This window comes from Pituophis catenifer, unplaced genomic scaffold (assembly GCF_029215685.1).
Source record: "Pituophis catenifer annectens isolate HBS135680 unplaced genomic scaffold, rPitCat1.0.hap2 SCAF_1, whole genome shotgun sequence".
In the NCBI taxonomy this organism is placed as follows: Eukaryota; Metazoa; Chordata; class Lepidosauria; order Squamata; family Colubridae; genus Pituophis; species Pituophis catenifer.
Window position 1 is genome coordinate 114880381 of NW_027256881.1, and position 72089 is coordinate 114952469.

General features: G+C 38.4%; 1 protein-coding gene across 1 annotated transcript; it reads right to left on the reverse strand.

The window, feature by feature from the left end:
- Window positions 1–1551: 1551 nt before the first annotated feature.
- On the reverse strand, window positions 1552–33544 carry TTK (TTK protein kinase). The gene is made up of 21 exons (XM_070954360.1): window positions 33401–33544; window positions 32065–32290; window positions 29613–29719; window positions 27401–27544; window positions 25264–25360; window positions 25094–25175; window positions 24881–24978; window positions 22919–23006; window positions 20860–20971; window positions 19360–19538; window positions 17243–17409; window positions 16513–16633; window positions 15127–15219; window positions 11153–11310; window positions 10910–11061; window positions 7655–7779; window positions 6464–6544; window positions 4645–4821; window positions 4339–4429; window positions 4043–4140; window positions 1552–1776 (listed from the first exon to the last, which is right to left on the reverse strand). The coding sequence occupies exons 1-21, from the start codon at window positions 33540–33542 to the stop codon at window positions 1687–1689; spliced, it is 2628 nt and encodes an 875-aa protein (XP_070810461.1). The 5' UTR covers window positions 33543–33544; the 3' UTR covers window positions 1552–1686.
- Window positions 33545–72089: the final 38545 nt, after the last annotated feature.

Consider the following 72089-nt stretch of genomic DNA (forward strand, 5'->3'; position numbering starts at 1 on the left):
AAATAAGACATCCCCTGATAATAAGTCCAATCGAGCTTTTGAGCGCATGCGCTAAAATAAGCCTCCCCCCCCGAAAATATTTAAACAAGCTGGAAATCAGGTAAGACGGCAAGAGGAGCCCCATTTTGCTCCATACGCCCCAAAATAATCAGACCTCCACGAAAATAAGGCCAAGCGCTTATTTCAGGGTTCAAAAAAATATAAGACAGGGTCTTATTTTCAGGGAAACACGGTAACTTCAGAACTAACTAATCCTGCTTAGTACTTAGATGTGAAATCACTAAAAAAAATCCATGGTTGTAGATTGGGCTGGGAACATGGGGGCCCTCACATAATTATAGAAAAAAGATAATGGCAAACTGCTCTATAATATTTCCAAGATGTCCATGAAATTACCAAGTCAAAACAGCCTGAAAGGAGATTTTTTTTTTTTAAATGAAGGCAACAGATCAAATCTGCTTAAAAAAAGAGAAACTGTAGAAGAGGCTAGACTAGTTTTGTCAATCTACCATCTCATATTTGCGTAAGTGCTTATCCAGTTCCCAACCCATCCCTTTGTGACTCCTCCTGTGATGCTTCAGAGCTGGAGGATTCTGCCTGTCTTCTTCTACACCCATTCCTTGGGAAGGGAGTGGCATCTCCAAGGATTTTCAAGACCATAAAATATCTAAGAGGAATCAGCTGTGTTTAAGTAGTGTTATATTTCAGAGTGAAAAGGTAATCCATGTTACTTCTGGGGACCTAAGGAGTTAAATCAGAACCTTGTGAGGATTAGGACATTTATTTGTGTTTTAGGCACTTGTCCATTGTGATTGTTAGGAAAGAATTAATTGAGTGAGGGAATGTCTCTGCACAGGAAATTGTTCTTATTTTTTTTTTTTTTGTCTTTTTTACGACACAGGAAATATTTCCCATAGGAAATAGGAGCTGACCTGAAAATTATAAAACTGCAATGCAAATTTCTCATCACAAAAGGTTTATCTAAGTAATAACATAGTTAAATCAAAAATTAAAAGAAAACCTCCAAACTTAACAGTAAAGAGGAACCAATTTATAGAATCAGAATTAATAGATTACAATTTCAATTTCAGGATCACTAATTTATTAAGCTTTTCAAATCAGAATATTTGATTTTTATAGGATGTTCTGTTTACTTAGAAACTGCAAGAAGATTAACACAGGATGAATATCTTTTTATTTACAAAGTTGAACATCAGTATCAGTAGACTGTATCATCTATACATCAAAATCTTTCCATAGGAATATGTACAGGATAAAATAATGGATAAAAGCAGCATAATTTGAAGTACTGCTTTTATAGTATCTACCACAGCAAAACATGAAAAAATGGCAGCTGAATCTGATAATTAATTGACTTGATTCTTAAAGATAGTTGCCCAGAACTAGAGTTCCTTAGTTCATCTTAAAACAAGTCAAAATATTTCTCTCAAGATTCAGAATTGCAGCTAAGCTTTTACTCAACTAATCCACAAGTATTTGCTATTCAAATATAACAGCAGACCAGCATGTTATATAGCAGGGGTGCTCCATAATATTCATATGCAAATACTAGATGAACAAATGATGAAAAGTATTTGTAAGTGGCAAGACAAATATATCCAGATGGTACCAGCCTTTGCTTAGAATATCTTATTTTCATTAATATCTTTTGTAAATCAGGCCTTATTACTTTGTTTTCCAGGTTGTCCGACTGTCAGATTTTGAAAAAGCAGACACATCTAAACCTTCACCTTTGTTGCACTGCTCATATAAAGTCTGAAATTTAAAAAGACAAGACAAATTATTAAATCTTTCCTCTTTATTTTCAAATCCCCTTACTTTCTCCCCCACCCCCACCCCCACGGAACAGAGCTTAATCCGTTTTTGTCGTCATTTCTAACTAAAACAAATCCTTAATAAATATTTACTCTTCTTCCCACCCCAAGTTTTTATTTTTGCTTCCATTTTTCTTCCATTCTTTCAGCCACTTAGGAGACCATTTTTTTTTTCTAAAACTTCTGCAGCAGTGGTATGTAAGTGCCAGTTCAGTATATACACAATCACAGTGAAAGCATACAAAGGGAGTTCCAATCTTACACACATCCTGCAAATAACAGAATTTGTAACATAATTTGGTGCAGCCCTTATTTTTCTCTTCTTGTTTTCTACTTTTTTATTCTTTTGGAGGAGAAAAAGAAATAACCATCAAGGAAACCTGCTTGATGTTACAAATACAGCAAAACATAGCAAAATAATTTTCTTAGCAGGATCAAAAGCAGCTAGTGAGAAAGCTGTATTTCTGAGGCTTGACTAAAGTGTTTGTGCATGTATAAAAATAAGGGTTCTGTAGTACCTGCTGATTTACAGTTGAATCTCATTAGTTTACATAGCTTTGGAAAGATACATTTTCCTTACTCTTCCCAACACATATTGCAAATAATCTTCTGGAATTTATTTTGGCCAAGCTCAGGAGTGGCAGATTTAATAATTAATAATTTAGAGTATATTCATACTTTCTTATAAGACTTCTCTACCATTTTAGTAAAAACATCAATTTTAATTAAAAAATTATTTAAATGTTTTATTAAGACAAAGGATTAATGTATTTTTCTGTAATTGTTTTCAAAAGGAATTGGAAATCATGTCCATAAATATGAGTTGTTAGAAAGCCCCACAGTATATATTGCTTATTTTGATCAAACAAATTAGAAGCACATTGTTGAATTAAATTGTATTTTAATTTCTGTATCTAAACTCAAATTGGCATGATGAAATTTTTCATTTAAAAAAATCAGGGAAATCCATGAGAAATCAAATGGCTATTTCCACATTTCTAAACTTTTTCATTTAAAATAACTTGACATTTCAAAGCACACTTAATGAATGAGCTGGAATTACAGACATTCAGGAATATAACTATACTCATAATACTGATCCCCTCAAGATTAGAACACAGTGTATTGTAAATACTTCCCACCCCCACCGACAATTTCTTGGAAGAAAATTAAGTTTCCTCAATTATCCACAGCTCATTTTATCTTTTCTTGCTGTGCTGGGTGGGAAGAGGACCCTTTTAGAGTCTTCTATGCAAATACAGGCCTTGGCCAGGGCACAAAGAGTCCCTGGTCGCAGCATGAGAGAAGCCTGGGCAGCACCAGCATGAAAGGTGGCACAAAGGCTCCCCTGGTACAGTAGTGGCACACAGTGTGGCAGTGGGCAGTGGACAGGGCTGGGAGGTGGGAGCAACTGGGTAATAGGCAATCATAAATACAGGTAGGCTCAAGTAAGCCTGAATTTTGTTCATGTGACCATGCGAGTAATTAAACAGCCAGAAATGTGAGGACTGGTGTTAAGTCCCTTTGTTTAGCACTGTCGTAATTTTGAACAGTTGCTGAATGAACAGATGTTAAGCAAGGACTAGTTGTGTAGAAGAGTGCCCCACTTCATCTAACTCAAACTATTGATCATTGTCTACGTTATAGTAAAGGTAAAAGTTCCCCTCGCACATATGTGCTAGTTGTTCCCGACTCTAGGGGTGGTGCTCATCTCAGTTTCAAAGCCAAAGAGCCAGCGCTGTCCGAAGACATCTCCGTGGTCATGTGGCCAGCATGACTAAATGCCAAAGGCGCACAGAATGCTGTTACTTTACCACCAAAGGTGGTATTTTTCTACTTGCATTTTTTACGTGTTTTCGAACTGCTAGGTTGGCAGAAGCTAGGACAAGTAACGGGAGTTTACCCCGATACGTGGCACTAGGGATTCGAACCGCTGAACTGCCGACCTTTCGATTGACAACCTCAGCATCTTAGCCACTGAGCCACTGCATCCCTTGTCTACTTTATAAGAGCTTCTATTTCATTAACAACATAATTCCTTATCATTTACTCACTAACTCTTGAAACTATTTCTCATTAAACATTCACGACTCTTATCAGCCTATTTCTCTCTCCCCCGAAGAAACTCTGAGCGAGAATTATATAGTTCTAACATGATTTTATTTTCATTTTAATTATACTAGCAGTGATATTACTTATATACTTACTCTAGCAGCTTTAGAAATAGAGTTAGGAGAATTCAAGCCAATAAGTTGACCAAGAATATGCTTCATTTCTTCTGATGTTCCTTTTGCATTTTGATGTCCTAGGAGAATTTAAAATTAAATTCTGTTTGAGATGTATGCCCTGATTTGATTTAAAACTGTTTGAAAATTTTGGTAAACTAACTTAAGATAGCATACATAATTTAATCTGCAAATAGTTTTTTTTAAAATCACTTTTAAACAAAAGAATTTTGGTAAAATAAATGCAATAATAATATCTATTAGAAAAGTTGAATTACCTGTTTGTGAATTGGACTGTATATGTACATAAGGATGAATCAAGAGTTCAGAGATAGATATTCTTTGCTTGGGATTCCTAATTAAACAATTCTGGGGGGGGGGGAGACAAAGTTAGGAAATAATTGAAAATAAAACCAATTATTCTAAAGGATATATACATAAAATCAAGAAATATAAAATCAAGAAACCTATCATGCCTCCATATTCTGGGATATTTAAACATAATTAAAATAAATCATGACTTGGAAAATTATCTATAAAGCAGAACTCAGAGCATGAAATAAAAAAGAGATACAAAATATTACCTTTAAGACATCTAGAAGATCCTTTTCTGCAATATCAGGAAACATTATTTCATAATTAGGGTCAATTATGGCATGAAGTTTTGTTATGTAATTCGTTATGTTCTGAAATGGAGTTTTTCCATAAGTCATGCAATATAAAATACAACCCAATGACCATACATCACTTTTTGGACTAATCTAAAAAGTAGAAAGAAAAACAGGTTCACTCAATCACGCCATTATTTTGACATTCTTGTCATTCTTAACATAACCGTATCTGATACAACTGATTACACAGTAAGGGGAACCATTTATTTTATACAATCATACATTGTGATTCTGCATACCACCAAAGTGGTGTATATTAACAGCTGTACATGTCGTTAATTCACAGTCAAATCAATGAAAGTGAAAGATAATTAACCAAAAGTCAACACTTCCAAGGTAAACAATCTAAGTGGCATTAACAGGTCAAGCTTTCAGGAATATGATAAAGGAATGCTAAAAATTTGCATCCGTTAAATCACAAATTAAATACCAAAGCATCTGCATGTATGATGCTTTGTATGATCTAACCTCCTTAACAACAGATTCAGCTGAATCTCAGGGATGACAAAAAAATAGGTGAGAGTAGACAAAGAAAACTGGACAGGAAAGCAGAACATCCACACTTGAGGAAGTGGTTCTGAACAACTGTATCAGCAACAGCACAGCATAATGTGAAATCATATGGAGGTGGCAGTAGTTCTACATCATGCAACTTGCCTATGTATCAGTAGAAATGTACAGTAAAGATAAGGCCAGGGCGAAGAAATCAGGCACTATATCACCCCAATTTTATTTTTGTACTTGAAAGCAACATTACTTGAAGTTGCTGTGGGCTAAATTTTGGCATCAAGGACCAAATAGTTCAAACCAACCATTGGAGGGGGAGGAGTCCCTGTCAATTTCCTGACATTAAGAAGCAAAGACAATTCACTATAGAAGGCCAGGTATGGAAGAACATAAATATGAGGACAAAAGAAAGCAATGGCCAACACCATTGCACTAACCAGAGGTCAGTGGATGACAAGTTGTACTCTTAGATGCAGATTACATAACTTCATCATTTGCATAATATTTCAACACAGATGTCATCATTTTGATGTCATTAACTTGTTACAGATCCCTAAGGGAATAATGCCCCTTACTCTCTAAGCAAGTCATCTTCTATTAATATTACCGTATTTTTTAAAGTATAAGACACACCTTTTTCATCCCAAAAAGAGGTTGAAAATCTGGGTGCATCTTATACTCCGAATGTAGCCCCGCCCAGCCTCGCAAATGGAGATTTCAGAGGCTGAAAGAAGCTTCAGAAAACAAGCCCCAGAAACAAAGCTTCAGAAAAAAAGTCTCTGAAAGGCTTTTATCTAAAATAATATGGCAAGCAACAAAAGAAGAATCAATAAAGGTTCTACCCAAACTATGTTAACAAATCTGGAGAATGACACAATAACCAACATGCTGACTCTGTAAACCGCTTAGAGAGGGCTGTAAAGCACTGTGAAGTGGTATATAAGTCTAAATGCTATTGCTATTAAAGCATACACAGCCCTCACAATTTCGTGCTGCATAAATAAATCCCATGGGCAAAATCAGCAGTTGGCCACATTTAAGATGAACTTTTTCTTCCATTTTGTTTCAGAAGAAAGGGGTAATGATTGGAATAAGGAGTTTGCCTCAGCCTTCTTCTCAAGCTTCCTTATAATTTATTTCTATCTCCTTGTTCAAATAAAATTTTCTCCAATTTAGAAAACAATATCAATACTTTATCCTTTGAACTATAGGAAGAATATATTACCTTTGATCTTGACTTGCCATTTTCTGCACTGGAAGACATATCTTTGATCGCCTCTGGTGGCATGTAATTAATGGTGCCGACCTTTTAACATAAAAAATAGGATTATGTACATTTAAATAATAGTTACATTTAACACTTGTATAACTGATTTAAAATTTAAAATATAATATTAGAGATTTAGTTCCTTTTTGGGTTTTAAGAATACTCATGGATGCTACAAATCAAACTTTCCCCCCCCAAATAGCATGAGATTTTAGCAATTTAATCCCAAAGCTCTTACAGGCTTTTGACTGTCTTACTGAACATTTCAAGAGAACTCCGACACCTCATAAGAATTCAGCCATTTTAATTCTAATATATGTCTAGGGATGCTATGTACCCTGCCCTAATATTTTTTACATCATGTCAGGAATCCCTGATAAGATGTTAATGGATACTAATATTAACCATGCTAAAGGATAATTAGGTTCTCTGGTTAAGAATTTTAGTAAAATAAGAATCCTAATTCACTCTAGAATCAGTAATAACTACACTAATTTAGCTATTGTCATAACAAGAGAAACTTGTTTTACTGAGAAACCAGTGCAGTCATACAACCCATTCACAATTGCTTAACCTTACTTTAAAAGTGGAACAGTTCTACAAGTAACAGTGAATTGCAGTGAATTAACCATATTGCAGTGATGGGGCAGCAGATACTCCACTTTTAAACCTAAAGATGGCCATTTAAATATTAGACTTGTTGGATTCTAGCTTCTCATCAGCTTTAATCAGAATAGCTTTAATTATGGAATAATGAGAGCTAAAGCCACATTAGAGACCAGGCTATTGTCTTATGTTTTTAAAACCTTAGATAGATGTTTAATACACTTCATAGTCCCATACATTTACATATAGAAGACTCTCCTTAAAGTTGTCAGCAACAAAGTGAAATAACTGGAACCTTAAGAGCTAGCACAATTCACTTTTCTCTCTCATTATGAATCCTTCAACCTAAATGTTTGGAAAAATAAGATTTGACTCTGTCCAAGTGTACCAAGAAAGAAAGTAAATGAAACACACAAATGCAATGTGTATGTTGCTGAATGTTTCCTGATTACAACATGTTCTTATCATACTCCATTATCAAACAACAAGTAATTATTTAAGATAATTGCTTCTTTTATGTTTAGTAGTTCACAATTGTCTCACCTGGGAATCTTTAACAATGCTAGTCACATCTGGCTGCATCTGATTTGCAATGCCAAAATCTATTAGTTTCAGCATTCCATCTACTAATAGAAAGTTTGCTGGTTTCAGATCACTATGAACAATACCTGCAAATTAAAATTTGTTCAATTAATTCAAAGTGTGTCAAGAATTATTATTATTTACCCACAAACAAAAACACAAGGTAGAAAAAAAAATGAAAATCATATGTAAAGTATCTAGGCAATCAGGAGTGGAGGGTTTATTTGTCCCTGATATCACTGGACCTTTTCTGCTATATGATATTGTAGAACACCTGGTTTAGAAAACTCTCTGGAGGCTCATGTGCAATTTTGAATTATATTTTTTTCTCCTAGTTTGCCCACTGCATAAATGACACATCAGAACATCGTCATCTTCTCTATTGATTGCCTCTGAAAACATCTGGAATCCTCAAATAGTACTGAATATTTCTATTACAATGTGTAATTCCAATTAAGAGCCTTGGTGGCGCAGCAGACTAAAGTGCTGTTAAATAGCACCAGCTGCCTGCAATTACTGCAAGTTCAAATCTCACCAGGCTCAAGGTTGATTCAACCTTCCATCCTTTCGAGATAGGTAAAATGAGGATCCGGATTGTGGGGGCAATAAGCTGACTTTGTATAAAAAAGAACACCGCTTAGGGGGGGCCAAAAGCCCTACTAAGCAGGTATATACAAAAGTATGAAGGCTATTGCTTAACGCATCGTAAGCTGCCCTGAGTCTCCGGAGAAGGGCAGCATATAAATCGAACCAATAAATAAATAAATAAATAAACTGCAGTTTGAAATCCTGCCTTTTATTTTTAGAATTTTAAATAGTCTGTAAATTGGGATCTAGCTACTTGGAAGACTGCATCTATTTCAACCTGTCCCTCATTTAAGATTCATTGCTACTTTTCCATGCTGATGTCTTTAGAGACTGATGATAGCAATTCATAAGAAAGCAATTCTGACGGCCTCATCCTGAAATGCAATTTGCTGCCTCAAGAGCCTATAATCAGCTTCCTTCCTCCTTTGGTTTCTGTGAAAATCTGATTGGTTTTAAAGGGGGCTAAAAGGGGGCACTTTTTTTTTTTTAGTAGTTGGTTAGTGTAAAGTCTGTAGAGTTTTTTCCACCCAAATCTTATTTAGCCGACAGTTCTAATTAAACACCTCTTTACATTATTATGGATATATAAATATTTTGCCCAATTCCAAGGCATTGTTTTAAATGTACTGCTGTTATGATGGTTGTTTTAGTGTTAATATTTGCTAAGTAGGGTTGCTGTTAAGTTCTAAAATAATTTGATGGGATTGATTTGTAACTATTGGGGGAAATGTTGTTTGGTTTGGTTTTGTACCAGCCTTTGGTAATAATAATAATTAATACAATTAATTATATCAATAATGAAGTTAATATACCCCGTTTCCCCCAAAATAAGACATCCCCTGATAATAAGCCCAATCGGGCTTTTGAGCACATGGCAATAAGGCCAAGCTCTTATTTCAGGGTTCCAAAAAAATATAAGGCAGGGTCTTCCCATTTTTGGGGAAACACGATAATTAATAATGAAGTTTACAATAATAATAATTTATTTGCCTGTTATTTAACTATCATTATCATTAGTTTTGGTTTTTCCCGTTTTACTTGCTGTACTTGTGTTTAAGTTATTTTAAATAGAATGTCTCTATGCTAATTTATAAGCTACACTCCTTTTTTATGAGAAAATGTGTATGAACCTCTTAAATACAGGTAGTCCCCGACTTATAATAGTTCATTTAGTGACCAAAGTTACAACAGCACTGAAAAAAGTGACTTATGATCCTTTTCACACTTATGACCCTTGCAGCATCCCCCTGGTCCCATGCTTTACATTCAGATGCTTGACAACTGGCTCATATTTATGACGGTTGCAGTGTCCCAGAATCATGTGATCCCCTTTTGCAACCTTCTGACAAGCAAAATCAACAGGGAATCCAGATTCACTTAACAATTGTGTTACTAACTTAACAACTGCAGTGATTCACTTAACAACTGTGGCAAGAAAAGTCATAAAATGGGGCAAAACTCAACAAATTTCTCACTTAGCAACATCAATTCTGGACTCAATTGTGGTCATAAGTCAAAGGCTACCTGTATTGTAATACCTAGTTCAATTATAGAATACAGAAATAGCTTTATAAGCAATAAGCAGCTGAGGAGTTTGCTGACTAAGAAATATTTTCACACCTGACACAATTATCTTATTAATTTCAATGAAACCTACACATGCATTTGGTATTGTGTACAATATTGTGTCAACAACAAAACGCAGTCTGACAGCTCACACATGGCCAGAGGAAAACAATTTTATAGCAAATCTGTCTGTTCTCAAAGCAAGATTCCAAGTCTCCCACCCAAAGGCCACCTACCTTATTCTATAGCTCAACTTGGAAAAGAAGCACATAAATTAAACTTCACGACAGGATTTTTTCTATATAGCAGCAGTTACTGAATTCTTTTGCAAGGGCTTCTCAGACTTTCTAGAGTAAAATTACTTATTAGAAATGTGTGTACCTATATAAGTAATTCCTGTCAGAACTGATAGAAAAAATATCCTATCTTTAGTGCGTTGGCGTATAAATATATCTAACTGAAATGTAGCATTATTTAATATTTAATAATAATATATTTTTACAATTTTTTTATCACAGCTAGCTCTGGGAAACCCTTTTTCTTAAATCAGAGAGAAGTATGAATTGCTTTTCAGGCAAAATTTCACGCCCATATGCTGACGAATTGTTTTCTTTCTCCCTTCATCTTCTCAGATAGGATACTGTTGAAGTGCCTCAAATCTTCCAAGAAACATCTTTATTCTTAACTATCATTTTTCTTTGTTTGCATAGCTGAATATTAATGACTCTAACAATGAATTATAACACTTTCTCTTATATCTAGTTTATCTTAAGACCTGGATGAGCAAACTTTTTCGTGATACTGTAGTAACCAACAATATCCTTGTAACTAAGGCAAAGTTGAAAGGATCATATCATACATATGGGTGAAAGTGGACTTAACAGGAATTTTTCTTTTTAGAAACTCTTTGAATGTGCATTTTACTCCTACCATATCATGCATCTATTGTTGTGCCATTTTATTTTCTGACTTCAGTTATACTATTCTAACTGTATTCCTTGCAGTTGTTCCTGAGAGAAGCTATTCTAAAGAACAGAGTTCGAACATGCAAACAGTAGTTACCATGTTGGTGAATTGTATGGACAGCTTCCAGCATGTTTTTCCAATAACTTTTCCTTTCCCATGGATTAATTGTTTTTTTCTTTTTAAGCCAGCTATTAAGATCAATATTTCCACATTCCATCACCATATAGACATTCTTCTCACTGATTTCACTAAAATAGTTGCAAAAATAAAAGTTAATCTGAGCGTGTATGTATGGAGGCAGAAAGAGGGATTAAACTGATTTTACAAAAGCTTACTTACTAGTCATAAAGTCGGATGATCTTATCACTATGTTGCTGAAGTTTGTTTAAGTGAGCAATCTCATTTTTATAGCTTTCTATGGTCTGTTGATCTGCTTCTTCTAGATTAACATGTTTGATGGCAAAAAGCTGTTTCTTTTCATCAAGTACTTGAAATACCTTTAAAACCCAATTAAAAAAAACATAACTAGATTCTTTTTAATATATTGCTGTATTTACTCTATCATTTTATTTTGGATAGATACATAACTTTACTGCATTCATTAACCAGCACAAGGCTATGAATTTCAACATACAGTATAATAAAAAATACTCTATATTTTTTTAAAAAGCAGAATCCTCAATCATATATTAAATAATAAATACAACAGGCTTGGCTGAGGTCCATTTCCCATTTAATACACTATATTAAAACCAATGAACCAATGTTTTATTTTCACAGCTTCATCACTATCCACAATCTTGTTTTGAGCCTTTAAACAGTATATGATTATTCCTGCATTACTTTCAAAGTCTCAAAACTAACTTATTTATGGCATTAAATATATGCATTCTTATCACTAGGAGAGTCAAGTATTTATCACCGACTCAAGATTATCCATATATTTGCATATTTCTGGAGCAATGTTAAGGACAATTAATATGTATAACCATTTAGCATTGTTATTGTTGGTTTAAAAGCATTTGCTGAAAAAGTATGTCAATTTTTTAATTAAAAATCCTTCTATAATGTACTTTTCAACCAGCTTTTTATTAATTTATATATTTAGAGATCTGAACTTTTTGAGCTCTAAGAGAAGAGTAAAATTCTAGATTAATTTTGGCTGATGGTAACTGTTTTTGAATTAAAATAGTTTTCCATGACTCACACCTAATAAACTCCTAATTGGATGTGTTCCATATGATGTGTTCCAAATAAGCTAGCTTTGAAGGCTGTCCAGAAGTTCCATTTGGTACAAAACCCAGCTGGGTAGGCTACTGGAGGGGGGGGGGGGAGGGAGGTAGATAAATAGCATTATGCATTATGCAAATATATATACAGATTTGATGGTAGAAATCTGTATACAAAAATCTCAGCCACTGAAATCACATAAAGTATTAGCCTTGCATACATAGGATTGCAGTTTTAGGATTACATCCAATGTTATGATCATATTTGGGACTTTTGTTGATATCCACTACCTGTGCATACTCTGAATTGGAGTAGAGGTGTCCAAACCATGCTTTCTAAAATAGATCCGGCATTTTTTTCAAGGAAAAGATATGAGCTGCTAGAACAGTCTACTTACTCTGTGGTTGGAATACCACAGTAGAACAGTCTACTCTGTGGTTTTATATAATCAAATATAAAAATGTATTTTCATGGTTATACACATGAAACAAGTATCTTTTCAACACAGAATGTTTTAGTCTCAAGAATAATTATGATCTGTTTTCAAATAACGGATAAAATAAATTCCAAGCTGTGAACTGTTGCACCTTAAGGTGCTACAGTGAACTCCCCAAAGTGCTATGGGATACTTTAAATTTTTGAGATCCATTTTCAATGTCATATTTTTGCAACACCAAGGGCGCGGTGAACTGAGCTTTGGGAACCTCTGATGTAATCTATTGATATTTTATTTTTCACATACTATCTTAGTCACTTTATTAAAAAAAACACAGGTATATACCACTGTTATGTGTGTTGTATGTGTTAACATTCTGAATTAATGAATAAATTGGATTCTGCTGGCCAAAAAAATGAAGTATTGAATAATGGTATCATGGTATCATGTTGCACCGGTTGGCGGGGTTGGGGGTGGGGGGCACCGTTCTGCGGTGGTTCTCCGCCTACCTCTCTGACCGGTCGCAATCTGTGTTGACGGGGGGGCAGCGGTCGACCCCGAGGCACCTTGCTTGTGGGGTGCCACAAGGGTCGGTCCTCTCGCCCCTTCTGTTCAACATTTATGTAAAGCCGCTGGGTGAGATCATCCGTGGCTTCGGGGTGGAGTTCCATCAGTACGCTGATGACACCCAGCTGTACATCTCCACCCCAGGCCACCCCAACGATGCCCTTGAAGTGATGTCCCAGTGCCTGGAGGCCGTGCGGGCCTGGATGGGGAGAAACAGGCTCCGACTCAACCCCTCCAAGACCGAGTGGCTGTGGCTTCCAGCGTCCCGATATAGCCAGCTGACGCCATCGCTGGCTATTGGGGGCGAATCACTCGCCCCCACGGAGAGGGCTCGCAACTTGGGCGTCCTCCTGGACGCACAGCTGTCTCTAGAAGACCATTTGACAGCCGTGGCCAGGGGGGCTTTTTATCAGGTTCGCCTAATACGCCAGTTGCGCCCCTTTCTAGATCGGGACTCTCTACGCACAGTCATTCAGGCACTAGTCACTTCCCGCCTGGACTACTGCAACGCTCTCTACATGGGGCTCCCCCTGGGGTGCACCCGGAGGCTCCAGCTGGTCCAGAACGCGGCCGCGCGGGGGATTATGGGGGCGACGAGGCGCTCCCATGTGACACCTCTCCTGCGCGAGCTGCACTGGCTCCCGGTGGTCTTCCGGGTGCGCTTCAAGGTGTTGGTGACCACCTTTAAAGCGCTCCATGGCTTAGGGCCAGGGTACTTACGAGACCGCCTACTGCCACCAATAGCCTCCCACCGGCCAGTACGCTCGCACAGAGTGGGCCTCCTCAGGGTGCCGTCCGCCAGACAATGTCGGCTGGCGACCCCCAGGGGGAGAGCCTTCTCTGTGACGGCGCCCACCCTCTGGAATAACCTTCCCCCAGAGTTACGTATAATAACAGACCTCCGGATTTTTCGTCGGGCCCTGAAAACCTATTTATTTCAACTAGCTGGGCTGGCTTGAGCTAAATTTTAAATTGATTTTAATTTGGGTTGTTTTAATTTACGGCCAGAATATTTAATTATTTTAATACTGTTTTTTAAATTTGGTATGCTTTGTTTTTACTTAGGCTGTGCACCGCCCTGAGTCCTATTTGGAGAAAGGCGGTATAGAAATTTAAACAAATAAATAAATAAATAAAATAATGGAGTCTTATGCTGATCTGCTCAAAAGCAGACACTATTGTGCTCAAAAGAACCATATTTTTCAGAGTATAAAACACACTTCCCCCCCCCTAAAAGAGGCTGAAAATTTGGGTGCGTCTTATACTCCAAATGTATCTTTTTCGAAGCTTTTTTTCAGCCCTAACAAGGCGCTAGTGAGTGAAGCGATCTCCGTGCTTTGCCTGCTTTTCTCATTGCTGCTCCCTCTCAGCTGTGCTTTAGAAGCTATTTTTCAGCCCTAACGAGGTGCTAGCAAGTGAAGCAATCTTCTGCTCTTCACCTGCTTCTCTCATTGCTTCTCTCTCCAAAGGTCAACTGTGCTTTAGAAGCTGTTTTTTTATCCCCAAGCAGGGGATAAAAAGCGTGCATACACGTGCTCAAAACCAGCAAACTAATGTGCTGAAGCTGACCAGACTAAGGATGTTAGCCAGGTGAATATCTGACAGGCAGATTTTTTTTTTCCTCCCCAAAAACTAAGCTGCATCTTATACTCCGAAAAATATGGTAGCTGCTAAGATTTACTTACCCTTTTTTCCAAACTGAATCATTAGAATATGGAAATGAGGGGGAAAAAATACTGCTTAACAAATTTTGATGATCTGGCAAATTTGTACATTTTGTGTAATTTTGATTGATCCTAATTCACCCAATTAATGGATTTTGCACTTTAGTATTCATTCCTTTTTTCTATACTAATTTGAGGTTTCAACTGAATTGTATGATAAACGGTATGAACAATTTGAGGATGATTGAGAAACTATATAATGAAGAAGGGAAACATAAAACATAAAATTGTATGTTTATGATCTTAATGCAATAAAAGTTTAAAGTAGATATATGTGTTTTTTTCACAACAAACCATTTCTCACAAATAACAGCTTTCATCAAATCAAACAAATTTATATTACAGTATTATCTTACCTTACTAGATCCTCCTCTGCCTATTTGTTTTAACACAGAGTACAATTTTCCTTTAACAAGTATGCATTCATTTGGTGATACAGAAGCTGAAACCTGAATAAAAAAGTTTGTAGTGTGAAAAGAAATGTACATAGAATCAAGTGAAATTTCTGGCTTTGTTGCATTTACTGTATTTTATTTTATTTTATTTTTACTATTTGTATTTTATTGGTTTATTTATAACCAGAGCAAGAGTTGGATGGCATACAGTATAAATCAGGGGTGTCAAATTCGATTTCATTGAGGGCCGTATCAGGGTTATGTTTAACCTTGGGGAGCTGGGGTAGGTGTGGCCAGGGTGGGCATGGCCAGCATGACATCATTTGTGCCTTTGGTGGCCCAAGTGGTCTGCCAGCAAAAAATGAGCTCCCAAGTTTCCAATGATTTATGTACAATTAAGAGAACAATTTAAAGTGGACAAAAAGACCCTTGGAACTGAACATGAGTCAGCATTTGAAACTGAATTACCTGCAAATTGTGAACATGTAATTGCTAAAATGTTCAAGCTTTTACTAAAATTGGAAGAACAAATTAAAGAGTGTATGATAACATTGGTTAAGAGCTTTGGGTATAATATACAGATGGATTAATGAGTAAATATGTGATTGTAAAAAATATTTTTTATAAAATGATGTACCATTGGTATGACACCAAAAAAACTTTCTAGAATGTAGAAAGATGCTTCCAACTTTTGGAAATGTGGAAAACATGAAGGGTTGTTTTATCAAGCCTGTGGAGTTCTAAAAAAGCTAGAAAAATTGGTTTCAAATACATACAATGATACAAAGAGTAATATTCAATTAAAACCAGAACTTTTTTGTTGGGACTAATGAACACCCAACTAGAAAAGGCCTATGAAAGGTATTTTTTGCACATGGTATCTGCAGCAAGGTGGATAATTTTTCCACATGGTATATGCGCAAAGCTGGAAGGCTCTGAAATACCCACAATGGAGGAATGGTTGGTGAAGGTTTGACAATTAGAAAGGGTAAGATATGGAAAGAAGGAAACCAGTGTAATTATACAGACAGAGGATAATATATAACTGCATTTTATTGCATTCATAACTGCAGTAAAGAAGATTGGAAGCTGCTTTTTATATTTCTTTTCTTTCTTACTTATTAACTAACTTACTTTCTTATTCTTTTGTTCGTTAATTATTCATTTATCTTTTTTCCTACAAATTTGTATTGTTTTACTCAATAAAAATTAAATTTAAAATAATTAATGTTAATATGAAATCACCAGCAAAATTCTTGCTTAACTCCTTGCTCAAATGAATGAAACATTATTTAGAACTCAATACTTCTTTTGCATTATTTTATACAATTTAGAAATAGCTGATACCTGTAATCCACTCTGTAGATGGAATGGAGTTGTTGGAGTACAATGTTGCAAATATGAAAACTGGTTATATGGTGTGGTTGCCCTATCCATAGGAAGAAAATTATTTCTTACAACTGGCGTACTGAAACGGAAAGAAAAAATATAATTATAATCCATGCACAAAATACTGTATTTCCTAACAATCATATCTGCAAATAATGAACCACCTGGGTTTTTTTTCTCTAAGACTTGAAGATATAAAGTTTGTTTTATTGGACTATTGTGGAGTATATGCCATTTCAATATTTTAAGAAGTACGCTAGGCCAACATGAAATAAATTTCCAGAATTACTTTTTCACTTTCAACTTCACATGAATCCCACAGAACTTATTTCAACTCTTGTAGAAATGACTGGTTCACACTATTATGATAAAACAAAAAGTTGTGATTTGTTGTTACAGCCTTATTCTACTGTAACAGAGTCAGAAGTCAATGCTTCTTTTTCTTTCCCTACCCTTCCTCACTTTTCTTTGCCCTTTCCCCTTCTCTCTCCCTGTCCTCTTACTTGCTTTTGTATTTTGTATTCTATAAAACTTTATACCCTACTAAAAACATATTCAAAAAAATATATATTTCAACTCTTCATTCATGTGTCTATTTTCTTATAATGGCTTAAATTGTCCAAAAGCAAATTCAAATAAGGTATAAATAAATTTGAACATTAAAAAACCCAGCTTCAAATGAAATTACCAGGCCACATAATCATGAACCATGTTGTTGCGAGGTGTTCCACCAACAAAAGCTTGACTCCTTCTCTCTGAAGCAGTCTCTGGTGAAATGGTGCGTGAAACTTGCTCTGATGGTGAACATCTTTTAGGAACTGGAAAGGCAGCATGTTCAAGGCTTGAGTTTTTTCCCTGCAAAATGGGGAAGACTTTTATATGACTGGTTCTTAAGAAGAAGATAGTATATGTCCACTTCCATTGATTTATAGTTGACAATATAAATTGAACTGGACAGCAGAAATGGATATTACTTACTCTCTATAATGAGTACTACGATCTTAACACTATTGGGGAAAAAAAGTCATTGGAGAAATCATAGAATCATAGGGCTGGAAAGGGCCTTGGAGGTCTTCTAGTCCAACCTCCTGCCCAAGGCAGGACTCCTTATTCCATCCCAGGCAAATGATTGTCCAGTCTTTTCTTGAAAACTCCCAGTGATGGAAGCAAAAGTAAATTGAAATCACAGGTTTATTTTGCTTTTCTAGATGATGATATGCATTTTTGTGACTTCAACGAACAAGGTTAAAATAAACATGGAATTGTGTAATATGCAATCTAAGCCAGTCCCCTTGAATTTTTTCCCCCAGAATCAGAATGTGTGTATAATTTTTATTCTGGCTGTATTTTTCTGCTGACACTGCTGCAAATGCTTGGCTGTAATAACTAATCAATCTATCTAGTAAGCTTGTGTCAGTTTGAAAAGTGCCCGTTCTTCATTTTGAGTAGAAACTCAACCAATCTTCAGTCTTATTAGCAGTCATCATAAGAGTAACAGCTCCAGAATTATTCATTGTATAGCTTTAATTAAAACTATTTGTGTTTCTAGTTAGCATGTTTTTATAAGGAACATGGTCAATTCCCTTCCCTACTGGGAAAGGTATATAAAAGCGCAAAAGAAAAAAAAATTCCTACAAAGGACGCTGTTCTAGACTAAAAACTGCAGATTAACATCTACTTTTAACAAACATGTTGTTTATTAAAGTAAAGGCTAAACTTAGTTTTTAGTCTACAGCAACCTCCTTTGTAGGAAAAATCTTTTTTTTTTCCTTCCCAGTGTTTTTTTCTGCAAGTCAAAGGTCCACTTATTTGGGCCAATCAGGTGTTGATCCATTGGTTATAACAGGAATTGACTAATCAGCTTGTCCCTCGAACCTAACATCATGGGTTGAGAGAGAATGACTGAATCAAAGTCACCCAGCCAGTTTTCATGTCTAAGGTGAGACTTGATCTCAGCGTCCTCTGTTCTCTAGCACATCTGGAATTTTGACACATGATGAACACCTTTACAAAATGTGTTGCTGCTATGGTTACTATGATCAATCACAAAACAGCCATTTATCAGAAGGTGGACTGTAATTTTTCTCCCAGGTGCTCTCTGTCATCTTAGTGCCTACCTGAGTATGCCTATGTATAAATGTTACACTAAAAACTAGTACTTTCCAGATTCCCCTTTACTTTTCTTTTTAATAATAGTAATAATACTTTATCCAATTTGTATGCTGATTGACTCTCAATGACTCTGGATAGCTCACAATAATCAGAAAAGAAATTAAAATAAAGTCAAGATAAATATCAAGTGGAACAAGGAGTCTGGTGGGAACTAAATGAGATAGCAATAGCAATAGCAATAGCAATAGGACTTAGATTTATATAACACTTCACAGTGCTTTACAGCCCTCTCTAAGCAGTTTACAGAGTCATCCTATTGCCCCCAACAATCTAGGTCCTCATTTTACTGACTTCAGAAGGATGAAAGGCTGAGTCAGTCTTGAGCCTGGTGAGATTCGAACTGCCAAATTGCAGGCAGCCAGCAGTCAGCAGAAATAACCTGCAGTATTGCACTCTAACCACTGCGCCATGCACATACCTGGGATCATACTAATATGATCCCAGGCACTAGACTGCATACCCTCACTTTGAAGTAATGAGATTTTTCCTGGACAGGAAAAGATGGGGTTAAATGAAAAAGACACAGAACATCACTATATTATAATTCCAGCAAGTGTACAATCTCAAAAGCCAGGTAAGCTCAAGATCAATTTTTACATTGACTAAATTAATAATTTGCATTAACAGATTTACCTCTGAGTTTCTTTTATGCTGTGTTTCAAGGTGGGACCATTTATTTTTAGATGCAAGACAATTTAATTTGAACTGCTCCTGCTCCTTTTGGTAACTTCCAAGAGAAAGAAGGGGCTGCTGTTGTCCTTCCAGACAGGCGGATTCTATTATTCTTGGTTCCTCCTGCAGTATTTCGGTTTCTGAAACAAATAATCTAGTTATTAAAATGAATATGACAGAGATTCCAGTTGAATATCTAAATAAAACAGCCAGTCAAGAAAAGGACAAATCATATAGGAAATAAAAATGTTTTTAAAAGTAATCTATTTGCCAATTTCTATTGTTTTCTATGGCGGAAACACCTGAAGAGATTTGAAACGGAAAATGGAATGCATGTGTTCCCTTGAATTTTGCTTCAGCAGAACATAGCCAGTTCAGAATATTTAGACAGAACATTGCAGGTACAGGTCACCCTCAACTTACAACCCAGTTAATGACCACTCGAAGTGACGATAGCTCAGAAAGTGTTTCACAGTCTGTAAAGCACTTCCAGCTGTCATAAAATATTGCACCACCAACCCTGATGGGCACCTAAGCATGATCATGGTACTTGGCAACCTGTTTACACTTACGACCGGTTGCTAAGCGCCCCACAATCATGGGATCACCATTTCCAATCTTCTCTTTGGCTTCCCCAGAAAGTCAATGGGGAAGTTGGCAGGGAAGATTGCAAGCTGCTGCCAACCTGCCGAAGGATTCCTCTCTTTCCCCTCCTCTCCGTGCACAGAGGGGCAGAAATCCTTCATCAGGCTGCAGAAATGAAGCTAGGATCTTTGCAATCCCTGCTTCATTTCTCCAGCGCAGCACAGGAATTCCCTCCTGTGGTGGAAAAGGAGAGGATCTCGAAGATCTGAGTTTCATTTCTGCAGCCCGTTGCAGGGGTTCTCTTCTGTGCACAGAGAGAAACTGCCTGTCCTCCTTACCAATTATGGTTGTAAGTCAAGGGCTACCTGTAGTTTCTGGAGAAATCAATAAGAATCTATATTGCTATATTTTGATTTGACTCAACCAGTGGTTTCCTCTTTTTCCTCTTTCTATAATTCATAAAGAAGATTGTGCTATGTCTATGTCTATGCTCTATTTGAGCAAAGAAATCTATGCGTACCAACTTAATTGCCTACAGAAAGCATATCTTAAACCAGCACAGACCATTGCTTCCTTTTCAGAATTAAATTTTCAATACAAAATGCAAAATCAAATTTGACACACAATATTCAAGGTATAAATCATAAGCCTTTGCGGTTCCTTGAATTCAAAGGGAAAGAGTTACTTTGGAGCATATGGAGCCAGTTAAGGAACACCTTTCAAACTCCTTAAAGCAGTTGCACCTTTACAAAGGCTGTGCGCTCCACAGATGCATTGAAATCCCACCTTGTTTCTTTTGAACCCAGAGCACTGAACAATGCTAATAAATTATAAAAATAACAAAGTTATCATAATTCCACATCCATTAAAACAAACCTCTTTTTTTGACATTAATGGGATCATTTTTCTCCTTTAACGTTAGAGTTGAATTCATAGCAACTTCTGAATTTTCTTCATCTGAGTGTATAAGATTTCTAACTGGCAAAGGCTAAATAAAAGAGGAAGAAAAATAAGGCTCCAGTTAATGGCTGCATGACCACTCACTCCTTTCCCCATTTCCACTTGCCCAAAATCCACAGATGAAAATGTGCAGCACATCAAGGGGGTCTGAACCATGTTAAGCAGATGTACCCTTCAAAGAGAATTTATGGTACAGAGAACAGTTTCCCAATCTCTCCTCTATGCAAGCTACCACTGGTCTACCGAGTTTAAAGTCTCTCCTGAACAATGCAAAATGAGACACAGAGATTCCTGGCAAAAACTCTCCTGAAAAACTTACAGCATCAGAATCCAGTCTCATCTAAATCAAAGGGTCTAATGAGTAGAAATTTCAAGCATGTCATAAATATTCCGTTTAGTGTCACAATATATCACTTGGTTCAGATGTTCTCTTATTTCATCAACTGCTGTGTTGTTAAGGCTGAATATCTAACCTTTACTTTTTTGATTGCATTCAAGGGAAAAGAGGGAGGGACGAACGTACAGTTCACCCACATTTGTCTACACTGTTTTATTTTGCAAGATATAAATGACTATGTTTTTAAAATAGGGGAAAATTATATACCGCTTTACAGCCCTCTCTAAGCGATTTACAGAGTCAGTATATTGCCCTCAACAACCTGGGTCCTCATTTTACTCACCTCGGAAGGATTGAAGGCTGAGTCATCTTATAACAGGACCTGTTTATGTAACAGGATTATCTTCTTCATTTGAATCCCATCCCAAAATCTGTTTAGGAAAGTTCCTCCCACCTCTATTGGTATGACTCTATTACCAAATTCCTATTTTTTTTTTTCCTATGAGAGCCAGTTTGGTGTAGTTGTTAAGGTATCAGGCTAGAAATCAGGCGAAGGTAAGTTCTAGTCCTGCTTTATGCACAAAGCCAGCTGGGTGACCCTGAGCCAGTCACTTTCTCTCACCCCTAATAAGGAGACAATGGCAAACCACTTCTGAAAAACCTTGTCAATAAAACTGCAGGGACTTGTCTAGGCAGTCTCCAGGAGTCAGACACGATTGAACAGAAGAAAATAAATGATCTATACCACAGGTGTCAAACTCAATGCCCACGGGTCAGATCTGGTCTGCAGGGTGCTTAGATCTGGCCCACGGGCCCACCCTGGAAACAGCGAAGGACTGGCCTGCAGTGTCTCTGTTAGCGAAAACGGAGCTTGGGCAGGCCGCATACAGTGTGTCTGGGCTCCATTTTCGCTGGCAGAGGGCTGCAGGAAGCCATCGTGGCTTAAAATGGAGCCTCAATGAGTGATGTCAAGCAGGTCACGCCCACCCTGCCCCCCCCCTCCCCAGGCCCCCTAAGGTCAAACACAACCCTGATGCAGCCCTCAATGAAATAGAGTCTGACACCCCTGATCTATACTGTATGCAGAATAGAGATCTCCATTCTGTGGGCCAACTGGTCTGCCCTCAGTCAAGGGTGGCTGAAGCAGAGCTCTTTATTTGCAGTGCAAGACACAATTAACAAGTACTCCAGCAAGAACATCTGCAAGAGACTTTCCTTCAGTTACCAATCTATTTTCTTTGATTAAGGGAAGAGGCGATTGATATTATCAAGGCCCACATTTGCTAGACATTTTATTTGGAGCACTGCAAATACAGCTCTGCTATTTTCTCTGCAATATTAAATGAATTGTCCCAGTTGGTGCTACACAGGGAAAAAAAATTCTCTGTGTAGGAGCCAGCAGCAGGAAACACTTTCCCCATGTTCCTGAGAAAGGATGAGAAAGGACATCAAGAAGCAGATTTTCCCTCCAGGATTAGAACTCTGGTATCTGCCCACCCCCCACCAGGTCTCTTATTTGTATCTGTAACTTCTAGATGCAGTTTCCCATAATTTACTCAATCAAATTCCATTTCTCTTATTCCTCTCCTACAACTTTATAAACAATAACAACAGACATGAAACAGAGTATTCTATTACCTTCAAGTCTCTGGGCAGATAAGGACCACTTTGGTTAAGTTTTGATTCAGGCTGTAGTAGCTGGATCAGATTGGTTCCAGATGTTTGCCTAGTTGCCCAGAATATTAAAATTTAGTTACAAGGTTCCAGACATAAGAAGCAACAGTACTCAAAAATTAGCAAGGAGCACAAGCTAATATAACTATTTTTTTTAAAAAAAAAAAAACAAGATATCAAAACTCTCTCAATTTGGCACTTTTTCTTGATAAATAAACTCAAACACTTTAAAACAGATTTCAATAGAAATTTTCCAAACCCTGTGGCCTTGGGTTTGTCTTTCCCCCTTATCAATCCTACAGTAATTCAAAATTGTCTTTTAGAAGCGAATGAGTTTAAAACATTACTCTGTAATAGAGATGACCAGCTTGTGCCTCATAGTTATACTTATGGTCAGGGGTGAAATGTAAAATTTGTTACTACTGGTTCTGTGGGCGTGGCTTGGGGGGGTAATGTGACTGGGTGGGCATGGCCATTTTTTTTTTTTAACTTTTCAAAGCATTTTTTCTAATGCTTTGAAAAGCCTGTGCCTATCAGGAAACTCAGCTGGGATCGTCAGAGAGGCATTTTTAAAAATACCTCTCTGCAGATCAGGAAACTCAGCTGGAATTGTCAGAGAGGCTTTTTAAAAAATACCTCTCTGCCAATCAGGCAACTCAACTGGAATTGTCAGAGATTTTTCAAAGCATTTTTTTTACCACCTCTTTGGCCAAGAGGTTGCAGAAAATAATGCTTTGAAAAGCCTCTGACTATCCCAGCTGAGCCACATGATCATCAGAGGCTTTTTTCCTTACTTTTAAAAGCATTTTTTCGTCAGAAGAGGTTGTAGAAAAAATGCTTTTAAAAGTAAAAAAAAAAAGCCTCTGATGATCCTTCGGCTCAGCTGGGCATGGTGGGGGGGGGGGGCGCAGAGATTTTTGCTACCCGTTCTCCGAACCACTCGCCGCCATCGCTAATGAATAAAGCGATCCTATCCGAACCGGGAGCATTTCACCCCTGCTTATGGTACACCTAAGCAAATTTTATAAAGCTATTCAGAGGTCTGCTCCTTCCCTGTCTACTACATATGGTGAAGAAACAGAAAAAACAGACTCGATTGTTCTGGTATTTTATTTTACTCACCATAAGCATTTAACACCTGATACATTATCCCAAAGAAAACTTAATTGCTGCTTACATACACATCTATCACACTATTCCCTTTCAGGATAAGTAACGTTATACAAGCCACAAAAAAGCAGCAAGAAATAGTAAGCCAAAAATATTAGAAAGCATGAGAGGAAAATAAATTAAAAGTAAATCTATTACATCCTTCCTCTTCCACAAACACATATGGAACTAATTTTGCAGATATCTCAAAATCTATTTTTTAAATTTTTTATTCCGCCTTGCTTCATCTACAACTCAAGGGGGTGAACATACTGTACCAATACTCCTTCTTCCTCATTTTCCCCACAATAACCCTGTGGGGTGAATTGGGCTAAGAGAAAGTGACTGGCCCAAAATCACCCAGCTGTTTTTTCTTTCATTCTTTAATTAATTCATGCTCTTTGCACTTCAGTACAAGAACAAATCTTCCATGCGGTCTGGTCACCATCAGAAATTTGACCACAGATATTTGGCTTCTGCTGCCCATCATTTATTCGGTCAATCAAGGTTTTCAAAGTAACACTTAATTAATAAGATAAGGAAGAGGTGTAGATTAAACTATTGGCCTTAAATTTTCTCCTATTTTGGCTAGCAAGCCACAAATGCAACATAGGTTGCTCATGCTATTCTGTACAATGTAGGAACTCTAGTCTGGAGACTACCTTCCAAGTCAACATATTGAGGACTCTGCCCTTTCAACGTCAACTTACACACAGGATACTCTTTCCTGTCAAAATCCCAAAATCCTTCTCTATAGCCAGTTTAATTGTTTCATACCTCTTTGCAACAGTAGGAATTTCCACCTTCAATGATTCATTTGCATTACTCTCACTTTCATTTGTTAATTGAAGAGGAACTCTCCCAAACATACATTTCTAAATAATAAAATACAATGGAACTGATCAGATGGAAATCAATAAATAAATATAACAGAAGCATAAAGAATATGTTGTATTTGCAGAATATTTATAGAAACATAAAGCTTTCTACCTGATTAGACTTATTTAATTGTGTTAATGGTTTGCGTCCACCAAAAACCAATTCAGTTTCTCTCGAGGAATCATTTTTCTCTCTAAAATGAAAACATGAGACATGCAGTTGTATCAAGCCGACTGAAGCTAGAACAAAAAGAATGTTGTGTAATATTTTAATCCACTTACCCTGGGAAAAAACTGGGCATACTGGTAGTGATCTCATTAAAATCAGTATTTTTTTTCTTATTCTGCAAGTTCTCAGTTATATTGTGCAAGTTAGGTCCTGTAAATATGCAATTTATCAAGATACAAAATTAAAATATTTGAGCCAATCTCTGCTGAATACTGTACATTTAAACAATACAATAAAATTCAATTATTTTATCATAGCACCATGAAGAACTTTAAGTTTACTCATCTTTTTCTAGCAAGTAAGGTATGTTGAATAACATTTTAGGATTTGAATTAATGTCGCATCATAATTCATAATTACACTTAGATCACTCTAAATCAATCAACATTATCCTCATTCTTCTAAAATTCATATTACCTATTAGAGCTATGCAGTGATGGAATTCAAAGGGCAAAACATATTTCAAAGTGAATGTGGACTGGCATACAGCATATATCAGGAACACCTTAAAGCAATTGCATCTTGGCACATTTATATTCCATGGCTGATGCATGATATCCAAAAAATACGCATTTGGTTTAATGCAGGAATGAAGTGTTATGTGCATGTCCATTTGTACAGAATCTAAAACACATATATAATACGTGATAACATCTAACCAAATAAAAATATCCAGTGCTTGGGAGCAGGCTTTCAATGCTTCCATACTTCTTACTCCTTCCCCTTACTAAAATAATAAAAAAAATGATGCAGCAGAATACAGAAAATGAGGAAAATTAAACATATGTATCTATTCATTTATTAAATGTATGTGCTGCCCAATTCCCAGTAACTCTGGACAATTTATAAAATGCTAAAAACAATTTAAAGTTGAAGATTCTGGGTGGTCTTCAAGGGCAGCCCTATGTTGAGAGGTGAGATGTCTAAGGCATGAATAACTGCTAAAGGGATCCCTTGATCTAGCAAAAAGCCCAACTGACATACTAGATGAAGCGAAGGTCTTCTTGGCTATAGTTTCTACCTGCTCATCAAGCAGGAGCTGAGAGTCCAGTGAGAACCCCAAATTGTACATCAAATTTGGTAAAATGGTAAAAATGGTAGCTCCAGGCATTGGAACATAACCTCGACAGCATCACTTGGCCAGCCCTGGAGTTGAAAGATATAATTGGTGTTGATACTGATATCTGGGATCTCATACGCAGTGGTGGACTCCTCAGGGAAAAAAAATACCGGGAACAACTTACTGAGGTTACATGCAACTTTCTCTGCCAATATTCCCATTGACTTTGTGGGAAGGCAGCAAGGAAAGTCACAACTGGCAATCATGTGATGTGGCTTGCTGTGATATCATAATTGCGATCCAGACACCCGAACAGCCGGTTTGTGATCATGTGACCATGGGGATGTTGTAATAGTCAGAACTTTGAAGACTGGTTGTATGTCCATTTTTTCCCACTGCTGTCCTAACTTCACTGAACGAATAAACATAAGCTAAGGACCACCTGTATAGATTTTTCTAAAGTAAAATTCCCCCTATCTATAATTGATAGGTTTGTGCATACTAAATATCCAATTTAATTAGAGCTAACCAAGTCACAAGCTTGTAGGCAATAAAATGAAAGCTGGAATTGTCAGAGTGCACACAGCGTGACTATTTTGGGACAACCCAGGAGCAAATACAGTAAACAGAGATTTGTCTTTCAAATAGTGGTTTATCTACAAGGAATATATACATACACGTATTCAGCAAAGTCAGGCAATCAATCATCAACTATAGCACGGAAGCACATAGAGAGAGAGAGATATGCCCCAACAGGGCCTCTCTTATAATACAGACTCTTAAAGTGGTAACAGTCAAATAACCCTGCTGACTCATTACTACCATTGCATCATTATTACAGTATTACAGCAGCTGGTCAGCTATTAAATCATCATTACCCTAACAGGAATTATGATTGATACATTTGAATGAATAAATTAAAATTGTGAGCCATTTTTTTCAAAAATAAAATAGTTATTTTCTAAATAGCTATAGTATATATTAGTGTTTAATTTCCCAGTGAAGTGAACTCCAAACTTTAAGTTTATATGAAAATTCTAAAGTCTACAGGAGCAGCTTAGAACAGAGTGAGGTTACTTACCCAAGTTATAATCCTTTTAATTAAAAATGATCAACAGTTTATGGCTCACCTGACAAATTTTCTTTTTCTTCAACAGAAAGTAGTTGTGTTTTTTGTAAGTTTAAATTTCGTAGAGCAATTTCTAACATTTCTGCTGGAACTGCTCTTGATTCTACACCTTTTTCGAGCAGCTGTTTCGCTTTCTTGATATTTCCTAATAAAAGATAACAGTCCTTTTATTTTTTCCAAGAAAAAAGAATTGCATATTTTTGAAAATAATAAAGAAAATAATGTCCGGTGTTGAGTTCCTATTGTGCGATTATGTGGATATGCCAATACAACTTTCTTCGCAACAACACCAAATCATCTTCCAAAGTGCCCTTTGATGTCCCAATCTATCCTAAAGGAACAGAATTCCCTAGAAATCTTCATCTAATCAGAAAGAATCCCATCTGGCTCCCAAGTGCAAAGTATTTAACAAAGAACTATTACTTGTTGCAATTATTTTCAAAAGGATTATTTCTCAAAGCGTTCTGCTGAATTATTTTTCCTTTACAGCACATCTAGCTTTTCTTTTTGTTTCTTGTGAAACATTAATTTCAAAAGTATCACAGAGAACCTTTTATACAGAATTAATATAATAGTTTTTATCAAAAGAAATAATTCATAATTAGGCAAATAAATTAAATTTACTTGAGACATAATTAGGCAAATAAATTAAATTTACTTGAGACAGTTTTCAATGTCACACAGGTAGTTAAAACAAATCAATGGTCAATGCATTTTCTCTATTTAAAATTTGACATTATCAAGCTAAGGGAAAACAATGTAAGATGTAGATGTCTTTTATCATTTATTATAGACTGAGATAAGTAAACATAGTCCTTGCTTAATGTTCATTTGTTCAGCTATCTTTCTAAGCTATAATGGTGCTAATGAAGGAACTTATGACTGGTTCTTTAAATTCCAGCCATTGTAGCACCCCTGCAGTCAACTGACCAAAATTCTGGATTACCTGCATTTATAATCCCCTTTTGGCTGCCCATCTACTTGCTGCCTTTAGCTGCTCCCAGTCTGGCCTTGCCTGCCACTATCATGCCACCTCACTGCTTTTCACCATTGTACAGACTGGGGGCGTTCTTTTTGTGCCAGTGCAGTAGGGCCTTCCTCTTACACACCGGCTGGGGCTTCTCTTGCACTTTGGCTAGGGGTTTCTTTTGCGGATGGAGGATAAAAGAATGGGGCATAGAAAAAGTCAATCAGTACAGTGGTGGCATGCAATGTTGTGGGTACTGTAGGAAAGGTTGACCAGCGGGGAGAATCAGCGGAAAGGGATAGGTGGATGGGGGAAGATGAAGTGGAGGCAGCCCCTTATCTTCTTCCAAGAATGGATTGGATGCAGGTGAGTCCTCACCTAACAACCATGTGAGATTCACTCAACAACAGCCACTGGGATTGCCAGAACTGCTGTCGCTAAACAGAGTAGTCACATGACATTCTGTGTAATGACCGCATCACTTAGCAACAGAGTTGCTGGTCCCATCTTAAATATGAGTGCCAGTTTGGCAAGTGGTTAAGGGCCGAGATAAAAATTTGAAGGCTTGAGTTCTAGTCCTCCCTCCCTTACACATGAAAGTCAATGCAGTGATTTTGGGCCAGTTATTCTCTTAGTCCAACCTGCCTAATTGGGTTGCTCTGGTGGAGAAAATAGGAGATGGGAGGATTATGTATACTATTTTGAATTATATAAAATAAAGATGGGATATACATCCTGTAATGAAATAAATACAATTTAAAGAATTATATTAAATACATTACTAAATATTTTATATAACAATCACTATTACATAGAAATGCCACCTTAGTTTATTTCTATTCGCTATTTCAATTTACAGCTACCCAAGCACTGCACAGCAAAAATATCTTTACACTGCAATTAAAAATAGTTTACTTTTGACCAGTTGAACTTTCAGTGCATTGGAGAAGTAGTGAAGTGAAAACATACAGAGTTAGAACAGGACAATATGATGTTCAAATTACAGTAAAGAAATGATGTATTCTAATTTTGTCTTCTTTGTTGTAAAATTTGTTGGACACTACCTTTAAAAAGAAAAGAACCATTTAATCATTCTGTAATCAATGTGTTCTCCTACCTAACCAAATAATTGTAACCTTAGAAGAAAAAACATTGACTGTAACTGCACAGTTGAATCTCTCTACATGGCTAAGATAGGCTAAATAGCAGCAAATCTACATTTAACTATAAACCTGTTTCTACAAACCTTGTGAGAGTTCAAATTGTGCAAAAGCTACATGGACAAAAGCAAATTTCTTGCAGTTCAGCCTAGCAAGATGGAATTGATCACGTGCGTCTTCTGGTTCTTCAATACTGCAAATAAAAAAAACCCAATACAACACGGATTAATTCAGAGAGAAAAATGTTACATAGGGTTTTAAACAATAAATAAAACCCTTACAGGATTGCAGAAGCTATAACATTTACACAAAACTATCTTCTTCATACTATAAAAGTATGAAGTATACTTTTATACTTCATGTACTTTATATATGAAGTATACCCTTCAGATCAAACTTAACTTTGGGTGTCATCGGACACATCCATCTGGGTTTCTTGGAAACAGTACAGAACTGTTTCACTATTACTTTTTCTCTGGAATTTTTTCACCTTACATTCTTGCCTATATCCCTAGCATGGTGGTCTCTAACAGAAGTAGCATATCCAGTTCTGCTTAGTCAAAGCCAGCAAATGTTATTTAAAGTAGCAACTGAAGCTCAATAGAATATATTCCACAACAATTCCACATCACCAACCAAATCCAAGCATGAGCTACCATGGATTTCTAGTACCATAGTGTTCAAGAAGCCGCCACAAAATGGATACTCTATCCTAATGAGGAAAACAAAAGGAGCTGAAAATGTCTAAGGAATTGAGAAACAGGTAGCAAAAACAACAAAATGATCAATAAGAATTGCTAATGTCAAATCTTTAAAATTTGACACTGGGTATTGTCAAGACTACCTCTTCCAATAACAACCTACTGAATGCCTGCTTCCTGTGATAACCTACTAAGTCTTTTCTACTTCCATGAAGGGAAGGAGGGAAGGCCAGGAAGTAGTTTTTTTTTTTCCTTTTAAAAAGAACCTTGTCGAATAATCTCCCTCCATGAAATCAGACTTTTGGGCAATTAAATGAGAAAGGAGTGAAGGATATGAACTTTTGTAATTCCTGCCTCCTCAGACTTTTGGAGACTTTCTGAGAGTTTCAATAAATGTAATGCTGGGGATCACCCTATCAGTTTTGCTTACTAGAATTTTCAAAAGCATTTGAATTAGTGGTTAAGGGATAGAAGGTACAGATCTTCTAAGAATTTGTATATACAGTACATAACACAAAAATACAAATAAACTGTCAGAAAATATTAATGAAAGTGATTAAATGGAGTCACTTAAGAACCTGTTTTAGTTTTTAAACAGCTTTTAATTATCATGATTTAAAGGTAAACAGTGAATTGGCCAAATATGTAAATGACACCATCTCTTTGGAGTTGGCGAAAATTAATGTGATTCTGAAGAGCTTCAGAAGGATCATTTTGAACAGGGTGAATGATCAGTCAAAAAGCAAATGCAATCAGGTTATGTAAAGATTAAACAATAGAAATTATGGCAGAATAACTACATAATTTTACACATGCAAAAGTTGGAATGACAAATGCCTCCAATGTTATAAATTGTCCACAGATGGCAGTACTGGTGTGGCAGAATATCTGTCATGTTCTTTAGCATGGCTCTGTCACTTCATTGAATGGGAAGAATAGGCTTGTGTTGCTATTGTTTGGAAGTAGAAGCCTGCAGTAAGTACCCTTTCCTGTTGAATTTTTGTGAGTATTCTAGGTTGTTGGTCCCAAACAATGTGAAGGTGGTGAACCAAGAAGAGCTGTGTAATCACATACAAAGTGGAGGTTGGTGACAGCAGCAGACAAGTGTCATATCAGGAAGGCTGATAAACTGATTGAAGACAATCAGTGATTCGTTCATAGGGAAATTGCTTGCCTTTTCATAAGAATGTATGTCAGACATTACTGATGTGTTTCTATATTAGAAGGTTTGTGGAAGATGGATTTTACAGTATAGAAGTATTTTAATTTTTGGTTTTATTGTACACACACACACACACACACACACACACACACGAGTCAATTTGGGTTAGATGGGAAGCCATATAAATTTGACAAATAAAAATAAAAAACAGTTGTAAAATCAATTACCGTGATGATAGCCACGTATGTGGATGGTTTTAAAAGAAAACTGGATCAATTCATGAAAGACAAGCCTATCAAGGTCTATTAGTCTTGACAGCTTAATGTCATTTCCAGTCTGAGAGAAAGATGCCTCTAAACACCAGTTGTAGATGAACAATGGAAACGTAAGATTGTCTCCACCTCCTCAAGACTACCTCAGAGGCTAGATGTGTAAAATAAAATGTTGAGTTAAGATGGGCTTGATCTAATAGGACTAGTTTATGTTCTAGATGGGGTTTGTGTAAAGTCAAAACCTTTAATCCAGAAATGCAAGGGCAAAAGCAACAAAAAGGAAGCAATTAAAATTGAAATTTTACGATTGTTTTTCTTTTTTATGACTTTAACAAAACATAGTTAAAATAAGCATGGTTTTGTGTACAATGCTATCAAAGTGAGTCCATTTGCAAATACTTACGCTTTCAGTTCCGCAAATCTAACCAGAATATGAGCATAGTTTTCATTCTGGCTATATTTTTCTGCTGACAGTGCTGCAACTGCTTGGCTGTAACGACCAATCAATCTATTTAGTAAGCTTGTGTCAGTCTGAAAAGTGCCCCTTTTCTCCATTTTGAGTAAGAAACTCAACCAATCCTCAGGATTATTAGCAGTCATCATAATCTGATTAACAGTTCCAGAATTATCTAAAACACACAAACAAAAAGTGTCTTTAAGGCACTGTTAAAAAGAAACAAATCCATCTTCAAAATTAATATAGGAAATTATTCCTCACAAAATAGTAATCAAGTCTACAAACAGATGTGCGTATGTGTGTCTGACTAGATACAACAATCCCCATTATAACATCCAGGTTATTATTTTAATTTGTAATGCAATAATTGTGAAGATGGACTGGTGGCTTGTGTGCATTACATAACAGCATCAAATACTGCAAGACACTTAAATATTTTCTTTTAATGCTTTTTGAATGGAATTATTTCTTATTAAATACAAAGATGCTTTACACCTAGAAATGTAGACGTTTGGTAATCAAACGACAAACATTTAGTTAAAAGAAACTCAAAATATCAAGTGACCACCCGAAGTTCTTTGCTTGTGTGTGTGTGTGTGTGCGCGCGCGCATGTGTGTTCATGTATGCACAATAATACAGAGAGAATGAGTAGGCAACATATTTCAAAATAGGCCATTCCAACTGAGGTCATTATCTGACAAATAAACAAATGTTCCTTATATTGGCTATTAAAAAATAAGTATTACTTATATCTTTAAGATTACTTAAATCTTTAAGAGTTGAGGAACAAAATTAAACAAGTGTCAATACAAAAACATATACCCTGTTTCCCCGAAAATAAGACATCCTCTGATAATAAGCCGAATAGGGCTTTTGAGCGCATGCGCTAAAATAAGCCTCCCCCCTAAAAATAAGCCCCCCCCCAAAATATTTAAACGCAAAGCTGGAAATCAGGTAAGATGGCAAGAGGAGCCCCATCTTGCTCCATGTGACCCAAAATAATAAGACCTCCCGGAAATAAGGCCAAGTGCTTATTTCAGGGTTCAAAAAAATATAAGACAGCGTCTTATTTTCAGGGAAACACGGGTAGCTACCTTAGAAAAATGTTGCAGGGAAAATAGATAGTAGTAGTTATAGAAGAGAAACTACATGTATTCTTTTCTGTCAGAAGAAATTTAATACATGTCCACTGAACATAATTTGTTAAAAAAATTAAAGAAAACAGACATTTTTTGTGGAGAAGGAATTCTTCTATTCAGTTGATCATTAAATGTGACATACCTGTTGTATCAGTTGATACTTTAGTAAAGTTAAATTCATCTGTAACATTATCTTCATTTTTACATTTGTTTTTTAGGTCTCTAACTCTACTCATAATAGATGCAACAAACAGACCTTTTTCACTCAAATCGTCTTCCTGCATCTCTAGAAAATGGAAAGTCATATTAAATATAGAGCTTTCTAAATATCTGAATGTTTAACTTTAGCATTCAAAAGAAACTGGGATAACTTTATAACCAGTATTTTACAGGAATAATTAATTGCAAAAACATTGTAATGCTATACATTTCAGTAAAATATAATAATTTAGATCTATCAAATTCTGCTTTATTCAGCACATATACTAAGAATTCAGTTAAATGCAATTTAAATCATATTAATTTGTACATTAAAAAATAAGTAACTTGGTAGGAAACATTTGCATTTGCCTAGCTTAGTTTTTAATGCAATATTTTCTGTGTTCCCACAAAGCTAGCCAAGCAACTTTTCTGAGAATGTGGCATAATCATGTGTAGCATACACATTCAGGTTTTCTGGCAACGGAGCACATTAACGAAGTTGCAAAAGCAACCAGTTGAAGCAGTATAAAGCCACCTCACAGAATTGCCACATTTGCCTCTCCCCAGTGCATCCTCAGTCGGAGTTTAAATTAAAAGTATACAATTTAGGATGTGAGATAAAAAATTATGTCATTTTTAAAAAATCTACTACTAAATGTATCAGTGATGTTTTGCTAGGAAAAAAACATTCAAATCTTCCTTTATTTCTACTTCTTTGTAATACTTCTGTGAACCACATTAATGGAAATGGAAATAATTCTGCTCTCAAAAATCAATTGTTTCTAGTGCCCCTTTTCCTTTTTATAGAGGTATAGCTATTTGCTCTGAAGGGAGAAGAGAGGGGCTCTGTTTAACAGACAGCTCAAACTTTCATCCTTTTAAATGAAGTCCATTTATCTCTGAGCACATGTTTTTCACTGATCCTGCTGGACCTGAAGGTATGTAAATGGGAGAAGAGTCTGTTGCAATAATCTAAACCTCATTAAAGTGTATTAAAGACTCCTAAATACTACCTGTTTCTTGACCTTGTCTACTTTGAAGAGCTGACAAAGGTGGTCACTTGTTCTTTAGTCATTCTTGCTTAACCATCTTTTCTAGACTGTTTGGCGATTTACTTTCACTTGGGAAACCTGATTTTCTCCAACTTCTTACAGTCTGAAGTCAGATAGTAGACATTATCTATAAATTGGGAATGACTGACTCTTCTGTTTAATCTGTGGTTGAGCTTTGTTTTCCTTCATTAATTGCTAAAGCTCTTTCTTGTTCAACCTCTTTTCTGTTTTTTTCATTCACTCAAACAATTCTCTTCACTGCTAGTACACTTTCCCTACTTCTTGGGGAAAAAATAAAGCACACATCTTAATAGTCATTTGTACATCTCAATATTTTTCCGGGTTTTTTTTCCTAAAAATCTTGACTCTTTTTCCTTCTTGAAAATATTGAATAATGAAGACCAGTTTCTGTTAATTTATCAGAATATATAGTAGATATACAATATGATTCCCCTTGCATAAAATTAATTCATATGCAGAACCAGCCACTGTTACATTCTTAATACACACAAACATATTCAATTTTCTGATAACAGAGGATTGATGTCTTTGCTTCCACACAGTGTAGAATCATAAAACTAAGAACTATAGTAACTAAAATACCAGACTTGATCAAAACAGGAAAAAATATCATTGCATGAAGAATTTAAAAAGAAATATTGAAGCTAATGTTTTGTTATGAATTGCTTTAGTTTGAAATTTATCTAGTGTTGGATAAAATGGATTTTTATTTTGTGGATCCTTTTATGCATACATAAAATTCCTCAGTAGGCCCTTCCATAATGTCGACAGTTCTTAAGAAGCTGGGGCAGAAAATATAAGTGAATGAGGAAAATGGTACCAGGCTGCCAAAAAAATTATTAATAAAGCAGTAAGATTGAATTATTATAAGAAAGACTGACTTACAGTCATATGGATTTTGTTATGGTTCAGATATTTTTGTATACTGTGGAAATCATTATTTTATTTTTATTTATTTCAATTTAAATTTATATACCGCCCTTCTCCTGAAGGACTCAGGGCAGTGAACAGCCAAAGGTAAAAAACATAGAATACAAAAATTTTAAAGCAATTTAAAATATATTAAACAATTTGGCCCAACAATTAAAATACCCCATTTAAAATTAAAATTAAAATTAAACAATTAAAGAAGTTAGGCCAGCCCGGCTTGTTGAAATAAAAAAGTCTTGAGGGCCCGGCGGAAAGTACGTAAATCCGGAATCGTCCGTATCTCCGGGAGGAGCTCGTTCCAGAGGGCAGGTGCTCCCACAGAGAAAGCTCTCCCCCTGGGAGCCGCCAGTCGATATTGTTTGACCGACGGCACCCCGAGGAGCCCCTCTCTGTGGGAGTGTACTGGCCGGTGGGAGGCTCTCAGTGGCAGAAGGCGGTCTCGTAGATATCCAGGTCCTAAGCCATGGAGCGTTCTAAAGGTGGTCACCAACACCTTGAATCGAACCCAGAGGACCACCGGAAGCTAGTGCAGCTCGCGCAAGAGAGGCGTTACATGGGAGTGCCATGACACTCCCATAATTAGGGTACATTATGTACTTAGCTCTTAATCTTGAATCAGATGAGTACTAATTTATGTTATTTATTGTAATCTGACTGTAAGAACCAGGACTGCAGTGATGATACTTTCAAATACATCCATAAAAGTCTTACAATAAATCAGATCTATTCACCTTCCCATCTACAAAAGTGAAATGCAACCCACAGTATGCATTGGGATAGATGCTTGACAATCACCTTTGGTTTTGTAGATTCAAAGTTTATCAAGCTCTATTGATCATTAGCTTGGTGGCTTATCACCAGGGAAATCCATAGTTTAAAGGAAAAGATGGGATATATTTTTAGATTATATCTTTCAAGTATCAACAATACTTTATCATTACCCACTACTCTGCTATTTAGCCAACTAATTCTTTTGTTTAATATAATTTTAAAGTGACTTGAAGCTTAGCATATTGGCTAAGAAAACACTTCTCTGTTACTCATACTGGGCAATGACAATAAGCATAACATAATCCTATAAACAACTCCACCACTGTAAATTGAAATGAAAACAATTTGGAAAGCAAATGTCAACAGTAATCTCACATTCATTTTCTAACATATGCACATGAAGACACAAAATCTTTTAGTCTATCTTAAATAATCCTTTAAAATTAAGCAAGATTGTTACTTTAGAATCTTGCTCTCAACAAAGCATTCCCACACACTCACGACAAGAATTAAGAAACACAGTTTTATACCAACACCAGACCTAATGCCCCAAATCTCACTCATGTGGAGGCGAGAGGAAGCATAATTTGCATTTACACCACCACAGTGTTAGGCAACTTTTCCCATTGGCAATACAAGATTTTGCTCAGTTTCTTTCACTGATTGAACTGATTTTTTTTCAACAAACAAATCACTCCCTTGCCTTAACTGATCCTAGCATCTTGAACAAATATGGACATGCAAGAGTTTGGAAACAAGTAAATGCTTTTTTGATCTCAATTGGCACACTTCCTGATGACACACTGTAGTGTTCTTTCTAGAGAGGTAGATACATTTAGAATACTGCAACAAATACATAAATGAGGTCGTATATATATTGTGGCAAAAACCTGCATGGACGAAAGCCGATTTTAATAGGTAGATCAAATATTTTTCTCAGTTGGCACACATGTAGGAATGCAGAAGGGGAGAACAGACTGCAGAATAGGCTGTAAAATAAAAGGTGTAAGACTATGACATATCATCTACGTTTATTACAAGACTTATTTCCATAAACCACCAACACCTTTCTTTCATTGCAACTATCAAATTTAGATTTTAAATGTTTCTATCACTAACTCAAGTGCAATACCGACATCAATCTAACATGATTTGTAATGGTCCCAGCTATGCAAAATCTGAGGATAACCGTAGAAACCATTATTAAATCTATGTCCTTATTTTCACCCAGTAAGAATGTTCTTAGATCACTCAATTGGATACGCTAATGAAGTATATCCAAATCAAACATTTAATCAATAAGAGCCTTATAGATATGCTACAGATATGCTCTATAGATAAAGCAGCTGTTTCTCTTACCAAAGAGCCAGCATGATGCAGGACTTAAAGCAGGGGTGGGAACTTATAGTCCCTTTATGACTTGTGAACTTTAACTCCCAGAATTCCCGAGCGAGCCAGGAATTTGTCTTAAAGTGTTGGGCAGGCAATGGAAAGACCCAGGATTACCAAAGTTTACTTGATGACTCTGAGTCTATCATTCTCTTAGCACAAACCAACTCACAGGTTTGTTGTTGTGGATATAAATTGGAGAAATGCTACACTGATGAGCTTTTAAAGAAAAAAAAAAAGGATATGAATCTAATAAATTCCATTAAGAAACATTGGAATTAATTAAATTAACCCATAAAGTAAATTTGCTGTATGTGTGTAGAAGTGAATGTTTCTCAATATATACTAGAAGTCTTGATTTTGGATCTCTGTGCATTATTTAAAATATTCAAATTAAATTGTTTTGGCCTTAGTACACAAACCTTAAATATATTGTCCTCTAACAATCACCAATATTATTTTCTCTAGGAATCAATCTCTATACACTGATACCACACTCAAAGATGCAATATAAACCATTATGAAATAGTGATGATAGCAATACTGTGAACCTAATAAAGTCAATTTTCTCACCCATTATTATTTCAGTTTTCTTCAAAACCTGTAATAATTATAAGAGATGTTTATTACTGTAATAACAGCCTATGAATGATTCAACTCAAATAATACTTTACATCTTCTCTCAGTACCTTATCTTTTACCTAAGATGAATCAACCACTTACAGTATTCATCAACTGATTCCATGGGAAAAAGGCTTTGAGAAATGTTCACCTCTACAGCTACTTGAAATAGAATCATACCAAACAAAACAATCACTTTCTCCCTGCTGTTTATCTAACTGATGTATATCATGATATCATACCACATATCAATATATGTCCCTCAATGTTCTCAGAACATGTCACCCAATTCTCAGGGGTTGGTTGAGAAGCACTTCTATCATTTTTAAAGAAACCAAGACCAATCAAAACTTCCTAGGAAGAACAGAACAATACAGTGAATTTTCTTGGACTTGCAGTTCTTAATATTACCTGTGATATGTTTTCAGACAGACACCTAATTCACTAGAAAGGAGAATTGCAAAAAGTTCCAATTTAATTCTTTTCTTCAATGCAAATATTCTATAGATCTTCATCTAACTATACTCTACAGCCTGACCTCAAGATATATTTCTCCATTTGTTTTAATTTCTTCAAATATCAGCTGTTCCCATTGCTAAGAATCAAAGTACACAAGTCACTGTATTATGAACCAATTATAGTTTTTAAACTTTCTTTAAAAGCAACCCAATATATCGGTAGTGCTAAACTTTTAACCATTCGTTTAGAGAATGTTCAAAGTTGCAATGGTACTGAAAAAAATGACTTATGACCATTTTTCACATGACTGTTGCAGCATCCCCTTGGTCACATGGTCAAAATCTGGATGCTCAGCAACTGACACATATTTATGATCACCTTTTGCGACCTTCCGATAAGCAAAATCAATGGGGAAGACAGATTCGCTTACCAACCATGTTACTAATTTAACAACCTCAGTGATTCACTTAACAATTGTGGCAAGAAAGGTTATAAAATGGAACAAAACTCACTTAACAACTGTCTCACTTAGCAATGGAAATTTTGGGCTCAATTGTGGTCATAATTCGAGGACTCCCTGTAAAATGTGCTGTAATGGTGCAATTAGGTGGTGATGCAAATTTGATTACAACTAAGTCCCCCTGCAGTAGGTAAATATACAATAGGCATACCAGCTGAACTAAGCAAAGGTCCCTCCACCTACAATTCATACAGAATCTTCGAGTCCAGAAATACCAAATATATTATCAAAGATAGTGATTGCTTGTCAACAGAGAAACCTTCTATACAAATTGCACTTCCATCTGTTTGTTCCTTCCCATCCAGATCCTTGCAGCCTCTAGGCACTAGGATAGGATGTAAATAGAATCTCCCCTATAGCCACAGTGGAGTTTGATATCATCACTAACCTCTCCTAGGAGTTTCACATAGATGTTAAAGAGAAGACCAACCCTTTCTTATCCCTTTAGAACTAAAACTGCCCACTGAAGAGGAATAGAACTACTGCAAAACAGTGCCCCCAATCCTCAACTCTGATGAGTGGGTTCTGTAAGATTGAATAATGATTGGTATCAAAGGCCACCAAGAAGTCTAACAGGACCAGGAAGCTTCAACCCTTCCCCCCCCACCCCATCCAACACTGTTTCTATCCCATATGAAACTCTGACTGAGATAAAGTGCCCCTGCAGTTGTAAGGAACACAGAACTTTTTGGATTGTTAGACTACAACACACACAGAGAAATAGGGTATGACTATGGAAACCCAATTTCTAAACCCAGTCATGAAGCTTTGTTCAGTCACTTTCTCCCAACCCGATTCTACCTCCGAAGTCAATAACTTCACTTTTTATAAAGTTCAGAGAAGATGCATGATGTAGAAAAGTGGGAATGCTACATTGAGTTTATTGAACAAAAGGTAGTTAATTATAAACTTCACCAGTTATGGAAAGCATTCCCTTTTCATCTTCCAAGAAAAAAATAACTGCGTGGGGGCACTTAAATTGGGGCACTATTAGAATGCAGCAAAAGGTAACTGGATGAGTGGTAGAAGTGAAAGTGGTAGAAGAGCTAAGCAAGTAGTAAGGAGTACTTTGTGATGGGAAGATGGCATGATTTTGACAGGAGAGAGAAAAAGCTACATAGAGGGTAACAAAACAACAACACAAAAAACAGCTAGGACTGGCCCTGGCCCTGTCTTAGGTCTGCTGTTAATACTGCAAGAGACTGCTCCTGCCTAAATCATCATGGCTTTAAAAAGCCTTAGATAAAGCTCAGTTGCTGGACTTCTCCATGGGAAGTCTGTGAACATTAGGCTTTGATAATGCAACGAATCTGGGATACAGATTTCCAAATAAGCCTAAGTAAGGTATCATACACTACCCTTCCAGCCAGATATTTATTATTCATTCCAATTTTAAAGTTTCATAAGGCCTTCACTTTAGCCAGGTTGGATACTATATCCTTAGCAGTCCTTCTTGGACGTTTTAAAGATACTTCTATATATCTTTCGTTATTTCCATGTAGTGGTGGTTCAACAGAAACTCTAGGCCATATGCTCTTATACTGTTCCCTATATTCTAGTCAGACTCTTATATATCCTGTCTTGAAGAAATTTCCAGGTTGGGAGTGCAATTTCAGACAAGGACTCAAAAATAATCTCTCAAATTGCACAGTTCTGTGCTACCGTTTGTATGATACACCATACCACTACTTAAGATTGAAATCTTTTATACTATTTTATTTGGATTTATTTTAGTAGATCAAGTTCTTAATTTTTGTTAGACTCCATATACTTATTTTCTTTTATACACATGCATATATACATAGAAGGATGTAATACTTCTTTTATTCAATATATTGTTTGTATCTGGCCTCAGAGCTATAATAAATCTGAAATTTGATTGACTGCTCCTGTCCAAATTCCAATAACTGAGGTAGATAAGTCATGAATAAAATGACTTTTCCTTCAGAAAGTTTTAATTGCACAATGTTTCCGATATAAATATAATTATTTGTTAAACCTTTATGTTGCCCATCTCGTACAAAACGAGCCTGTTCTGACTGGCAACCTCTGGAATATTTATCCTGAGTGGCAGAATGAAAAAAATAGAAAATGCAAACACACATCTATTAGGCAACCTAAATGGATACCATTTTTTTTCCTCCAGCAAGTGATTTGGACAAGGCAACAATTACCTTCCTAGGCCAAACTGGAAGCGCTTGCTTCTTTTCTTTCCAAGGGTTCGGCTGCAGGCATCAGTGATGTGTCAGCTCCTGGCTGGATCACTGTTCGGATATTTGCTCCCAACTCTGCCCAGAGGGATGGTAGCCCAGTCCAGTTTCTCAGCACTGCTGTTGGGGGGAAGCAAGAATCAATCCCTGATTGAAAGTGGGTCAAGGGGTTGAGTAAAAGCAATCCCCTGAGGGGCTGTACAGTAATCCTTCCCTTTTGAGAAGCAGATTTGAATTTGGCTGCTTTCCCGCTTGTTTCCAGTTGAAAGATCTTGTTTTTGGAAAATAAAGAGGTTTCTATCATTGTTTTGCCTAATACCTAATACAGGGGTGGGCAAATGTGGCCCTTTTACAACCTGTGGACTTCAACTCCCAGAATTCCTGAGACAGCTTGGCTGTCTCAGGAATTCTGGGAGTTGAAGTCCACAGGTTGTAAAAGGGCCACATTTGCCCACCCCTGACCTAATACATAGATTTAAATTTGGTTCCCAAGAGTGTGTTCCTTTTTAAAATAAAATAAAAAAAAATCTAGCCCCAATTAAATCCTTGGGTTTTGTTCAGGGCTATAGTTGCAGTCATACATGTTGGTAAAAGGGGGTGAGAGTTGCAGCACCCCAAAGTTGAGAACTTATCATGGGAAAGAGGAAAACATCTGTACGTTCAAAGCCACCCTAACCCTACAGAAAGCCACGGGATATTTCAGAAGCACCTTCCTTCCCCCCCCCCCCAAAAAAAAAATACTGGACGTCTGAGAGCAGCACTTCATATGCCTCGTTCTGATTTCCCCCGAACCCTTTGAAATACGTTCTTGGCCTTGTCTGGGTCAACCAAACACACACACACTCCACTTTTTTTTTTTTTTTTTTTTTGCTTTTACGGCGAGGATTTGGAAATCAGGCTCTTGCTCCGATCAAATGGCGAGTAGGGAGGCTCGGCTTTCCTTCAAAACCAAAACCCGGGAGGAAATGAAACGAATATACCGAGGAAGGCAGCGACTCGAAGAGGGGAACGGGTGGGTGGGAAAGCAGCAGCATAACGGCCCGCGAAAAAGCCCCCCCGCTCCTCCCCACCCCCAACTGGGAAAGCCTGGAGGGAAAGGCCTCTCCTCTAATGGAGCAAAACTCCACCGAGGCCCGAAGGGAAGAGCGCCGTTACGGAGCAACTCACCGCGTTCGTGTTATTAACACTCTTCGTGGAGGGATGACGGTGGGGGGAGGGGTGGAGGTGCCGCCTTCCCATCGTTTGAATCTCGTCACCAAGGAACAGCTTGTCAGGCGATTGGCTAACTGCACGGCGGAAGCTGACGCCGTTTCGGATTGGATCGGCGAGCGCTCCCGGGTCGCTTCTGATTGGATCGTTGTTTGATTGGCAAGCAGGCCAGGCCATTTCTTGACGGGGAAAAAAAAAAAGGGGTGGAGGATGGACGGCCGGTTCCGATTGCTGGAAAAGACACGTTTTAAGCCGGGCGAATCGGTCGCCCGCGAAGCTTCGGCCGCGCGGAGAGGATAAGCTGACGGCTCAACCTATCCTTAACCGCTTTTGGAGGCCGCGGTCAGTTCAGCGCAGGCTGCGGTCGTCTCAAGGTTCTTCGATCGTGCCGTTCAGAAACAACAGAGTTGGAAGGGACATTGTAAGGTCAGGGATCTCCAACCTTGGCAACTTTAAGACTTGTGGACTTCAACTCCCAGAATTCCTCAGCCAGCAAAGCTACTCTAAACTAAGCTAAGCTGGCTGAGGAATTCTGGGAGTTGAAGTCCACAAGTCTTAAAAGTTGCTAAGGTTGAATACCCATGTAGGTTATCTAGTCCAACACACACACACAAATACACACACACACACACAAATACATACATACACACACACACACACACACACACGAGACCCTACACCATTTCTGACAAATGGCAGTCAGTCTCTTCTTGAAAGCCTTGAGTGATGAAGCTCCCACAACTTCTGAAGGCAACTTCTGTTCCATTGGTTGATTGTTCTCACTGTCAGAAAATTTCTCCTTATTTCTAGGTTGAATCTCTCCTTGATCAGTTTCCATCCATTATTCCTTGTCTGGCCTTCAGGTGCTTTGGAAAATAGCTTGACCCCTTCTTCTCTATGGCAGCCCCTCAAATATTGGAACACTGCTATGGTGTCTCCCCTGGTCCTTCTCTTCACTAGACTAGCCATGCCCAGTTCCTGTAACCTTTCTTCATATGCTTTATCCTCTAATCATCTTTGTTGCTCTTCTCTGCACTTTTTCTAGAGTCTCAGCTTATTTTTTATAGTGTGGTGACCAAAACTGGATGCAGTATTCTAGGTATGGTCTTACTAGGGCTTTTGATTGTCTATGGAGATTCTCAGTCATCCAACTCATGGTTGTCCCAAAGGTGCTGTCTCAAGAGGCAACTGGACTTTTTTCTTTGAAGGCATTTCACTTCTCATCCAAGAAGTTTCTTCACCAAGAAACTAAAGAAGCTTCTTGGATGCAAAACAAAACATCTTCAATGAAAAAAACCGGAAAGTCCAGTTGCCTCTTGAAAAAGCACCTTTGGGACAAAACTTTTGATTGTTGACTGTTGATCATTCTCCATGTCAGAAAATTTCTCCTTATTCCTAGGTTGAATCTCTCCTTGATCTTTCGGGGATGAACATTTTAAGGTTGCTCTAATGAAATAATTGAAAGTTTCTGTGTCCCTCCTTCCTCCCATTTCCCCATATATACCAATAAGTAAGAGAGATTTTGGAACATACTAAGAGAATGGAGAAGGAAATGCACTGAACTGTAAAAGATGGCCGTGATTAAAAGTTGTGATTCAAAGAAGTTCTTTGGCGTGCTTAGGAGAATTCTTTTTCCAAAAGCGAACCCCAAACCTTAGGTTTTGTATTTATATATCCAATTTAGAGACTACCCATCTTGTTCATAGAACAACCGGGGGGGGGGGGGGAGGGGGCTGGGTATAATTAAAATCAGTGCAAGCTGGCAGAGGTTTTATCCAGGAGCTGCACCTAGCCGAGCCTTGAGCATTTTTATTGTTTGTCGACAACAATAACAGAGTTGGAAGAGATCTTGGAGGTCTTCTAGTCCAACCCCCTGCTCCGGCAGGAGACCCTGTATCATTTCAAACAATTGGCTGTACAATCTCATCTTAAACACTTCCAGTGTTGGAGCATTCACAACTTCTGGAGGCAAGTCTTTCCACTGATTCATTGTTCTAACCGCCAGGAAATTTCTCCTTGGTTCTAGGTTGCTTCTCTCCTTACTACAACATGAACTGAGTACTGTTATATGGACTAAATATTTGCAAGTCCAGCACTCATATCATGAGCCAATCGGAGTTCAATTCCTTTCCATCCTTCCAACCCGTCTGAACAATATTAAATAACATCTGGCCAGTGCTCTATTTCCTTAGTTATGATAACTTCTGTCCACTAGAACTTAATGACTCTAGACGTGTCTGTGTGAATGATACAAAAGTAAACTGCCGTAGCCTCTTGGTATATATATACAGTATATTGACATCACAATATATAGCTTTGGCTCCAATAGTTCCAATCCAAATGCTGCTAAAGTTTTGAGTACAGACAAGACAGTTGAAGTATCTCCTGCATTCATCATTGATGAAAAATAAAATAAAATTGTGTACCACTATCCACGTTTTTCATTTTAAATCTCTCTCTCTCTCTCTACCTCCCCCACCCTCTTGCTCTCACTCTCGCTCTCGTGTTTCTATCAACAGAACCCACAGTCATAGTTGTATGTTGATATGGGAAGTATGGAGATGAAGGAAAATAATTCTTAAATCATGCATATAGAAAAGAAGATAGAAACACAGAAATCTAAACGGCTGTGCGAAAAGTTATATTTGTTTTGGCTCAAGAGGCAGAAGACAAAATAATTCTTACCAACTGGAAAACACTGACTATAAGAGGAGATTTAGAAGAGATTGTTGCTCTTGCCACAATTTTCACTCGAACAGAATAGGAAATAAAATGCTAATTTCCCCAAATAAACAACATTATGAAAATCATCCCAGATCATTCAGAACTAATTCCTTAAGTAGTTCAAAACATTGTGTAAGTCCTATAAGAGATGAATGGGGAAACTGATGGATCTAATGGTCCAGATGCCAGGAGATTGTGAATTCTAGTCCTGCCTTAAGCTTAAAAGCTAGCTGAGTGACCTAGGGGCAGTCATTCTCTGTCAGCCCAACTCACCTCACAGGTTTGTTGTGCTAGGGAAGAGTGGGAGAAGGAAGTACAGGTAGTTGTTGACTTATGACCACAATTGGGGCCAGAATTCATGTTGCTAAGCAAGGCAATTGTTAGATGAGTAGTGTCCAATTTTATGACCTTTTTGCTATAGTCTTAAGTGAATTACATTGTCATTGAGCAAATTTGGCTTCCCCCATTGACTGCTTGCTCAGAAGTCAGCTGGGAAGGTTTAGCACCTGAATTTTGATCATGTGGCTGTCAGGATGTGTGGACCAGTCGTACGTCCCTTTTTTCAGTATCATTGTAACTTCATAAGTCTCTAAATGAATGGTTATAAGTCGAGGACTACCTGTATTCTGTATGTTTTCTGCCTTGAAATAAAAATAATAAAGGCAGGATACACATAAAATAATAAGCAAACTACACAATCTATCCCGAAAATTAAATTCAAGGTGGTCTCTTATGCAGTAAGTGTTTATTGCTGGCTAAAGGAACCCTGGGGCTGATACCAGAAAATGAATGATCGACAGAAGATGCCAGGATATTTAAAATCAATAAAGATTTATAAATTCAATCCGGGTACTTTAATGGTAGAAAGATCCTCCCCTCATCAGCTGCCGTGAGCAAAAATAGCAACAAGAAAGGTTTGGCATGGCACACACAGTTCACAAAGGGGTAGAGCCTTCCTTTCTTGGGTAGATCTTCAGATTCTTTGGAATGCTCATCCCAAGAAAAGAAGTCAAACAGTGAGGAATCCACAAGAAAGATTTCATACTAGCACAGATTGATCACCTTGTTAAGCCCTTAGCAGGAAGGCAGAAGCCATGCCGGAAGGTGAAAGCAGTAAGCAATTAGCTTACTAAGGTCAGAGCGAGGAGGCTGTTAGTTTGTGGCCTGCCGTTTAGTAAGCAAAATAGTGCACTCCTCAGGAAAGCACACTGGAAGAGTTGGCTTACTCAAGCAGCCTTTATTCTTGCCATTACTTAAAAGTGTGAGTCAATCACAGGACAGTGTTGATAAGAGTACAGCCTGATCACACTGTTTAAGCTTCATTTTAATTGGATGGAAAGCTTGATACCACTGAAGTTTTGGATTACTTGATACCCACTGGGGCCAACCATCAGAGATAGTAGAGGTAATAGTCCAAAACATTATTGGTGTTAGTATATTAGTATTAGGACAATAGTATTTACTTCTCAATAGACAGGCAAATGATATGTGATCCACATCAGTGAGTAGGTCTCACAGTTCTGACTTTATAAGGAAAAGACAAGCCATGAGAGGATGAGGAAAAGCCATCTAAACAAATACGTTTTAATTTTGACAGGATCTTTTTATGTAATAAAATATTTACAAATATTTACTATTATGGATATTTAACGTGCAGTCTTATGCATATTTAATGTAGGTTCATTGAATTTCAAAGACTTAGACTTTGAATAACTTTATTGTCACTTTGAATGTACACTAATCAGCATACATTAAAATGAAATTTCATTGCATACAGCTCTCAAAGGGTCACCACCTTCAATATACACTACATAAACATGACAAATAAATAAATATGCATATACCCACATATATTATTATATGACACAAAGAAACATCTAGTTCGGATGTATACATGTACATCCGAGAAAAACATGTGAATCTTGTGAGTTTACCAGACGGATGGCATAGGGAACAAAGCTGTTACAGAATCTGGTAGTCCTACTAAAATACTTCAAAACCTCCTCCTTATGTTCTGATATTGCTTTTTAAAGTCCTGAATAATCTAGAGAAAAAAATTCTTAAGGGACATCTTCTCCCATATACATACCAACTCAATAATTGTTCATCATTCCTGGTGGCTTTATTCCATGTGACCCAACAAGTAAAATTATCTTGGTGGCTAAGCCATCTTTTTCATTGCATCTTCAGGCCTGCCACACAGTTTCTTTGCTGTGGGGCTGCCTTTGTGAAATGCTAACCCTAGAGTACCCACACCATCATTCATCATTCATCTTCTCCCAGACATTTACATAGTTAATCTTTTATTTTAAATTGTTTACATTAATTTTGATGGTAGCTTTTCCATGGATTTGTTCTTATATCTATTCTGATCTATTTACTAATAATTGGGAGAGGGGCTTTCCCTTTTAATGTTTTCAACAGGTTTATAATCTATCAGTAAATTCCATATATTGGGTGGATTAACCAAGATAGGAAGAAAATCAACTCATTTGAGCTGTGGGACTGGAGAAGCCTCCTGCATATTCCTTGGACAGCAAAGGTGACCAACAAGCAAGTACTGGAGTGCATAACACCAGACACGTCACTAAAAGGCAAAACCATGAAACTGCATCTCCTTTACTTTGGCCATATCATAATGGGGGAATTCACTAGAGAAATCTATTATATTTGGAAGAGCTGGAGGCAAAAGAAAACCAGGCCACCAAAGAACAGGGTGGCGGGACACGATCAAAGATGACACTACCAGAACATAGAAAAACTCAAAGAAGTAGGCCAAGATCGGAAAATGTGGAAAGACTTGGCACATAGAATTACCAAATGTCAGACATGACTCAATGGATAACATCATGATTAAGAGGCAGTACTTGGAAAGTGGTGCCTTGCCTGTTTTAACACATTTGTCATTTCATATACCTGCATATATTTAAAAATAAAAAATAGGAATATACTTTACTTCAATGTGATCCACCTGGGACTGCCCTTGGAGAGTAGTTGGACATTTCAGCTGGTACAAAATATAGATCAGTTCTGAGTACCGCTCGATTGGCGCACATTATACTTCTGCTCTACTCCAGTTTAGTTGCCAGTTTGTTTCCAGATTAAATTCATGGTGCTGCTAATGACCTATAAACCCCTGCATGGCATAGGACAGGGTTATATGAGAGACTATCTATCCCCAGTTCACCTACCCATCCCATCAGGACCGAGGCATGTAAGGGATCTACTGACTTGCTAGTCAGTATCATTTGGAAGACAGTCTTTTCTGTCATGGCTTTCAGACTGTAGAACTCCATTCCCTGCCCTCTCCTCCCATGGAGAGCATATCGGCCCTGATCCTGCTAACTTTTTGTAAGACATATTACTGGGACAATAAAAAACATTAAAGGAAGTAGGACAGAACAGTCACCTTCTATGAGCCTCTGACCTGCAAACAATGGTATTTTGAACAAGATTCTAGAAGTCTTCTTAAAGAGCACTGCACCTACCATATTTTTTGGAGTATAAGACGCTCCGGACTATAAGGCACACCTAACTTTTTTGGGGAGGAAAACAAGAGGAAAAAAATTTGCCTCTGCCTCTGCCTCCCAGGAATTTGTCTCCTTGCAGCAAACAGTAAACAGGCTGTTTCAGTTTCATTTTCAGCACAGCCTGATTAGCACAAGAAAAAAGAATCTGCCTCTGCCTCCCAGCAATTTGCCTCCTTGCAGCAAACAGCCCATTTCAGCTTCAGCTTCAGCTGAATCAGGATCGGCCTCCCAAGATCAGCTGTTTCAGGTTGCAGGGATTGCCATAGCCTATTGCCGCCTCCACGCACGCCAGTGGTGGGTTGCTCCCGGTTCGGTCCAGTTCTTGCAAACTGGTAGTAAAAGCAGCGGGAGGCTCCGCCCACCCACCCGGACATCATCATGAAGGATCTGCGCATGCGCTCTTGCTTCCGTTGCAAACCGGTAGTAAAGGTAAGTGGAACCCACCCCTGACGCGTGCCCCATTTTCCGGGGGCCGGTGGGTGGGCAGGGCTACATTCAGTGTATAAGACACACCCACATTTTCACCTCTTTTGGGGGGGAGTGCGTCTTATACTCCGAAAAATGCAGTATTTTTAGAACTAGCCCTGCAGAACCCCTCCATGCCTGACACACAACTTGAAAAATGGCTGAGCACCCCATTGCAGGTACATATCCACCCACCCCTGCCTGCTAATCTTTGTATGGGCAAAATGGAGAAAAGGAAGATTCCATCAGAGAAAAACAATAGATGTTTTTAAAAGAACAGGCTCATTATTACAAATGGATAGAAACCTGATGTAATTGAACGCAACGAACATGGTCATAGTAATGCTAAAGTAGGACAAGATGTTGGAATATTTGAATCTGTGATAGCATTTTTGTTTTTGTTTGCTTGCTATAAGTACTCTGTGACTTTGTTAATCATAAATTTAAATTATATTTTTTTAATTTACTGTAATATTTCATTAATATACAAATGTAGGTTTAAAAAGTTTCTTGCCTATTTCCAGAACTATATTTCGAGCCAGAACCAATTACCATATTTTCCATAGAAATTTCACTTTGAACAGGGGTGAAATGCTACTGGTTCGGACTGGTTCTGCCAAACTGGTAGCGATGGCGGCGAGTGGTTCGGAGAACTGGTAGCAACGACAGCACAAAGCTCCGCCCACTCGCCCAGTCATCATTACTTCCTGGTTTTAACCAGGAAGTAACCTGTTTTTTACCCTCTGCGCATGCACAAAAGGGTTTGTGTTATGTCCTTATAAGGACATCCGCCGGGGGATTGGTCACTTCCACCGGTGGGAAGTTTGAACAGCTGTCATTGGCTGGCTGGCTGGCCCGAGCAGAATATAAGGAGGCTCGGGAGCCACTGCCAGCAGTCTGTTTTTCACCATTCTAATAAAGAGCTGAACGGACCAGAGCTGAGTCACGTTTCTTTCCAGCGCCGATCTAACAGTTTGCACATGCGCAGAGAGTCCATGGGCGCACATGACGCACATGCGTAAGCGGAGTGAGTGTCAGCACGTGATGCGTGCACTTCCAAACCGGTAGGGAAGGTAAGTAGATTTCACCCCTGACTTTGAAAAGTGTGAATCTGAATAATTAGATTGTTTCATGGGATTCATTAACAGCGCCAATCAAGACCTCCCTGTATTTCTGGAAATTTAGATTAGTTAGGAATACCTTTCTGTCTCATTGATTGTAGCTGGATCTTTTCTTGTTTTGTTCATTCTTGGCTCATTATATTCAGATTAGATTATTATAATGTGTATATTAAGGTGAAGTTTATTTGGAAACGTCAATAAATGAGAAATGAAGCTGACAAGGTGTTAACTGGAGCTTGCAGATTATAAACTTCAAATGTTATGGCATTTGCCTGGTTTCCAATCTATCTCCAGGTTTAACTGTAAAGCTGCTTTTCATTCTTACAGCCTACAGCAGCTTTCTCTATTCATTGCCTTAATGCTAAATCTATTCTATTGGCTCTACTACGTATCCGACCACTCTCAAGAAATGGGGGTAGGATAGGATGAATGCAGAAAATAGGCCTGTCATTACTGTGAGATAAATATTCTCTTAGTGGAGATTAACATTCTCCATCTCAGTTTGTGTTTTGGAAAAAGACACAACTTTTCAATGCATTGGGTGGAGTACCATTTTAATAATGACATCCTTTTAAAAAGAGGGGGAATAAAATAGAAATAGAACCTTTCTATCTTTGTGCATTAAATAATCTTGCTGTGATTATCAGGCACAAAAATAAAGTTCCATGATCTTTTCCCAACTGTTTGTACATCAATCCCAATAGAAAAACTTTTGTTTCAATTGTATATTAATCTTTAAAATCTTCTGAATCATTGTATTAAAATCCAGAATTTTCTACTTTTTTACACATATGGCAAACATGATAAAATGTCCTTTCTTGTTGTTCACATTTACAACATACGTTTGAAGTGCCCTTGTACATTCTAGACCACGAGTGTCAAACTCATGCATCACGTTGCCATCACATGATGTTTCGTGACATTTTTTTCCCTTTTGCGGAGCTGTGGTGGACGTGCCCTCCAGGTGGCACATCTGGCCCGTGGGCCACCAGTTTGACATCCCTGTTCTAGACAATTTTCTGATTACATATACCAATGGTACATAATTTTTTTAAAAAAACTTCTCTTTAAGAGTATAACACAATGTAAATTTCAATCTTTTCAGCCACAATGTCAGGTTCCGGAACGTCGCTATGTCGCTGGCGTCAGCCTGCATGACAAAAGGCTTGGCAGGGTCTGGATGTTCTCTTGCAAACAATGCTTTTAGATATTCGAACACTTGCTGACAAGCTACTGTCCACTGTATGGGGTGACCTGGACATGGCTTCCCGACCAACTGTTTGGTCCGTAGCAGATCCGTTAACGGCAGAGTCACACGGGCAAAGGACGGGATGAACTGGCGGTATTCGCAAATCCCAAAAAGCTTTGCAATTTTCCCATTGTTCCATCAGTATATCATAACCAAAAGTTTTCGCTTGGTTTATCATACACTCCACTTGTTCATCTGTTTCAAATGTCAATAAAGGTTAATACATTTATTAACTTTATTAATACATGTACACAATTCTATTTCAAACCTATCTAACAGTGTTCAAAAACGTAAGTTCTTTTGTCAAGTATACAGTAATTCTTTATAACAATTGTAGGAAAGGACATTTCGTGAAGTGCTTAAGGCACCAGGCTAAAAACTAGGGGACAGTGGATTCTATTCCTGCTTTAGACGCACAGCCACTTTGAGTGACCTTGTGCCAGTCACTTTCTCTCAGCCCTAGGAAGAAGGTAATGACAAACCACTTCTAAAAAACCTCACCAAGAAAACTGCATAGACTTATCCAGGCAGTCTCCAAGAGTCAGATATTAATAAATGGAATATTTTTTAAAAAAATGTAAATAAGAGAACCATTGACAACTATATTCTTTGGCCATAAGTTCTTCTCCTGATTTTATTTTAGATTTCCACTTGACAAAATTCTATTATTCTATGACAGGCTTTGTGTTTGTGTTTGCCTATATTTCTTGTCCATAAATGTTTCATGTTGAGATATACGAAGCTCGGTTTAGGCATAACCTGGATTTGTATCTATTCCGATATTCTCAATATCACATGTCTAATATAATGATTTTTAAAATCCATATTAACCTTGACTTTACCATATCACTATTATCCATGCCCCACAAATTTCAGGTCATGTCCTTCTAACTCTAAAGGATTTATTTGTCAGCAATATCTACTTATTATCCATTTATTCAAACCGAACAAACTGCAAAATATAATTTCAAATCAGGTAAAACCAATCCTCCTTCCTGTGCATCTGTGACAACTTATATTTAACTGATGGTTTTTTTCTTCTGCCACACAAATTTAAATATATATATCTTGCCTGAATAGTGCATTAATTGTCAAAACAGGTATTGTCTGAAACTAAAACATCATTCTGGGCAAGACATTGATTTTTTATCACAGAAATTCTCTCCAGCAAAGACAACTTGTAATTTCTCCCATCTTACCATATCTTTCTTAATTTCATACCAGGTCTTAACATAGTTATTTCGAAATAATATACCGTTCATATGTGTCAGAGTGACAGGATCTTCATATTAATAGGAATATTTTGATATAGCTAGCGTTTTAACTAGATATATTTGTATATCTTTGTATTTCCCTAGGATGTGCACTGAAATATGTCTCAATGTGCAATAGTAATTTGACTTAAATAACTTTCATAAATATATATGTGTGTCAGTGGTGGGTTTCAAAAATTTTTACTACTGGTTCTGTGGGCGTGGCTTGGTGAGCGTGGCAGGGGAAGGATACTGTAAAATCTCCATTCCCACCCCACTCCAGGAGAAGTTTACTGCAAAATCCCCATTCCCTCCCCACTCCAGAGGAAGGATACTGTAAAATCCCCATTTCCTCCCAATCAGCTGGGTCTTGGGAGGCAGAGAATAGATGGGGGTGGGGCCATCAGAATTTTTACTATCGGTTCTCCAAACTATTCAAAATTTCCACTACCGGTTCTCCAGAACTGGTTAGAACCTGCTGAAACCCACCTCTGATGTGTGTATACACACACACACAAACATGTACATATACACACACATATATGAATAATAGGAAGCATAAATAATCCCTGTAGAGTAAAAATGCAGGCCATTCAAGTATAACTCATGGCTGACAGATGATCTCATAAATTTGTGCCTATCACATAAAAGTATATTGCAACTCTTATGTCATTTCAAAATCAAAACCCAGTAAATGTATATATATTGCACAATCAACATCCAGTCTCCCTACTTTCCACTATGTTGCCACAAGCCACTGAAGATTAGTTTGAATATTAATGCAGAAGTCATGATGCAGAATTATTCTTGTGAACAGATACACACCTTCAACTAGGTGATACACCCACTGAGGTGGATGTTGTAACCATAGCATACACCTGCGGAGTATGGACCAGCTAAGTGACATACTTTAAATCTGATCATACTTCAGACTATAATTTCAACATAAAACTCCCAGTTTGGCATATCCTTGCCTCAAAGTCAATACAATATACAATATTGCAAAAATTCACCACACCTAATATACGCTAGATAGTATGATAACACAATTTTAACTTATTACTCAAAAGATATTCAGATTAATGCAATGAAATTTGTAAGATGCAAATCCATAATACTCTAAATGTATGTCCATATATATTGTTAGTGCAGATAGTCCTCAATTTACAACTGGTCATTTAACAGCTAGTTGGAGTTAGAACAGTTTCAGAAGATGTGATTTATGGCTAGGAAGCACTTCCAGCCATTGTAAAATATAACATTTCCTCCCCCCCAATCACGTGACATCATTTCAGGCACTAGGCAACCAGTTCACATTTATGACTGGTTGCAGCGTCCTGTAGTACATGACCGAAATTTGTGACTTTTTTGCTGGTTTCCAACAAAAAAATGCCCATTTGAGAGAATGCATTCTGATTTACAACAGAGTGATTTGGATCTACCACTGCATGATTTGCATAATGACTGCCATAAAAACAGTCGTAAAATCAGATCTGGTCACATGGGTGCCTCAATTTATAACCATCACAGCTTACTATCAAAATTCCAGGTGCAATTGCAATTGTAAGTCAAGGATTGCCTGTAATACTTTTATCAATCTACGTCAGGGGTGTCAAACTTGATTTCATTGAGGACTGCATCAGAGTTATGTTTGACCTCGGGGCCCTGGGAAGGGCATGGGATGTTAGGATGCCTGTGGTGGCCCGAGCACTCTGTCAGTGAAAACAGGCTCCCGAGATCCGTTTTTGGCTGTGATGGCCTCCTACAACCCTCTGTCAGCGAAAACAGTGCTCAGGAGCATCCCCCATGGCCCTCCATAGCTCCATTTTTGCTGGCAGAGGCACCGCAAGCTGGTCTTTCACTGTTCCAGGATAGCCCCATGGCCCAGATCTAAGCACCCCGCGGGCTGGATCCAGCCCCCGGGCCTTGAGTTTGACACCCCTGATCTACATCTATGACGGTGAAGAATCCAAGAAAGACCTGAGATGATTTTTGATCATTCATCATCTTCAACTGTATAATTTGCTTTTCCCAAGCAAAGCTCCCACAGCTCAGGAGGAAAAGAAGAGTTTGGCTGACAGTATTGCTAATCATTCCAGTCTGGTTGTTTTTTTTTCATTCAAGGAACTTATCATTAAGTATTCAAGGTGTACCACTCATTCCATTTTCTGCTGGGGTTGTTTATTTTAACATAAAGCCTGGCTGGATTTGTTCAAAAAAGACTTTCTGATCTAGTAGTCAGGAAGAAATGGCCAACCAACTCTTCCCATAAGCAGGAAAAATCCTGCTCATGCATAAGATCCAATTCTTACTATTCAAAGGCTAACTACTCTTGATGTGGAAGATGATAACATTTTTTTAAGAATTCGGAATACAAATGTTCTTTTGTAAAGTTCTAAATTCCCATTCCCAATCTTTTTAGGAGTGAATTTTATGTATGTGCTCAGTGAAAAATGACCTTTCCCCCCCTTCTCTCCTGTATTTCCCACATTTCAACAATATGCATTCTAAACAAATGACTAATTTATTTATTATTTTTAAAGTTTTATCTCAGCTTTATTATTTTATAAGTAATTCAAGGTGACAAACATACATAATACTCCTTCCTCCTATTGTCCCCACAACAGCAGCCCTGTGAGGTGAATTGGGCTGAGAGAAAGTGACTGGCCGAAAGTGACTGGCCGAAAGCCAGCTGGCTTTCATGTCTAAGGTGGGACTAGAATTTATAGTCTCCTGGTTTCTAGGCCACCACTTTAGTTATTACAACAGACTGCTAATGTTAATATTAATAGTAATAAGTTATAACCTAATATTGCTGTTTGAATAAAACTCAAGTTTTTGAAAGATCTGATACTCTAATTTCCCTTTCCAGTTTACGTTTTTATCTGTTCTGTCATATTTATTTATTTTTTGTTCAAAATAAAATAGTCTATGCTGTAGCTGTATAACTGGCTACCTGAGAGGCTGAACTTGTTTGTAGATGTTCTAGAATTTAAATGGTTCCACCCATCACCAATGCAGTGATCTAGTCCTCAGATTTCTCCTGTTCCTCCTATTGGTGGATACATCACTGGACTATGACCTGAATATAATCTTGCAATGACACATATTGCTTAATCTATTTGCATATTTTCTTATCATTTTGACAGATAATAGCAGGATCTCTCACAGGCAATACCATTTTTATACATGAAGCCAGAGTGTTAGTATTTAGTATTGCTGTTATTTTTTTTTTTTTAATTTGATTTATATGCCACCCTTCTCCGGAGACTCAGGGCGGCTTACAATGCGTTAAGCAATAGCCTTCATACTTTTGTATATTTTTATACAAAGTCAGTTTATTGCCCCCACAAACTGGGTCCTCAATTTACCTACCTTAGAAAGGATGGAAGGCTGAGTCAACCTTGAGCCTGGTAAGATTCGAACCTGCAGTAATTGCAGGCAGCTGTGTTAATAACAAGGTGCTTTAAACCACTGTACTACCAAGGCTCTTCTTTCTTTTATTTATTTTAATATGTACTAGTTTTAATGTTTGTAAGCTGCCCAGAATCGTCTCTGTTGAGATGGGCAAGCGTATAAATTTAATAAATAAATAAATTAAGCCAATCAGTACAGTATTGTTGATCCTGCATCTTTTACATTGCCTTTGTAAAGATAAAAAATAAAAATATCTTTTATACCACTTGCACAGTGATGAAATCCTCTGCGGATTGCCACTGGTTCGCTGCCCGCGCATATGTTGTGCGCGTCAAACACGTGCTGCGTGCGTGCATACACGGTGTGCGTCAAAAGCATACTGCACGTGCATGCACAGTGCACACCAAACAAGTGCTTCACGTGGAAAAAGGAGGCTTGGGAAGATAAGTAGAACAGTGAGGGGGGGAAACAGCTGTGCCGCGTGATTTGGCTTTGCTAGAAAGTAGGATTTCCTGCTTTCTAAAGAACATAAACCGTGTGGCACAGCTGATCATCAGAATTACCGGTACCGACGAACTGGTAGCTTTTTTTAACTACCAGTTTTTATCACTACCGGTTTGCCTGAAGTGGTGTGAACCGGTAGCATTTCACTCCTGCACTTGTAGTGTGAAGAATGTTCTAGAATCAGATCTAAGACACCCAATTGGTTGTTTGGGTAGATGCACAAATGTGTGTTTTATTACTGAACAAGGATTCTTTCTCCTTCTCTTTTCCTGGCCCTAACGGAATCTTTACAGTAATATTATGCAGAGGTAATACAAGATAATCCAATTCATCATTCTGTTGTTGGGACATAAAAACTGAGCATTATCCACCTTAGCGAGGAGAAGACTATCACAGGCAGGAAAGCAATAGCAGTGACTTCTCTCTTTCTTGCCATCAACTGAGGCAGAGTTTAATATGATAGCACCATCATTCATCACCCTTTTTTGTAGCCTTGTAATAACTTTCCCAAGGACCTGAAGGAGCAGATAACAAGGCAGTGTTGTGACTGAAATACTAGTTGTTCAACTTCTGCTGTTAAGATCGCCTCTCTTTGGGGAACAATTGTTGTTGTAATTAACTGAGAATTGTTCAAGTTTGCGGTCAGCAGCATGTGGCCCTCATTGGTTCAGAGTGGTAGTGAGGTATGATCATTAGCTTGATATAGTGGTACGTGGTCTGCCTTCACTGGTTAAAAGCATTGTTGAACCCAGCATACTTGGTAGGCAGCAATCCGTTCCTCATTAACTAATATAAAGAAGCAGGAATGAAGGAAGTGAAGGACCATCAGCCTTAAGAACTATGAGTTCAACACCATGATAATTCTAACACCACAGATATTGGTATAATTAAGGTTAAGAAGAATTACTGTCTCCTTCATGTTTTTAATGCTGAGGGAACACTTTCTTTTTATACTACCTCAGCTTTTCTTTCTACATCCACATGATTCTTTTCTGTGAATCCCAGATTTCTTGCCTAATTTTCTGTTTTCTTTGCCATGTCACCATAAAAGAAAGCCAGTTTGGCATGGTGGTGAAGGTGCCGGGCTAGAAACCAGGAGACGCTGAGTTCTAGGTCTGCCTTAGGCATGAAAACTGGGGAGTTATTTAGTGCCAGATACTTCTAAGTCCGACCCACCGCACAGGGCTGTTGCCATGAAGAAAATAGGAAGCAGGAGTATTACCTGTGTTTTGCCCTTACCATACATATTCAAAAAAGGACAAAGTCCCTTGGAAATGAAACAAGTTATGCCAGAAAAGTGTGAAGCTAATCTGAAGGTAGATTTTAAAATGACAGATTACAAAAATGAGATGGAATGAGATTTTTTAAAAAGGAAGAAAATTTAAAAAAAACAAAAAACAAACCAGGAATGACAACTATTACTCAACAAATTAAGCTTTTTCAGAGGCAACTATCTGTGGTAAGAATGAGACAGATGGAAATGAAGATGATCTATGCAAAACAAAGAAATTTTGAACTTGCAAATAAGCCAGAAAAAGGGCATATAAAAAGAAAAGAAATATTAAAATTACAAGAAGGTAAAACTGTAATAAAATATAAATCAAATATGCAAAAAGTGCTTCATAGGTATTATATTATTTTATACAAAGGTCAAAAACTTACCACAGAAAAAGTGGATAAATATTTATATAAACAGAATTTACCAAAGATTACAGAGAAATTACAGAGAAATTTAGAACAGACCTATAACAATAAATTAATTGTGTGAAGCTATCAAAAACAATACTAAAACAATAAAGACACCTGGTCCAATGGGCTGTCGGCTTTTTACTATTTATGTTTTGAGGTAAAAAGCTTTTACAAACTTTACAACAATGAATATTATTCTAAAAACTGGAAATAGCTAATAAGATGCTAATATAACATTACACATAAAGATTTGACTTTAACAAGAAACTATTGATCAATGCCGATAATAAGGAATAATGACAATGTATTAATGACTATGATTTTCACCTAATGTTTGAAAATAATTTTACCAATCTTTATTTATGAAGATCAATATAGACTTTTACATAAAAGACAATTATTAGATATTAGAAATATGTTGGATATTTTGCAATATTTGGAGCAACATAATGAAAAATAAGTTGCATTGAAATTTTTATACAGAGAAGGTCTGTGACAATTTGAATAGTATTTTCTTGTTAAGAATTTTGGAATATATAAACCTTCAAGATAATGTTATTAATGTCAGGGATCCAAGTAACACCCCCAATGAAATCAAACTTTGAGGCTTGAAGTTCCTCAAAACTAACTTTTATTAGAGATGTCATATTGGCACATCTAGGAAAACCCGAATCTGAGAGTTTCCAGGTTTTCCACACCCAAAGACAATCACATGTCCATCACATATCCAATCAGGTACCGTCCGGAACAGAGGATACCTCCTCATTCTTCTCAACACAGCTGCAGGGCACCTTGGCCTTGACTTTCTATAAAGAATTTTATTTAACTACATATCTTCTTCCCTCTATGCAATTCCCCCTCCCAATTTCCCACAGTAAAATTTGTGGCAGGCCTGAACCCTGAAGGCACAAAGGTAGAAAAATGGCTTCCAGGTCTGACAATTAAATGGGTAAGATCCAGGGGTGGGATTCAGCCAGTTCGTACTGGTTCAGGCAAACTGGTAGTTGTGACCTGCAGGTTAGCCCACCCACCCACTTAGGCGCTATGCTATCCTATTTAGCTGTGTTTTTTAAGCGGTGCGCATGTGTGCAAGTGTGTGCGTGAGCAAAGCGCATGCACAGAAGGCCGTATGCATGTGCAGAAGGTGCACGAGTGAGTGAAGCTTGTGTGCACGCACGCACGCTCACATTTTCGGCATTGGGGTAAACCAGTTGTTAAATTATGTGAAGCTCACCTCTGGTAAGATCCATTGATACTTCAATGAAAACACAAATAATTGTTAACAAAGAACTACCAAAACCTTGTGAGATTGAAAAAAGGACAAGACAAGGATGTCTACCAACTCCACGCTTGTTCATTTTAGTTCTTAAAGTACATAATAGAGACATAATACAAAGTCAGAGAATTAAGGGAGTAAAGATTTAAAAAGAAACTTATAAGTTAAGGGCATTTGAGGATGACTTGCTGTTAGTATTGGAAGATCCACTAGAGGGAGTAAAAACATCAATAAGAAAATTAAAAGACTTTGGTATGTTCACAGGTTTTAAGATTAACAATCAGGAAATGAAGGTGTTAAAAGTATGAAATTTATAAAAACCAATTAGAACTGATGGAAAAAAAACTGGTACTAAGACTGAGAAAAAATTAAAATACTTTGGTATTACTATGGCAAATATGAATTGTATGTTATTTCAAAATAACTATGTTAAGACATGGGATGAAATCAAGAAAGATATGCATACTAAAATGGGAGAAATTAACATGGTCGCTTTTAAGGTATATTTCCATGATAAAAATGAATGTTTTGCCTAGAATGATGTTTTTGTTTCAGACAAATTATTATTATGATGCTTTATTCAACCAATGGCAAAATATGTGTTTATTTTTTAATGGCAAGGTAAAGAACAATGAGTTAAATATAAAGTGTTAAAAGATGCAAAGATAAGAGGTGAACTCAGTTTATCTTATTGCAGTTTGGTCTGGGTTAAAACAATGGATTTGCCAAAAAAAAAAAAAAAAAAAAAAACCCACAAGGGACTTTTGAAGTTAAAAGGTCACTTTGGTTTGGATGGCATAGATATTTAGGATACAATAAAGTTAAAATGAATGTGGATTTTAAAAATCATTTTATTAGATATGCCATACTGAGAATGTGGAATAAACCGAGGTTGTGACCAAAAATACATTTGTGAAACTCAGCACAAGAAGCATTCCATAGAAGTGAAAGAGCAGGCAAAAACAAATGGTTAATATAACAAGAATTAATGGAAAACCATCAAGGGTAAAATAAAATTAAATGAAGGGAACAATTAGTGGCAGAAAAATATTGTTGTCAATGGTCTTCCCATTTACAATTATTAGAAAGATTCAAAATGGATAAAAAAATATTTATGACAGGGAGAAAAATAAAACAAAATTTGAAGTTCAGTTGTGTATTGATATTGAACATATAATTGCTAGAATGTATGAACTCTTGTAGAGATTTAAAACATTTAAAACAGGAAGAAATAGATTAAAGAATGAATGCTAAAATAGGCTAAGAGTATAAAATATGGAACTGTGGTGTCAGTAAGCTGAGATTCATTTACAAAGAGCTCTTTGGAATCTCCTGAGTCACTTGTATGTACCTGGGCAGTAGTTGAACAGGCTTCCTTCCTTCTTTCCTTTCTTCTTCCCATCCTCCCTGCTGGCACAGTAGGAATGAGCGTGAGAGTATTTATAAAGTATATATGATACAAATAAATTAGAAAGAAATTGTGCTGTGGTCATATTATGTGGAACATTCACTATTGCATGTTGTAACATTGCATATAAAAGTTTTGTAATATAATTGGTGGATAATGTGTGCATTGATCCTGCTACCAATTTCTAATTCAATGTTATTCATATTTCATAATATGATTTCAATTCGACCTGAGATGACAGATGATACATTTCATTTCAGTGCCTGAGAGACTCAGTGCCGGTTGTGAAAGGCCTCTGTCCTACTATGACATTGTTCCATTTCATTTCTTCTCCAAGTATGGTACCCATAAGTGAATCTAATGCTCAAGCAGGGCTCTCATCAGTATAGAATAATTTGGAACTATTATTTCTCCCAAGACTGGGAAACTATACATCTATTAACTGGAACCTGCATTTTTTCAGCCACATCACAATGACTGCTCATATTCAATATGTAATCAATTAATATTTCAAGATTCCATATTCTAAGTTCTATTATTAGGCCATGTAGCTCCCTACCTAGTATACATATGCATTTGATGTCAGTTTCCTAACTAAAGAATTTCACATTTTTCTCAATTACATTTCACTATTATTTTCAGCCCATCTGTTTAACCTATGAAAATCATTTTTCATTTTAGTCTCTTACTTTAAAGGAACATGAGCTATCTCATTCAGTTTTGTGGCATATGCAAATTTGGTAACTATTCCTTCCACTCTACATTTGATAAAAAAGAGCTTGTTTTGGGGTCCCACTTCACATCCCACCTCATTTTTCTTTATCTTTTTTTTTTTAATGAAATTTTATTGAATTAAGAATATATTACAATTCAAACTATAAGGTTCGGCAACGTGTAGTCATATTGTATATTTACAAGTGCGGTATCTAATCAATTATCTAATTAATTTTACAGTTTGTACAAAAATTCTTATGTATAAAATTGATTACTGTTTAATTAAGGTACAATAATATATAGGGTTAACTAATCGTTGTGCGTTATTCCACATGAGTATTAACTTTTGCATTTAATTTCTAACCACCTATACCACAGATCCCAGATCGTATAAAATTCTGAATCCTCCTTTCCGTTTAACACATTCGTTAATCTGCACATTTCTGCGCAGTCAAGTATCTTATTGACTATCTGTTCCTCGGTTGGTCCTTTTTTCTCTTTCCAATATTTGGCATAGGAGAGTCTAGCAGCTGTGACAATATGAATAATCAAATATTTCTTATCCTTTCCAAATGTTCGTCCCACTTCACATCCCATCTCATTTTTCTTTATCTATACCGTATTTTTTGGAGTATAAAATGCACTTCTCTCCCCAAAAAAATGTGTAGAAATGTCTGTGCAACTTATAGACTGAATGTTGCCGAAGCCCGCCCACCCACCGGCCCTCACCCTTCGACTTCTGCCTCCCAGCAATTTGCCTCCTTGCAACAAACAGAAAACAGCCTGATCAGCTTCAGTGTAGCCTGATTTAGGACGAACAGCTGATTGGCAGTTGGATCTGCCTCCCAGCCGCTGCCACCTATCCCCGCCTCCACGCGTCCCGTTTTCTACCTCCACACACCCCATTTTTGGCCCATTCCAGGCGGCAGGAATCGCTGCCGCTGCCTGGAACAGGCCAAAAATGGGTGCGCTGAGGCCAAAAATGGGGCATGTAGAGGCCAAAAATGGGGTGTGCAGAGGCCGAAAATGGGGTGCGCAGAGGTGGCAATAGTGGCAGTGGTAATGGGCAGCGCCAGCGCCAATGGGCAGGTGCGATCCCCACAGCCTAGAACAGCTGATCATCAGTATTCTGGGAGGCAGATCCAACTGCCAATCACCTGCTCATGCTAAATCAGCTGACCAGGCTGTTTGCTGCAAGGAGGCAAATTGCTGGAAGACAGAGGCGAGGCAGATTTTTTTTTCTTGTTTTCCTCCCCAAATTAGCTTTTGTGCGTTTTATAATCCAGTGCGTTTTATAATCCGGACCGTTTTATAGTCCATAAAATATGGTAATCACAGCAAATAGGGCTGTGTGCATATCTCGGTGATCTGATTATTTTGTTTCCTTTAAATTGTAATTTTACAAGAAATCTACAATTTGAGCAATAGTTATCACCAAGCTTTTTTATTTTCCTGACTGAACAGAGGTACTCCATCTTAATTTGCAGAGTATGAAATCCTCTGATTGATTTAATCTTGTCCATTTGGAAATGTCCATGCATAGAGTACTAGATCAAAAACAAGATGTTTATTTGATGAGATGTCTATAACAAATAACAAAATGGGATGATAATCCTTAAGATTATCACATTGATTCAAAAGTACCTTACTAAGTAAATTCTTTTATGATCTATTGTATAATTTTCCCTGCTATCAGTGCCAAAACAGCTGTATTGTCAGTATCTGGCTATTTCTTTTCTCTTTTTTCACCCAGACACTTGCCTTACTACACTAATTTGTCACAGAAGTTGCTCTTTGGGATTTTTCTAAAATAAATCTAGCTGGATCATATTCTACTTGGTTCAGTAACCTAGGATACTATTTATCTTACCCTGAAGATTTAAATTTGTTCAAAGCTAGAGGCATTTCCTTGTCATTTTACTATCAATTTTAAGTTTTCTTCCTGCCTATTCATTTTTGTGTTTTGCCCTAAATAGTGCTTAACATAAAATTCAGTGAAAGTTATAGCACAGTCATTTTATTTATTGATTTGATCTATATGCCACTAACTGCTTTATGATGGCATATATTTGTTATGCTTATTATTAGTTACATTTGTACATCACCACAGTCACATGACTGATATAAGATATAAGATATAAAAATGTAATATCATGCTAAAGCTGAAGATAGAATAGAGTGGAGTGGAGTGGAATGGAATTCTTTATTAGCCAAGTGTGATTGGACACCCAAGGAATTTGGTCTCCAGTGCATAAGTTCACAGCGTGCACATCAACAGCAAGTAATAGACCATAGGTCATAAATCATAGTTACAATCATTCATCATAAATTGCAAACAACAATTGCTAAATCATAAGAAACCAATAGGACAAGGTAGTAGGAAAGATGAGAAAAGATGAAAAATGAGACAGTGCTATGGGAATTAAGTGCTCGCAGAATGATGGCATGGTGGCAAAAAAAACCACCCTATCTTTATGTCTAGTTGTTTTGGCATGCAATGCTCTATAGAGGCGTCCTGAGGTTTGGATGAAACCTAAACCAAAAGTATGGCATCAGACCCTAAAAGCATTCTAGAAAACTTCACTGCCTGCTTTATTCTAGAACAGGGTTCCTCAACCCCAGTCCTTGGACCAGCACCAGTCCGGAACATGCCAGAAACCAGGATGCACAAACAAGTGAAGATCCATTCACACGATGCAGGCAGCACATGAAACCACACCCCCTCACCCCCTCAGGACAGAAAAACCTCTGTCCGTGGAACTGGTCCCCGGTGCCCAAAAGTTTGGGGGCTGCTGTTTTAGAAAGTAGGCAGTATTAGAGGAAAACATTTCTCCAGGCGGAGTCATTCCAGAGGTCCAGTTCCCAAAGATAGCCCTTCCATTCCCACCCACCCGCCCAAATGGCAACAAGTAGCTGCTTCTCCTGGTATGAATGATTTGGTTGGACTGGCCTTAATGGGGAGATCTAGTTCTGCACTTAAGTGAACCTAACATGGGATTATAACTAAAGGTACATTGTGTTTCATAATACATCCACTAATAAATAAGGTTTATTAAGCTTTCCTAGGCATAAGGAACAAACTAATTAGGAAAATGTCCATCATTAAAAGTCTGCATAAACAAAGTGTTGTAAACCAAGCAAGCAGGACATTTTCCTTGATTTGCATTAAATGTCTCTGATTATGGCACAACTGAAGGTGATATTTTACCCAACTGGCTTTGCTTTCCTAGAAAGTTATTTATAGTTGTGATTAGTCCTTTTACATGGTTTTCTTGCATCATCCCTCCATTTGCTGCCTTGTATATTTTTCCTTTCAGATGAAACAAACTGTTCTTCTTCAGTTTGTTTCAGAATATCAGTTCATTTTATCAAATTTATTAGCACAATAAAAATAGGACGCTATCTTTGCTGCAGGATTTTTGCATATGACTTGATGCACAGTGTTTATTTATTTGCATTTCACATTTTTTAAATTGCCTATCTCCCTCAGATAACAAAATAACAGAATTGGGAGTGACTTTGAAGATCTTCTAATCCAACCCTAAAGGCTCCGACCACGTGGTCCACAGGGTATTCCAGATGTATACCTGAAAGAGAAAGGTACAAGGTCAGTGACCTCCAGTACCAGTTACAGAAAAGAATCAAAGTCTGTCTTTGAGTTATTGGGCTAGATCCAGCTTTCAACATTTAAACCTAAGAATATTAGTTCACCTTTCCTTGGCCATTGCTGTGTTTCCTATACCTGCTTACAAATTATATACAGCAGCAGTCCCCAATCTTTTTTACAGCAGGGACTGGTTTATGGAAAAGACCATTTTTTCCATGAACTGGGCGGGGAGGAGGGGAATGGCTTCACACATTACCTAGATCCTGGTGCATGCATAGATCAGCTTAGCTCGCTTCTGTGGTCTGATTCTTAACAGGCCACAAACCAGTACTGGTCCGTGGCTGGGAGTTGGGGATTCCAGATATATAGCAATTTTATTGTATCTTGTAAACCGTTCAGCTGGTATTCTTGCAATAACAGAGCTGGAAGTGATCTTGGAGGTCTTCTAGTCCAGTGGTCCCCAACCTTTTTATCGCCGCGGCCCGCTGAGCGCGCGCAGGGGTGGGGCCACGGCCCAGGAGCCTTTGCGCAGACCCATTGCGCACGGCCCAGGAGCCTTTGCGCAGGCCCATTGCGCACGGCCCAGGAGCCTTTGCGCAGGCCCATTGCGCACGGCCCAGGAGCCTTTGCGCAGGCCCATTGCGCACGGCCCAGGAGCCTTTGCGCAGGCCCATTGCGCACGGCCCAGGAGCCTTTGCGCAGGCCCATTGCGCACGGCCCAGGAGCCTTTGCGCTGCAGCGTTCCTGTCCCCCGGCCGCTGCGCGGCCCGGTGCCAGGTACTCCACGGCCCGGCACCGGTCCGCGGACCGGGGGTTGGGGACCACTGTTCTAGTCCAACCCCCTACTCAAGCAGGAGACCCTGTACCATTTCAGACAAGTGGCTGTCCGGTCTCTTCTTAAAAGCCTGCAGTGTTGGAGCACTCACAACTTCTGAATGCAAGCCATTCCAGTGGTTAATTGTTCTCATTGTCAGGAGGTTTTCCCTTTGTTCTAGGTTGCTTCTCTCTTTGTTCAGTTTCTATTCATTGCTTTCTTGTCTTGCCTTCTGGTGCTTTAGAAAATAGGTTGACTCCCTCTTCTTTGTGGCAGCCCCTCAGATAATGGAACACTACTATCATGTCATCCCTAGTTCTTCTTTTTGCTAGACTAGACATACTCAATTCCTTCAAACATTCTTCATATGTTTTACCCATTCATCTTTGAGGCTCTTTTCTGCACTCTTTCCAGAGCCTCAACATGGTTTTTTTTTTATATTATGGTGACCAAATACTCTACACATTCCAAGTGTGGTTTTATCAAGTCATCATAAAGCAGTAGTATCACTTCTCGTGATCTTGATTCTATCCCCCTGTTAATACAGTCTAGGATTGTGTTGGCTTTTTTGACAGTTGCAGCATATTGCTGGCTCATATTTCAGTGATTGTCTACCAAGACTCCCAGATCCCTTTTGCAGTTACTTCTATTGAGCTATGTTTTTCTTTGTTAGATAGGGCCCAGTGCACTTAGTAGGGGAATTCCCCCCCCCACACACCAACTATGTTGCTTTTTCCTTTCTCCTTCATTTAGCTATTTTCAATGAATCTACACAAAGCCCATTTTGTACTTCAAAATTGTCATGGTAAATGCCTAACTACTATATCTCCCTGATCACCCAGACCTGCAAGGGTTAACTGACCACATATCCCATAACCCCTGTAACCACTCCTTACCTCTTTGCCCCTCCTCCTGGGTACAAAAGGTCCAACCACATGGTCCACAGATTATTCCAGATGTATACCTGAAAGAGAAAGGTACAAGGTCAGTGACCTCCAGTACCATCAGATCTATAATAAAGCTACAGAAAAGAATTGGAGTCTGTCTTTGAGTTATTGGGCTAGATCCAGCTTTTAACAAAATGGTAGCAGAGGTCGGTTGCCCATAACTCCAGACAATGACTGAACCCAACACCTACCCTGAAGAAGCAAACAGATCACAGACCAGAGCTCTTACTAAGAAGATGGCTGAGAAACTTGCAACCAAAGCCACAGCCATGGAGGAGACAGAAGCTGGAAGCGAGCAGGACTCCAGCCTGGACTCACAATCAGATGAAGAGGGGCCATCCAAGGAAATCACCACCCCGGAAGAAGAAACAGCACAGAAAATGAATAAATTCAAACTCCATCCTGAAACTGAGGGAGGCAAGCAGTGACAAAGAAAACCTCATTGCGGACCTTCAAAGCCTCTTCGAGCAACAAGCAGCAGTGATTGAGGCCCCAAAGACCACCGAGAAAGAAAAGCCAGCAAAAAAGGGTAAGCCACCCCAACCCGATGATCCTGAGCTGGCAGAATCCATTTTCGCGCCCCCTTCCCGGCGGCCATCTTGGGACGAGCACCAGCCAATGGGAAGCCAGGATTTGAATCCCTTGGCGCGAAAATGCCCGAACCCCGAAACAGACGAGGGGGACTCAGAAAGCGACAATGAAGAGCCAGACTCTGAAAGCGACCACGAAGAAACCACAATCACTGAGAAAAAAAAACACCTACCGATCTCGAGTTGCAAAAGGCAATCGAGACCATCACCGCTGCCCTAGGCTCTGCTTTCGAGCCTCCTGCGGCACTCAATAAATCAAAGAAAAATCCTGGAAAGCACAAGAAGGCCAGGACAACCAACAAAGACCAGGCAACCGAGTAACAGCCAACTAAAAACACTGCGCACACCAACAACCGGCACAAAAGACCACCCACCTGCAGGAAGAATCAACCGCAGGACTTGAACTCGCCACCCGCTACACCAACAACGCGAGGCCCAAGGGAGAAGAGAAGAACCGGCTACTCACCAACGCCACGACATCCACCAGGCCAATCCACGCGACCAGGGACCAGCGACCACGAGGGAGGATCCACCGCCACCGCCGCCATTACCGCCGAGCTGCTGGGTGCAGGGAATCCTCAACCTACGACCTCCACTGCTGCCGCGCTGCCAACCCGCGAAAGTCCTCAACTTACGACCGCGTCGCCTCCTCACCTTCTGCCCTTCTTCACCAGGGATCCGGCCATCCAGCAGTGGTGTCCACCTTCAGGAGGAATCTTCGGACCCACCGGGGGTGGGTCCAGCCTCCCACCGACAGGCCTAGGCCTAGGCCTGGGAGCTCCAGCAACAGGAACCTCTCCCGATGGACTCCAGCGCGGAATGAGTTTTGCGCATGCCCAGTACCTGCCTGTAACAAGAGAAGCAAGTTACATAGATCCAAGCAAGTACAGAATGGCCACAGACATCCCAAAGCCTTATTGTGAGTTCAATCACAGTTTGGACCATGGACAGCTCCCCCCAGTAAGTAACCTTACTAACATTTCTGGGGCAAATTATGCCAATTTGCCAAAATTGCAGTTAGATGGGGGTAATGTTATAGAATGGAGCCAACAATTAAGAGTTGCTCTCATGAGAGAGAATGCACTGTTCCTAGCTAACAGACCTCCCCAAAAGCCCTGGTCACTGGAAATTGACTGCATTCATCACAGGGCATTTTGTATCATGTTAACCTCCATTCCATCTGCTATGTATCCATCTATTGAGGACAATCTGACTGTTTATGATGTTATGCAAAAAATATGTAACCTGTTTTATAGCCAGAGCAGAGCCACTACCACTAGAATGTCTAGGGAGTTCCACTCCACCAAGCACAAGGCAGGGATCCCCATGAGTGAGCACATTCTAAAGATGAATGCTGCAAGGGCAGAGCTCATGCAGAGGGGGGAAATCATCACTGAAGAGAGCATGATAAGCATAATCATAAACTCTCTTGATAGCAGTTGGGACAGCTTCATAACCCAACTAAATAGCCTCAGCTTGCAATACCTAACACTAGGCGCACTGACCAGTCAGCTCGTTGCAGAGGACACTCTGAGGAGGGAACGCCAACTATCCAAAAGGGATCCTAGACCCAGGAAGAGGGTGGATTTCCAGGATAGGGCCAGGGGTACCTCAGAATGTTATTCTTGTGGGTCAAGGAACCACTTAAAGAGGGATTGCCCCAGGAACCATAGGGACAGGGGACAGCACGACAGTAGAGGGGGGAGGTCACCTGAACGCAGGTACCCAAAAGAAAGGGGGCGAGGGTGGTCACCCAACCCCAGGAAACACCACGAACGCAGAGACCACTCCAGGGACAGTAACTCTGGCTCCATGTACGGGATCAGGCACGATGACCCAAATGACAAACATAAGATAGAGAGAAACACATGGCTTCTGGACTCAGGGGCCACAAGTCACACTACTTGTAACCCAGAGCTGCTAGACTCACTCACAGAAGTAGACTCAGAAATAAAGGTGGCAAACCAAAGCAAGGTCAAAGTAGTAGGGAAAGGAAACATACACATCACACAGATAGGGGATTTAAAAGGGGTGCTGTACGTGCCAGAAATATCCCACAACATGCTAGCCATCACAAAGCTGACACGGGACACAAACATAGAAATAAAATTTAAAGATGGAAAGGCACACTTGATCAAGCAGGGGAAAGAGATAGGAAAGGTAACCATACACGAGGGACTTCCCTACTTCACACCCAATGCAAGGGAGGAAGAAGGCATTGATACCAACACGAACCACAAAGTAGATAAGTATCCAGAAATAGAGGGGGTGCAGCAAGAGGCAGGAAGTGGCCATGAGAAGGCAAACAAGTCTGTATCTATCGGCAAGCCATTGCACGATAACTGCGCCCACCTGCTCCACAGGAGGCTGGGACACATAAGCTTCCCCATTGTAAAGAAAATGACGGAATGTACCGAGGGTCTCAAAGTAAAGAACTGTGAAAACTACTTGGAGTGTTCGGTCTGTAAGCGTTCTAAGATCAAGGTTAAGGCCATCCCCAGGGGATCCAAACGAACCACAGAATACCCCTTCCAATTGGTACATATGGACTTGGTAGGGCCAATGAAACCCTCTGTAGGGCATAGGTAGCGATTCTTCCTCACGATTGTGGATGACTACACCAGATACGGGTATGTCTACTCTCTCAGACACAAAAACAAAGTGTTCCAAAGGTTTAAAGAATTCCACAGAAGAGTAGATATGCAACATAACATGAGAATAAGGCAGATAATGACAGACAGGGGCTCAGAATTCATGGCCAAAGAATTCACAAGGTGGCTGAGGGAACAGGGCATAGCGCATTACACCTCTTCACCTTTTTCCCCCTTCCAAAATGGAGTCTCAGAGAGAAAGAACGGAGTATTGCAAACCATGATGAGATGCGCCCTGGAGGATGCTGGGATGGGGCAGCATTTCTGGTCAGAGGCATTACACTACACTAATTACACCCTGAATAGACTGTGGTCAAGCTCTATCAATAAGACACCATACGAGATGCTATACAACAGAAAGCCCAACATCGCACACTTACACATATTCGGCGCCCCAGCTGATGTCCACATTCCCAGACAATTAAGAAAGAAAGGGGAAAAATTATCAAAAAGACTGAGATTCGTGGGTTACGAACCGGGCACAAAGGGCTACAGATTTGTCGACAACAATAACCGTTTTGTGGTTTCCAGATCAGCCAGTTTCCACGAAAACGCAAACTGGTCGAGGGTACACTCCAACGACATTCCAACCAATAGGGTCACGTTCGAGCATGGCCAAGGGGAAAGGGAGGTCAGAGAGGTCGCAGGGCACAAAGCCAACCATCGCAAGGCGAGCATCAAAGAGTGGAAAGAAGGGCACCCTTCCCTGAAGATAGATGACCTGACAGACAAAGAGGCAGACAACATGCAGGAAACCCAGCAGGCCAATCAGAGAAACCAGAAACAAGCTACCAAAGAAGCTAGAGGACTACGTTATGGCCATCCACAACACCCATTTCACGCCCAGCTCATATGAGGACATCCTCGGGCTCCCCCAGAAAGAGAAAGAAAAATGGATGTCTGCCATGGAGAAGGAGATGGAGAGCCTAAGGAATCTCCAGGTATACTCACCTGCCCAAATTCCAGAAGACAAAAAACCAATAGGAACCAAATGGGTGTTCAGGGTTAGGACATTAGAGGACAACAAGGTCCTATACAAGGCAAGACTAGTCGCGCAGGGTTTCGCCCAAAGGTACCCCGAAGACTATACAGACACCTACTCGCCAACCGTCAGGGCGGAGAGCGTCAAAAGCGCCCTGGTGGTGGCCACCATCCCGGGCTTGGAGGTTTTCCAATTCGACGTACAAACAGCGTATCTGCACGCCGAGTTGGATAAAGAGATATACGTTAAAGCACTGCCTGGGTACAACGAGGGTGAGAACCAAACCTGGCTGCTGAACAAAAGCCTGTACGGGCTCAAGCAGTCAGGCAAAAGTGGTATGACTGCCTAGCCAAGGCTCTTAGATCCATGGGCTTCGAGGCCACCTCAGCCGACAAATGCTTCTTTACGAAGAGAGAAAACAACACATTTGAAGGTGTGCTCGTTTACGTGGACGACATCTTGTACATCAGCAAACACAAGGACAGATGTGACAAGTTCGCCACTGAA

Bases quoted from the DNA above. Each gene is read 5' to 3' on its own strand.
- TTK (XM_070954360.1), bottom strand. From the start codon at position 33,542: ATGCAGGAAGACGATTTGAGTGAAAAAGGTCTGTTTGTTGCATCTATT. The intron at 4,141-4,338 runs GTAATTCAACTT...AAATTCTCCTAG, and splicing joins ACAGTCCAATTCACAAACAG to GACATCAAAATGCAAAAGGA. The intron at 1,777-4,042 runs GTAAGTATATAA...TTTAAATTTCAG, and splicing joins CTATTTCTAAAGCTGCTAGA to ACTTTATATGAGCAGTGCAA.